This window comes from Tenrec ecaudatus, chromosome 3, assembly GCF_050624435.1.
Source record: "Tenrec ecaudatus isolate mTenEca1 chromosome 3, mTenEca1.hap1, whole genome shotgun sequence".
Classification (NCBI taxonomy): domain Eukaryota; kingdom Metazoa; phylum Chordata; class Mammalia; order Afrosoricida; family Tenrecidae; genus Tenrec; species Tenrec ecaudatus.
In genome coordinates this window covers 200,340,976-200,413,064 of record NC_134532.1, presented here as the reverse complement: position 1 = coordinate 200,413,064, position 72,089 = coordinate 200,340,976, and positions in this window count along the sequence as shown.

The window sequence follows — 72,089 nt, the reverse complement described above, 5'->3', positions numbered from 1 at the left end:
AAGGCAGAAGCAGGAAACTGCTTCCTTGACCTCAAGATTGGAAGGCGTTGCTGAAGGGAATCAGCTTCTGTCTCCTACCGTCTTATTGGTTCCAAGCTGAAATGGCTGACTCAGCACCTCCTCTTTCTTGTGACTGGGCAGCAGTGGAGGGAGATGCGGTTCTCCAGGATAACTGCCACGTGCGCACACAGGGTGCTCAGAGATGGCCGCCCTCGATGAGAAAGAAAAGGCAGCCAAGGAAGCTCAGGTTCCAACGCTAACATCTCCATAAAGGACGGCATGCCTCACTCTTTTTATTGTGTGTGTGTGTGTGTGTGTGTGTGTGTTTGTGTGTGTGTGCGCGCGCGTGTGTGCTTTCCCCCAATTCATTTTAAGCCACTCGGTGGCACAGAGGGATGAGTCGGCTGGGTGAGACGGGTCCCAGTTTGAAAGGGCCCTTCCTGTTTGAGTAGTCCAAGTGGGTGTGCTGAGCAAACTCAGAGTGCTGGTAAATGTCCCGGGAAGCTGGACGTGTGTCAGCGGGCTTGTTGATTGCACCGATCCCAAGGCTGCAGGAAACACTGTCTTGGTCCCAAGGGCTCTCCTGTGACTCATGCTGCTTTCTTGGGCTGATTTTCAGAAGTGTCAGATATGCAGGTTTTTTTGGTCTGTCTTAGTGTGGAAGCATCTCTGAAAGGTACGCCCCCTCATGGAAACAAGCAAGTTTCTACTGAGGCCGCTGGTGGCTGTGCTTGAACGGCATGGGCTGGGAATCGAACATGGATCTCCACCGAACCACTTTGCCCTTTGCTTGGATTTCACTGACATGCTAGTCAACTATGGGGTGATTATAAATAGAGAGGCCATAACGACAACACAGTGGAAAGATGAATTGCCTCAAGGAACTTACATAGAACAATGAACATCTTACAATATGGGACCACGGGCTGCATTTCTGAAGTTCCCTTAAGGACCAACCAGAAACAAACTTCTTGCTGCCACACTGGTTCCTGGATAGTAGCAACCCTATGGGGCAGACTAGAAATGCCCTATTGAATTTCCAAGACTGTTCACCTTGTCTGGCGCAGACGGTGCCATTTATCCCATGGACTGGGTAGTGGGTTTGAATGACCAGCCTTTTGGTAAGCACCAAGCCCTAAGCAGTGCTTCAGATGTCTCCTTCCAGAAGCCCCAATTACCTACAATGAGAGAAACTAAAACTCAGGAATTGCTTGTTAGCAACTCACAAGAAAGCTCAGAGCTTTGAAGCCATGACAGAGCCCCAGGGGGTCATCTCTCCTGTGGGGTCAAGGCCAGGATTTGGAGGGTCACAATGCCATGCATTCAGATTCTCCTGAGCCAAATGCAAATGCAGTTGTTTACCATATATACTCTTGTATAAGCTGAGTTTTTCAGCTCATTTTTGGGCAGTTTTTGTGGTAAAATTAGGTGCCTCGGCTGATATTCAGGGTGGCTTATCCTCTAGTATATACTGTATTTTTCTTCTGCAAACAGCGTAGATTTTCTATACATTTAACTTCTCATTAGAGAAAATTTACATTGGAAATTTTCAGCAATGCAATTTCAGGAATAAGTCAAGTGCTGTTTTTGCTTGAAGTCAAATGAAATTTCATCCAGGACGATCCAAAATAATGAAGGAACTTCAAGTTTCTGCACATTCAAGATCAATGGTTTGGATTCTTTCACTTTTAATTTTTATTGCAGTGTGCAATTTCTGTCTCTAGTTGATCATGGGTTTTGTTTGTTTGTTTGTTTGTTTGTTTTTTAACCAATAAATTTTGGACCTCATTTGCTTTATCAAGCCCGCATGTCTGCCTGTCTGGACATTTCTAAGACCTATTGCTTTAGGATGCTGTGGTTCATTTCTTCTTTCAAAACAAAGAACCAAAACAAAATGGTTTGGCATCTGATCATCTAGCCCAGTGGTTCTCAAGCTGTGGGTCGCGACCCCTTTGGGGGTTGAACACCCCTTTCACGGGGGTCATCTGATTCATACCAGTAGCAGAGTTACAGTTATAAATAGCAACAAAAATAATTTTATCATTGGGGTCACCACACATGAGGGTCACGGCAAGTTAGAAAGGTTGAGAACCGCTGATGTAGCCATCATGTCTAAGCACCCTTATTTGAGCCATTTAAACTGGGAAACTGAGGCAAAAATACATGTCAACATGATAATTCACTTTAACCCAGCTTCCTCTAAAATAGAAAGGAAGGAGAGATATGCTCAACACCCACTTGCCCACCTACTTTCTCATTTCATCCACAGCACCTACGTCTTGTGCCAGTTGTTGGGGAAGCCACTGCAGCCCCGCCACGGCGCATCTCTGTAGGATTGCCTTGCATTTGACGTTGCGATGGTTCTCTTATCGTCTACTCTCTCTGAGCAGACAGTAATCTGTTTAAGGACAGAGCTTGTTCTCTGTATGTCCAATCCAACCATCAGTGCGACAAGAGATGCCTGCCAGAACAATTGCTGGAGACATCTAGAATTTATATAAGGGAACACAGCCGGAGAGTGAACTGGGACTTAAGAGATAGGGATCATTTTTTGTTTGCAATATTTTCCCAAGATAGGTGTAGTTCTCTTCCATTCCTCTTCTGAGAGCCTTGCCCTTCACTCAGGCCGTATTGAATAAAGGGAAGCGCTCGCTCGACAGAAGGGATTTATGGCTGATCGCTTCCTTAATTATGAGCTAGTGTAATAAGTTCTTCTACCATCTTAATGATTGGGGAATTAAGACGCTCCTTAATAGAAATTGACAGGATCCATTGTCATTGCAAAGAAGGTTCGGTTATGGTCTGGAGTACCTTGCCAACCATCCCAGGATTTAGGGTTCCCCAAAGGCTCGTTAACATCTCAGAGCATAAGGTCTCCAAAGGAGGCACTAATGGCCCGCCTCGTTATGATCTGAGGAAAATGGCTGCATGACATCCGTATCCAGTGAGATGAGAATGGCTCTGTTAAAACTGTGATGATGTCAGCATCAGCAAAAAAGACAAAAAGATCTCACTCGCACTTTGTAATCGATGGTTTGCAGTGTACCATAGTATCTAAATTACATGAGAATTGTTACACAAATCTGGCTTAATAGAGGCAATACGTATTAAGTGCTAAAACAATGATTGAAATATTCTCCTCAAAGAGCTGTTATACCCTTATAGTACCACATACATGAAGGGTAAGATTAGTAATGCTTTCATAGTAGTGAAATAGTATGAGTAATGGATTGAGAAAATAAAACTTAAATGATTCTTAATTTACGTCCTCCATCTGACCCTGAGCCTGAGAGGAAGTTCTGTGTTTTAGAAGGTTCCAAACCCAAACCTCCAAACTCTCTGCCATGGAGACGATGCTGACTCAGAGTCACCCCTTCTGGGTTTCTGAGACTGTAACTGTGTACAGTAGTAGCAAGCCCATTCTGTCTCTTGGGGAGCTGCTGCTTGTTTTGAACTGTCAACCATGTGGATCATAGTCTGACCCATAACAACCACTGTCACCAGGACTCCTTCTGAATGCTCCAAAGCAACAGAGACAAAGGCATGGATACTAATGGGAGGGACGGTCAGCCCAAACCTCAGACTTCAAGGGCCCTCCCTCATGTGCCAGGAACATTTGGTGATTTGATAATTAGAAGAGATGTTCTCCTGCTTCCTTGGGAATCAGCTGTAGACAAAGTCGGTCTTAGACCAAGGGTTTCAATTTGGCGAGGCTTCTTGAATTCGCTGTTACTGCCTTTGCGTTGATCTTGATTCATGGGGACCCCTGGGCATGTAGCATAGACCCGATCCATGGGATTTTTGAAACCATGCCCTTTCAGAAGCAGATGGCTCAGCCTGTTTCTCAAGGTGCCACTGGGAGCATTGGGACGGTCAACTGTTTGGCAATCAGTCAAGTCCTTAGGCTTTGTGCCACTTAGCTCCTTAGGAAAGGAGCTGAACACTTGGAAATCTTGAGTTGTTCAGTTCTAGTCTGCTTCCTAACAGGGGCAGTGCAAAGCCGATAGCAGAATGTCCATACAATGTCCACAGTACCCCACCACTGTGAAGTCGGGTCAGACTCAGAGTGACCTTACCAGGCCAGAGTGGGAATGCTCCACGGGATTTCTGCAGCTGGAAGTCTTTCTGGAAGAGACTTGGGTGAATTCACAGTGCCATCCTTTCTAAACCCACTATGCCACCAGGCTACATGAGCCTCCACCAAATCTGCACATCCTCATGGGTTGTCAGACCATTGATTCGAACCACAAGCCACTCTATGCAATTACTCCCTTTGGTGCCAAATTATTGATTTGAACATAACCTTAGAGTTTATAGATAGTCTATGGGTCGGGGCAGGAAATTCCTCCCTGGTTTTATTTAACTCCGGAAAGTATTGGGGAAGTTATTTTTTTCAATCAATTCATATTTGACTGTAAACAAGGGAAAATGGAGAGGAGTACACACAAAAACCTATTGGTGCAAGGAATGCTTGCTTATGGTTCGAAGCATTTCCCTATGTATGAACATAAGAAAGCAAGTTAACTTTTTAAACAGACTTCTGTATTTGGATATACTTAATAACAAACCAGTATAAAAAGGGGAAATAATTGTGTGTGTGCATGTGTGCATGTGTGTGTGTGCACGCGTGTGTGGCTCCCACAGCCTTGAGGCTAAGCTATTTGTAGGAGTTCCAATTGCAATGACTTCATCTCCCCACTAGAGGGGTGAATTGCTCCTAATGAATCAGGCCTTACTGTCCAGGAGCGGGGCAAATGAAAGCTGTAAACTTTCAATGATAATGTGGAGTCCAAAAATATACTTGGAATGGCTTTCTTTTACCAGGGCTTACTGAACATAGCTAGCTTTAGGATCAAGAGTGCTAGAGAAAAATAGATTTTAAATATAAGGGCCTAATGGATATACAATCTATTTTGATGTGAACTTATTTAGACTACGGATAGAAAGAAATTGATTCCAGGATGACAACTGATGATGGAAACTGAGGGAGAACTGAATCTGAGGAAAAGGTTCATTGAAAACCTCAGATCATTCCTGGTTCTAAAGCTGTCAGGAAGCAAAATAATCATGATTTTAAGACACAGCATGACTAATTAGGAAAACAATGGCCGAGGAGCAAATTGTACAGGAATGTCTATGAAAGGGTATGGACAAACAGCTAGGAAAGCTTCTCGCTTGCAGTACTGGAGCAGCAGGTGGAAGGTGGAAAGGCTGGACATGCCCTAGGTCAAAGACTTGGTCCAAAATATGCATCTCTGAAAACTGACAACCGTCTAAATGTAAATGTCAAAATTAAGCTTGAAATGTTCTGGAAAAGCAGAAATGATTTAAATAAAGGTCTTTAGGGTACTCCCAGGCCTGGGTTCCACACGAACCTGCTGTGCTCCGAATGTGGACATCATCTTGATGGAAGAGGTGCAAACAAAGAGAGAAATGAGTTCAAATATCAGAGACAGCTTCTTGGTAGTATCCAAGCTTCACAAGGGTTTTCGAAGGCTTGTTCCCTACAGTGGCTTTGCATACCACTCTGGGTTGATACACGGTTCTTTCATTTTACGGAATGGGACAGTTTCTGCCACATGATGGAAATCTAGCTGGCATTTGAGATAATACCTAAATCAGTAACAACACACACACACACACACACGCACGCACACACGCACACACATGCACGCACATACACACGCACACGCGCACAGCTCTATCTATTGCTATAGCCACAGCGGCATGACTACAGTCAGTAGATGCTGCCCAGCTGGTTGTCTAATTCTGCTGCTGTTGTACTTAGGTGTTGGGCAATCCTTCAATTCTCAGCAAACCCAATAACAAAACAAAACAGGCCACGGTCCTGTGCATTCCTCATGAACTGTCAATCCAACCAAGGGCTCACACTTTCCACCAGCGGGTCTCCTTGCTTTACTGCAGCTGTAGCTCATACAGCAGGAGTTTTGCTGGTCCAATGCTTAAGAGCTCTCAGCTGGTAACAAAAAGTGGGCAGTGTGGACCCACTAGGTGCTCCAGTGGGCAAAAGGCCTGGCGATCTGTCCTAGCAAAGATTTCAGCCTATGGTTCACATTGACTCTGTCCTACAGGACTTCTATCAGGGATAATTGATTATGTTTGAACAGATGGCACACCACAATAACAAAATATAGATATGTATTTCCAAACATATATAGATATGTATGTCCAAATATATGTATACATATATAGCTATTGTGTGTGCCATGTAGTCAATGACACACACGTGTGTGTGCATGTGAAAGAAGACTGAAATTAATTATCCTGTTGTTTTGTGGGCATAGTGGTGATTGTGTCCTTTTGCCCCATAGTAATCAGCTCTGTTTTTCAAATCCCGCCAGTCTCCTAGCTGAATCTTTCCTCCTCCTTGTCCACGCATGCTGACACTTGCCAGTGTTGTAAACCATTGTGATTATGAATCGACGTGGAATTAGGTTCATCTCATGGCTGCCTTTGGTATGTTGTTATTATTGTTGGTGGTGTTTGGTCGGTGCCAACAAGTTGGTTCTGACACACAATGACCCCAAATACAACAGAAGGAAACACCACTCAGCCCTGGGCCATCCTCGTAACGGTTCCTATGCTTGAGCTCATTATTGTAGCCACCATGTCAATCCCTCTTGTCAAATGTCTTCTTCTTTTTCACTGCCTCACTTTTTAATCAAACTTGATAGCCTTCGCTAGGGACTGTTTTCTCCTGACAACATGTCCAAAGTGCACGAGATGACAGCTGGCCAGTTTTTCTTCCGAGGAGCATTCTGGCTGTACTTCTTCTAAAACAGATAGGTTCATTCTTTTGGCAATCCATGGCATTTTCAAGATTCTATTGCAGGTCCATAATTCAAATGCATCGCTTCTTCTTCACCTTCCTTATACAAAGGCCAGCTTTCACATGCACACGAGGCAAGTGGAAATACCATGGCGTGGGTCAGACACGTCTTAGTCCGCAAACTAGCATGCTTGGTTTTCAACACCCTAAAGAAGTCTGGTGCAAAATATTTACCCAAGGCAATGCCTTGTTTGATTTCTTGACTGCTGCTTTCCTGAACATTAATTGTGCATGCAAGCAAGAGGAAATCTTTGACAACTTCATTCTTTCTCTATTTATCATTTTGTTTTCTATTGATACATTTGTGAGGAATTTGATTGTTCTGTACCTTAGGTATAGTAGAACAAAATGTTGTCCAACCCTGAACAATCTCCATGTTTGAATCCATTGTAGCTGGTCTTGGGGTCAATACATCTACCCTAAGGTTTCCAATAGTTTCATGGACATTCTTCTTCATTCACCAAACATAATGTCCTTTCCTAGGGTATGGTCTTTTCTGATGATGTGTCCAAATTGAACTAGACAAAGTCTTACATCCTTGCTTTTAAGGACCATTGTTTTTCTACTAAGACTGCTTTGTCAGGTCTTTTAGCAGATGCTAGTACATGTACATGCTTCATCCAAATCAGTTTGAATGCACCAATTCTTTGTGTTCCTTTTCAGAATCCCATAATTGCTGATATTTTAATTTCCGCTAAGTGGATCACATCCATTCTGACGACTTTAGAAATAATTTGTGTTTCTGCTTCTGAAGACCCAAGTTCTTTAGATACTCTCCCAGATTCTCGGTTCCAAGTAAACTTCCTAGAAACTCGTGACCCTAGGCATTTCCCAAACTGCCTTCCAAATTTCACCTTCTGATTCCTGAGACGTTCCCTTTGTGACTAACACTTCCGTTGGCAGCATAACCATCAATGGACTCCATCACAGGTGCTAGACACCTGGAGTCATCAGCCAATTCTATCTTTTCCATTACCCTCCATGGTCGATCAGTCACAAAGTCCCATTGATTTGGCCCACTCAGTATCTCCCAGATCAGCCCTTTTCTATTTCTCTGCGCAGTTCAGAAGCACACCGTCTCTTACCTGGATTACTGCCACCAGCGTCTAATGGGTCTCCCAGCTTTTTATCTCACTTCCCTGCCACCCAGTGTCCACACTGCTGTCAAACGTGAATTTTTCTAAAACCGAAATCTGATCATATCACAACTAGGCTTGGATTCCCAAAATGCCTCTTCATTGCTCCTGCATAAATGAAAATCTCTGTAGGTCAGCTCATAAGGGCTTATCTGATCTGTTCCTTGACTATTTCTTCAGCTGTCTCCTCACCATTTCCTTATTTTCATTCTTAGGTTGTAACCTCGGTTAACCACTGCCCATTCCCTAATGTCCATTATGATAACATACTGTTCCAGCTTCCAGGGATGCAATTCGCCTCTTCCTGGAACTCCTCAACTTTTTTTCTTACTTTCTCCTTCTTAAATAAAACCTTATTACGAAAAGAGAAAATCAGTTTTCCATTCCAGAGTGCATACACATTTTGTTTCGTGTCATTGATTGCAATATAACATCGGTTGTCCTTTCCTAGCTCTTCTTGCCTTCTGATCTTTGTCCTTGGATAAATGTTGCCCCTTTGTTTGCAAATTACCGACTAGTCTGAGTTTGTATGCCCCAAGTATTGCTCACCCAGTGGACCTGTATATAGTTTAATTGAAAAATGAGCAACAGAGATGTGTTTGGTTTTAGACCAGAAGTGTGATTAATGTCTTGAGGGTGTTCCACCAGTCACTATATTACCAATAAGCTTGGTATTTTTAATGATTTTTATTATTGTTCCTCATTTTTCCCAATTTATCAAGGACCTAATATGATGCCATTTCAGAGTGGCCCTTAGTGGCTACCAGGCCCCATGAAGTTCTCCTGGCCTCAGGGTTATTTGACTTCTTGTCTAGATAATGTCTTTACACTTTTACATTTTAACTCAAATTTATCTGCTCCAGGGGATTCTCTTTAAGAAAAGCTACTTACAATCTGTATGATATATTTTCATAATATCTCATTTTTAACTTCCTATAACACTTAACACATGCTATTGTACTGGTCTATTTAAGTGTCTGTCTTTTACTGTGAGTTCACCCAGAAACAGGCTCTGACACAGTTTCTAATACATGTACTTTGTGGTGCAGGATAGTTCAGAAAGCATTGTTAGGGGAGTAGAGAAACTAGTGAGGGAAGGAAAGAAGACTCATATGATCAAACAAGTTGCTATTGTTGCTGCTGGGACAGAGTCAAGCAATGGGATGCTAGGAACTTAAAGAGAACGCATGCCTGATATTTGTCTAAAGCTATTCATACATGTTTGGTAAAACAGAGGGGCCGTGGAAAAGAGGAAGGTGCTCCATGCGATGGCCTGACACAGTGAGTACAATAATGGGCTCAGACATAGGAACAATTGTGAGGATGGCGCAGGACCAGGCAATGTGTCATTCTGTGGTGAATAGGGTTGCTATGGGTCAGAACCTACTCCACGACACCTAACAACACCAGGTGCTCTGATTGAGGGTTGTGGAAGGTGTACGTGACTGAGTGTGGAAGGCTGGCTATTGGATAAGACCTAATTGCAGACTACTTCCAGTCAGGAGAGGATATAAGCCCTTAACAAAAATTGAAAAAGAAACATGCAAGCTAACAAAGAATTTTTTAAAAAAGGAAGATGCTAAGAATTGCAAGTTGAGTTTGTGTTCACGGAAACGTAGGCCCCCTGGGAAAAGGATGGAGCACTGCTACCATAAACAGCCCCTATCTCTAGGGTGCAGCCCTGGTCATGTTCATGCATTGGACGACAATCGGCAAAGACAGCAGTTCAAAGCCATCAGCTGCTTCACAGGAGAAAGACAGCGTGTTCTACTCCCACCACTAGTTTCAGTCCTGGAAACTCACAGAGGCCCCTTTACCTTGTCCTACAGGGCTATTATGAGCCAGAACTGACTCCATAGCAGGGAGTGAGTGCCCTCCGTCCTAATCCACCTGGGAATTACAGTCCCTTTTAAAGTGTGCAACAGCAAGGATGTCACTTTGAGGACTAAAGTACACCTGAGCAAAGTGGTGGTATCTTTAATCACCTCATATGCATGCGAAATTGATACATTGAATAAGAATAGTGCTAGTGAAGAATAATGAAAGTCTCTTAGATTAAAAAAAATCAAAAGAAAAAGGAACAAAGAAATCTACTTTAGAAATACATCTGGCCCAGAACAAAAAATCATATCGATGTGAATGAGGGAGAGGGTGGAGTGGATACCCAAATTCCATCTGTAGACAACTGGACATCCACTTACAGAAGGGTCACAAGGAAGAGATAATCAGGGTGCAGTACAGCCCAGATGAAAATATACAACTTTCCTCTCATTCTTTAATGCTTCTCCCCGCCCCCCATTACTGTCGTGACCCCAGTTCTACTTTAAAAATTCGACTAGAGCAGAACATGTACACTCGTACAGATAAGAGCTAGAAACAAAGGGAATCTAGGACCCATAAACCCCTCAGGACCAATAATGAGAGTACAGATACCAGGAGGGTAAGGGGAAGGTGGTGGGGATAAAGGGGGAGCAGATCACAGCGATATACATATAACTCCTGCCCAAGGGGGAAGAATTACAGAAAAATGGTCAAAGGGAGACAGTGATCAGTATAAGAAATTAAAAAAAAATTATAAATTACAAAGGGTTCATGAGGGAGGGAATGGGGGAGGGAGGGAAAAATGAGGAGCTAATACCAAGGACTCAAGAAAGAAGATGTTTTGAATACCAAGGACTCAAGAAGAAAATGTTTTGAAAATGATGATGGCAACATATGTACAATTGTGTTTGACACAATGAATGGCTATATGGATTTTGATAAAAGTTGTAAGAGCCCCAATAAACTGATTAAAAGAAAATAAGAAGTACATCCAGAATTCTCCTTAGAACAAGGATGATGAGACTCCGTCTCCTATATTTCAGATCTGCGGTCAGGAGAGCCCAGTCCCTGGAGAAAGCCATCATGCTTGGTAAAGGGGAGGGACTGCACACAAGATGATGAACACCAAGAATTGGCAAACATTGTGAGCCTGGTGCAGGGCCTGGCGCTATCTCATTCTGTTGTAAATAGACTATTCAAGCCAAAGGCACCCTGCTGGCACCAAACTCAACCTATCATCACTGGTCTGTGAAACCTATCATCACTGTTCTGTCAGTTGTCATCCTGTGGTGGTTTGTGTGTGGCTGTGGAAGTGAAAGCCATGTCACTCGTATTTCAAATGCCAGCACGGTCACCTACAGTGAACAGATGTTGGCAGAGCTTCCAGACTAGGAGTGGACCATGAAGAATGGATAGGGTGTCTATTTGAGAGGAAGTGTTGTTGTTCTATGAGGTGCCATCTCCTCAACTATGACCGATAGCATCCCTGTGCACAACAGAACGAAATACTACATGGTCCTGCACTATTTTCACAATTGTTCCTATACCTGGGCCCATGGTTGAAGCCAGGGTATCGATCCATCTCTATGAGGGCCTTCTTTATCTCCTGCCCTTCCACTTTACCAATCATAATTTACTAAATATGAATCCTTCTCCAGAGACTGTCTCTCTTGACAATGTCTCCAGGGTTTGTAAAGGGAAGACTTGCCACCTTTGCCTCTACGGAGCACTCTGGACTTACTTCTTCCCATATAGATCTGTTAGTTCTTTTACCAGTCCCTGGTACTTTCAATATCCTTCCCCAGCACCACAGTTCAAATGCATCTTTTTCTTGGATCTTCTTTATTCAGTGTTCTTTCATATGCATAAGATACAACAGAGAATACTATGGCTTGGGTCCGGCACATCTTAGTCCTTAAGGTAACATGCATGCTCGCCAATGCTTTCAAGAGGTCTTGTGTGGCAGATCTACCTCATGCAATCCATCTTTGGATCACTTCACTGCTGCTTTTAGGCACATTAACTGTGCATCCAAGTGAGACAAAATCCTGGACAACTTCAACCCTTTCTCCAAGGTGGACTAAAGGTGTAAACATAACCCCTAGAGCTATAAGAGCTATCAGTGAGAAACTTGGGACAGCAAAGGACTCCTAGTGCAGGGCGTACACAGACTACTAAATATAATAAATGAAGTACATGTCAGGGAAGACAAAATAGAAGACTGGGATCTATTAAAATATAGACCTATGCACATTAAAAACTTCATCAAAAGAGCAAAAGGAAAGCCGTTGGATTGGGAAAATACACTCTATTAATGACACAATGAACAAGGGACCAAATATGACACTGTATAGAATTCTGCAGTACCTCAGTAAGAAAGTGGGGAAAAGACATGAACAGACAGTCAGGGTATTGAAAGTACTTGGAAACTTCTCATTCAACTTATGTTCAAGGAACTGTATTTATTTCTATGAGATCAAAATAATAATAACCAGATGCTTTCTCTCCTCTGAACATATTTGTGTGTTTGTACTTTCATGAGTGAGAATGTGTGTGCATTTGTGCATGCATATGTGCCTGCAAGCATGTGTGCGTGTGTGTGTGTGTGTGTGTATGTTGCTAGAGTAAGCAGATAAAATACTTCAAGAAAGCAGTGCCCCTCATGGAACCCACATTCTTGTTTATTTTCAGCAAAAGGATGGCTATAAATTTGTGGCATACAATTCTTTTTCAATGGTAACACATGCCACACTGCCATTGAGTTGATTTTAACTCCTAGAAGCCATCTGCACGGTTTCTGAGTCTGAAAATCTTTATTGGAACAGATCGCCTCATTTTCCTCACGCTGAGTAACTGCTGGGTTCAAACCAGCAACCGTTCCATTCTCAGTCTAATACTTAGCTGATAGGACTACTGGGATTCTTACAGCAAAAAGAGTACTCAATCAGAATTAAAAGTAGCATGCTTTCTGATTACTTTTCAGTATAGTTGCTGTCTGATGTTGAGTGGGTGCTAAGTTACCTGGCTTCAGGTGTTTTATCTGTCGAAGGAGGGTAGGGTGAGGTTCATAATTTTAGAATCTGTATTCCCTCAATGGCACACAAAAAATGCATTTCCAGATGTAAAACTGTCATGGCATAGCTTTAAAAAGTCTTCAGGCAGGCCATTTCCAATATGATTCTTTCATTTCTTTGTCTTCAGATGGAAAAATGGCCAGTTAATGTTTACTTTATGAAAGAATTCTTGCCTTTTGTATGTGTGTGTGACTGAAAGTAACTCATTGATATTCCAAACAGGGCATTTGTTAAAGCCTTCCTTTCACAATATGACCCCTTCCACATTAATAGTCAGGATATTAAGACTTAAATAAATAGAAATGACTGTTTGTCCCAAGGATTAGAAGAGAACAAGTTTGCTATTGTCAAATATTTTTGAAAAGGAATCTTCGAAGGCCAGGCATAGGCTTCATAATGGGTAGAACAAATTCAATTTTACAAGGTAAGTTCTTAATGAAAAGGAAGCATTGTATATTCATTATATGAGTAAAATTATATATTAATAATTTATTGTGTATATTCACATATGTATAGATATTTTTAAAGAGGTCAAGTACGACTCCTTATATTTCTCTTGCATATTTCAAAGACTATAAATCCAAATGATTCAAACACAGTAACCCTTTGGGATAGAGAAAAACTGCTCCTTAAGATTTTATGAACTGTCTATTTTTGTGGAAAGTCTCAACTTTCTCCAGAGGAGCAACTGATGTCTTTGAAGTGTTGACCTTGCTATTAGCAGTCCAGTACTTGACCCACTCAGCCATCAGAGCTCCTTATAGAATAGTGTTAAAGACCTAGTAAGAGTACAACATGTTCTTATTAATGATTGACTGATTTCCATCTCACACTAAAACTCCAATCTTTTCAAAATCTCTCCTTAGGAGTTTACATAGCACTTAATTTCTCAACATATTGAGTTGAAGATAATTCAAGAATGAGTACCATAAAATTAGTTTCATATATATTTCTGTTGTGGTTGTCAGGTACAATTGAATCATTTTTAACCCATGGCAACGCTAGGCAAAATAGAACAAAACATCACATAGTCCTTCACCATCCTTACAACTGTTCCAAAACCGGAGGCTATTGAGGCAGCCACTGTGCCAGTCCATCTCGTGGAAGGCCTCCCTCTTTTCCCTGCCCTAAAAATTTACCAAGCATCACGACTTTCTCCAGGGACTGATCTCTCCTGATAACAGGTCCCAAATATGAAAACCTAGGTCTTGCCATCCTTGCTTCTAAGAAGCACTCTCGCTATCGTTCTTCCAAGACAGATTTGTTTTTCCTTTTAACACTCCATGGTGTTTTCAACATACTTTTCCAGCACCATAATTCAAATACGTCACTTCTCCTTCAGTCTTCCCTATTCCTTGTCCAACTTCCACATTCATTGGAGGCAATGGACAATACCAGAGCTTGAGCCAGGCACAAATTAGGTCTTAAGGTAACATTCTTGCTTTTAAAAGCTCTAAAGAATTCTTGTTACATCAGCTTTACCTAATGCAACACTTCTTTTGAACTCTTGGGTGATGCTTCCATGAACATAGATTCAAGAGACAAAATCATTGACACCTTCAACTTTTTCTTCTTTCATCATGATCTTACCTATTGGTTCAGCTGTGAATATTTTGGTCTTCTCTATGGAGAATCATAATCCATACTGCAGAGTATAAACCTAGATTTTCATCAGCAAGTGTGTTAGTCTGGGTAAACTAGGGAAATAAATCCATAGAAACTCATATGTATAAGAGAGAGTTTTATAGAAAGGGTAAGTGTAATTTAAGAAAGCATCCCAACCCAGTGCTGTCCAAGCCCATAAGTGCAGCATCAATCTATATGTTTGACCCCACTCCACAAACTCTTCCTCCTTCTCACAAGACACATGCAATGATGCCGACTACAGGAGGAATACTGAATCAGTGAGTGTGTAAGCATCTCAGCACTGGCAGGGGTCTCCACATGGCTACTCCAGCACCCAGGACTGCATCAGGACAGGTCCATATGGCTTCTCCCCAGGAATGTCTAACAGGAAGTGAGCCTGGCCAGGTGAAGCAGGGGGAACTGGCTAAGGCAGCTGCATCCTGGTCCGACCATCACAAAGCAAGAGACCAGAGAACTAGCAAGGCGAAGCTTATTGAGCCATTTATCTCTCCACCCTTCAAGCAATCCCACATGTGTTTATTGGCCAGGTTGGCACAATAAACCTTAACTCTCTCAGCAAGTACTTCAAGTCTTTCCCATTTTCAGCAACAAGACTGGCCATCTGCATATTGCAGTTTATTAATAGCCTCCTACAGTCCTGATGGCACATTTTTCCTCATATAATCCATCTTCTATGATTATTTACTTGGTGTAGAGATTGAACAAGTTTGGGGGGAGGACATAATCCTGACACACATATAAAACCTTTCCATTTGTATAATACTTTAATCTCATTGATACGTTAGTGATATTAGTTCTCATACAAAAATGCAATCCTGTGCATGATTCACCTTCTCAAGCAGTGCTCTCTGAAAGGTGCATTGCATTGCTTGCTCAGGACGATTGGCTACATTGCAATTGCATTAACAGTGACTTCGTGTGTTCAAAGCTGAAGTTCAAAGTGAAGTGCAACACCGGCGCTGATGACACTGGGATGTCTGTGGTACCTTTCCCCATATAAGGGAAAGGAATAGGAGAGAATAACGTTGGCCTTTGGAGGCAATAGTCCCTGCCTTGAGCAATAAAATTCTGTTCTACTCACGGGAGAAATGGACTACAGGCTTGTGTCTGCCGCTGTCTTTTCACGCGCTACTGTGCATTTGAATCGGGGTGCTAGGGAAGAATGTTGAAAGTACCACCGACTGCCAAAACAACAAACAAATCTGCCTCGGAAGAAGAACAGCCAGAATGCTCCTTCGAGGCAAGGATGGCGAGACTTTGTCTTGGGTATTTTGGATATGTTATCAGGAGCAGCCAGTCACAGGACAAAGACACCATGCTTATTAAGTAGAAGGGCAGTAACACACAGAGGAAGGCCCTTGGCAAGATGGATTGACATAGTGAGCTCAAACATCAGAAACAGTGTAAGCATAGTGCAGGAGTGGGCAGCTTTTGTTTCTGTTGTCCATAGGATCTCAATGAATCAAAAGTGACTCAGCAGCAGCTAACAGCAAAAACAACAACTCTCTCTTTTTTAAAGGCCCTGTCCACCATGTCAACATTATATTAGGTAAAACGTTTACAGATTTTAGATATAAGCGTTCTGCATCACTGCAACTGCGGGAAATATTCCCCTTCATCCCTCCCTGTTGTATGCTGCTAGAACTTTCTCCACTTCTTCCTGACATTCAGCAAATTAATAATTCCTTACTAGGGTCTTTCTTTCTCCAGGACAGCAGCAACTATACTGATTCATTTCCTGATAGATCTCTGGTATCCAACATGGTGCTAAATTATGTGTGTGGAAAAAGTGACTCATCTGCTCACTTCTCCCAAGAAGCCTACCAGGTAACTTATTCAATTATTTTTCGAATGTTTCAAAGGGAAGAAACTAACTACCGTAATTTGTCAATAGGCCATTTCAATTTTGGATATTTTGTAGTATTTGAAAAGAGATCAAATGAAAAAGAAGGCAGGATGGAAATATGTTTTGTAATATTTTTACATGTGGAAGTTAGAATATCTTAAATATCTATTTTGGAGATTTTATATATCAATAAGTCAAATAGACATTGCTAGAAGGAAACGACTTGGAATGAAGTTGACATTTTCTTCATGGCCGAGAAGCCCACTCCTAGATGTGCTGTTACTGTTCGTCGCTGTGGAATCTGCAGAGACTCATGGCGACCCCTGCAAAGTTGATAGAAAGGATGCCTGCTCGTGTATCATCCCCATGATTGATTGAGGATAAACTCTTCCTAATCCTTAGGGTTGTTACGGACTGTTTTTCTGAAAAAGATTGCAAGACCTTTTTTCCTAGTTCATCTAAGTCTGGATACTCTGCTGAAGCCAGCGTGTAAGCCTCCACTGACAGACGGGCAGTGCTTCTGCGTGAGTTGCAAATTGAACGTCAGCCATCCACATCAAAGGCTAGGCATCTACCCCTGAATACCCACAGTCCTCTTACTCCTTGTGGTTAGTTTTATACTTGTCAATTTGAGAGGATTATGAGTGAAGAGGTGGAGTCTAGTCTGTCAATTAGATCAGTCAATCAGGCATCTGTGTGGACATGGCTTTCTCCTGAGAATTCTGGGAAATCTGGTACTTCCTCCTTGGAGGCGGGAGACACTCCTTTCTCTTTGCTCGCATTCTGGGTGACATAGCAGCTGACAAGACAGCTGGAACCACCCTGATGCAGCCCTGGGTACTGGAGAAGCCATGCAGAGACCCCCGCCAGCGCTGAGATGTTTCCAATGTCACTGAATCCAAAGACTTTCTACCCACTGACCTGTGATCTTCTACATTCAGCATCATTGAATGTGTTTCATGAGTGTGAAGAGGACTTTATAGATTGATAGCAGACATATGGGCTAATATCAGTCTTATGGACTTGATCTGGACTGTGCTGGGATGTTTTCCCAATGTTCAATTTCTCTGTACATAAATCTCTTTCTTATACACATATGTGTATCCATGGATTTGTTTCTCTAGTCTACCCAAATGAACACACTCCTATATATAAACCACACTGTCGGCCATACAATCCTTTCTAAATCATAGCAACCTTTACAGGATTTCTGAGACTGTACATATTTACAGTAGCAGACATCTTCATCTCTCTCCTGTGGAGCAGTGGTGCATTTGTACCACTGACTTTATGGTGAGAATCCCAACACTCAACCCACAGTACCAAGAGGGCTCCTGTCTTCTGGCAACAGTACCATAGAAACACATCTGTGTTTGTACCAGAAGACAGAATATCCAGAGAATCCCTGTTCATAATAGCCAAGGCCAGGAAAGACCCAGATGTGCATTAAGAGGCAATGAAAAAGCAAACATACTGAGATGTATTTATACATCAAAATATTAAGTAGCAGCAAAATCAAATAAGCCCAGTTGCATGCAGAAACATGAATAAATCTCAGTAAGGGGAGAATGAGTAAATATGAAAGACTGTAAGAAGACAACATGCTAGATGACGCTCTTCATGATAATTAAAGGTAAGGCACTAAAGCAACCAGAGCATATTTCGTGCACACCTCTCTAGATAGCGACATAATTAAACAACAACAAGAAGAAATAAACACAAGAATTGAGGTCATGTTGACATCAGAGAGTGAGGCAAGGCAGCCGGATGGGACGGGGACAGACATACACATGTTTTTGTTGCTGTGGTGTTCCAATTCTGAGTTGGGTGGTTGGTTCCCATCTTTTCATTATAAGAACATGGCAATTGACTGAATTAATGTGTGTATGAATGGATGAATAAGTACAGCAAAACAACCACAATAATAAAAAACAAGCAAGCAAGCAAATAAATAAAAGTCGACCTGGGCATGGACTCATTATTAGAGTCCACAATGAGCCATTGTTTGTGCTCAAAATAATTTTGTGCATCTAGAGTCCATTAAAACTAAGTTACAGTAAATTAGGACTGGAGTGGCTTTTCCTTATAAAATTTAATTGCCCAGATTGTATTTTCCAACTGACCAAGGCTAAAATCAAATATCATCCTGCTAGTACTCCATAATCATCTTTAAAATATTCAGATAGATTTATGAAACACGGTCTCTTTTGCTTGATTGGCCCATTTGTTCATTCATTTATTTATAATTAATTGCCTTCAGAAATATTTACTGAGCATTTACTATGCATGGCAAGTATGCTCAATATTCAACTATCAAGAAATCTGTTTTAAAAAAAATCTCTTAATGGATGAAAATCTCTAACGCATGAGTTAATGCTCAATTCCAGAATATGTGTATTAAACCAAAAGCTATTACTGCAGTATATTGCTTCAAAAGTAGATGTATACGTCTGTTGAGAAATAAATACTAGTGTTCACGGAGTAGAAAATTAAAATACCAGGAAGGCCAAACCTGACCTTAGCTATCTGGGGGATTTTCTCTGGGGAAGGACCAGGTGAATTGAGATCTGAAGAATACATAAATGATCCAGGACAGGTAAAAATAAATAGAAACAGCTTATTAGAATACCTAGACATGAGAGGAAGTTAGTGGTTTCCTAAGGATAATCAAATAGGGGGGATATAGCTCAAGATGTGTAAAGTGAAAAGTGAGGAGATGAGATGGAGATGGGAAATGGAGACGGAGGATGTATCCTTTTAATTGTGTTAAAAAGTGACCATCGCTTCCAGTTTTATTGGGTCACTAAGAACTAGTCAAATGCCTTATCCAGATGCAGGAACAAGGGAAAAATATTTTTTATAAGACCAGCATTTCATATTGAGGCATATACTCTCATCCCTGTTAAAGATTTATTAAATTCAAACATTGTCTCGGTCCCGTTCTTTCTCCTGAGAGCAATTCATTTTGTTAAAAGCCATCAAATCAGTTCTGACTCATAATGACTCTACATTCAACAGAAGGGACCAGTACCTAGTTCTGCTCTTGAGCCATCTACATACATGCCGAATTTGGACTCATTACTTTATATAGTTACGTCTATCTTTCATTTGTGACATCGTTGCTGCTTCTATGTTTCTGTCTTCAGATTGTTGTTCTAGTTTGTCAGTTCTGTCTTCCACAATGACTAATGCAACATTTAACACCTTTATTGGGTTTTCATTTCCATAATTTTATTTGTTCAGAATTTCTTTGTGTTTGTAACTTTAGCTATTTTTATACTCTTATAATTTCTGTTGCATCTCACTTATTTTCCACTTGTTTAACATTACTGTATACTTTTTTCATTTTTTTAATAAATCATTTATTGGGGCTCATACAACCCATCACAATCCATACATACATCAGTTAAGTAAAGCACCCTTATACATTCGTTGTCCGCATCATTCTCAGAATTCGCCTTCTACTTGGGATCCTGGAATCAGCTCATTTTCCTTTTGTCCCCTTCCCCTCCCTTCCCGCTCCCCCCTCCATCATGAACCTTTAATAATTTATAAATTATTATTTTATCTTATCTTACACTGCCAGGTGTCTCCCCTCATCCACCTTCCCGTTGCCCATCCCCCAGAGAGGAGGTTACATGTAGATCCCTGAGATGGGCTCTCCTTTTCTACACCCCTTCCCTCCCAGTGTTGCTACTCTCACCGCTGGTCCTGAGGGGTTCATCCGTCCTAGATTCCCTGTGTTTCCAGATCCCTACTGCACCGCTGTGCATCCTCTGGTCCAACCAGGTCCGCAAGGCATAATTGGGATCATGATAATTGGGGAGGAGGAAGCTTCAAGAACTAGAGGAAGTTTTTGAGTTTCATTGTTGCTACACTGAAACCTGAGTGATTCATCTCCTTCCCACTACTCCTCTGAAGGGGATGTCTAGCTGTCTACAGATGGGCATTGGGTCCCCATCATGATGCACTCCCCTCATTCATGGTGATGTGATTCACACCCCACCCACCCCGCGCCGCCTTTGTTGTTTGAAACCTGGTCCCCTCGGTCCTTCATGATCACACATGTTGGTGTGATGCTTCCATGTGGGCTTTGTTGCTTCTGGGCTAGATGGCTACTTGTTTACTTTCAAGCCTTTAAGTCCCCTTATGCTATATCTCTCAATCCAAACCACAAAAGGAGACAAAGAGGTACACTACATAATGCTCAAATGTTCAGTAAACTAGGAAGCACTTAGCAGATTGAATATTTATGCTCCTAATAATGATGCAGCAAATTTCGTCAAACAAACTATTAAAGAGATGACAGAAGAAATCATGGAATCAGCAATCATAGTGGGTGACTTTAACACTCCACTATTGGAGAAAGACAGATCACTGGGAAAGAAGCTCAGCAAAGAGGCCAGAGAGCTAAACAATGTAATTAGGCAACAGGGCCTGATAGACAGCTATAGAGCTTTCCATCCAAAAGCAAAGGGTTTCACATTCTTTTCAAATCCACATGGATCTTTTTCAGTAATAGACCACATGCTGGGACATAAATCCAGTGAGTAAATTCAAACACATAGATATTATCCAGACATCTTTCTCAGATCACCATGCCATAAATCTGGAGATTAATAAAAAGGTGTCCAGAAAAGCAAGGGCCACCAATTGGAGAATGAACAACGATCTCCTGTGAATGGTACAGGCCCAGATCAGAGAGGGTATTTGGAAGTTTCTAGAAACTAACGAGAATGAGCATACAATGTATCAAAACTTATGTGATACTGCAAAGGCAGTTATCGGGTAGCTTGATATCATTACATGCATACATGAAAAAAGAAGAAAGGCGTATGACAGATACGGTAACACACAACCTCCAACAACTAGAACAGAGTCAGCAGAACAACCACTCCAATAGCAAGAGAAAAGAAATAATAAAAATTAGGGCAGAGTTAAACTAGTGGGAAGATAAGAGAACAATGCAAAAGATAAACACAGGTAAAAACTAGTTCTACGAAAGAATTAACAAAATTGACAGTCCTCTGGCAAAGCTTACCAAAGATAGAAACGAATAAACATCAAGAGCCAGGATGCGGGATGAATCAGGGGCAATAACAACAGACCCCAATGAGATAAAAAGTAAAATTACAAAGTACTATGAAGGTTTGTATTCTAATGAATTCAGAAACCTGGAAGACATGGATAAATATTTGGAAAAACAGTCTCTCCCTAGACTATCTCAGACGGAGATCAAGAACCTCAACAAACCCACAGCGAAGGAAGAAATAGAGAGTGTCATAAAAAAGCTACCAAGGAAAAAGGCCCCAGGCCCAAATGATTACACAGCAGAATTCTACCAAGCATTCAGGGAAGAGTCGACACCGATCCTCCACAAAGTATTCCATAACATAGAAGAGGACGGCAAGCTCCCAAACTCATTTTATGAAGCCAGCATTACTTTGATACCCAAACAGGGAAAAGACCTCACAGGTATAGAGAATTATAGACTGATATCTCTAATGAACATAGATGCAAAAATCCTTAACAATAGAATGCAAAGTATATAAAACATATCATCCACCACGACCAGGTAGGATTCATCCCAGGGATGCAGGGATGGTTTAACATCCTAAAATCCATTAATATCATACATCACATCGAGAAGAAAAAGGATAAAAACCATATGATAATATCCATAGATGCAGAAAAAGCATTTGACAACATCCAGCACCCATTCCTAATCAAGACACTCATGAAGATAGCATTGGAAGGTAAATTCCTCAAGCTGGTGCAAGCTATCTATGAAAGACCAACAGCCAATATCATAGTAAATGGAGAAAACCTTTTTTTTTCATTTTATATGAGAATGTCAGCATCATAGGTCCTTTTCAAGTCTAATTTTATGACTTGTTGCTTCCCCTAATGTCTATCCTGGTGGTTCGTTTCCCTATGTGGTATTAATTTTGGGTTATCAATTAATCTCCAAATCACTGCATTTTATCTTTAGAAATTTTGCACATCTTGTGTGAGAAGCCATTCCTTCAGAGAGGAACTATATGCGATTTTACTTGGATTTCCAGAGTTCGACTAAATAGGAATCACTTTGAATTCAGCTTACTTTTCCATTGGGTAGCTTGTTTTATCATGGAGGTGGAACAAATTACAATCCCAAACCTCCCTCTTCAGGGAAACCCTGATTTTAACAAATTCCCAAAGCCCAATTTTCATAAATTCCCAGGAGAGACATTTGGTTTCCCAAAACATCCATGTTTCCATTGTCTGCCTTTACTTTCAGAAAGACTTTTTTCTCTCTTCTTTTCTGGTCTATAATTTCAATAAAAACATGTCTCCTTGACTGCTCTGGCCTCTAGTTGTAAATCCTCATCTTGAATTGTCCCAAAGCTATTTAAATCTGAGATCAAGGGCTACTTAAGATTCAGGAAAGGTAGCTAGGATTTCAACACTCCCTTGCTTTTTAGGTTGGTTTTTTTTTTATGACTTTGTTCCAAAGAAAGTAATCTTTTGTGCTCATAAGGCCAACTAAACATTTTCAAAGATGATTATTATATTATAATCCAATACTCCTAGAGACTTTGTCGAAGAATGAGATTTCTGGTATCCAATTTACCGTGCTTTGAGATTTAGAATTTCTTTGTAATTAATTGGATATGGAGAAAACCCATTGATGTCACTGCCATCAAGTTGATTCTGCCTCAAAGCCCCACATCAGCATGGAGTAGATCTGCCCCTTTGGGTTTTGGAAATGAAATTTGTATGGGAAGAAGATACCTCATCTTTCTCTCCATAGTGGCTGGAGCATTCAGATTGCAGCTCTTGTAATTACTTTACCCAACAGCTGCATCAGGGGTCACAGATACACAAATTATTTTCATAGATACACTGTCACAAGGAGCCCAGGTGGCTTCGTGAGTCATTCTTTATGCTGCTAACTCAAGGTCCACAGTTAAACTCACCAGTGCCTCTGAAGCAGAGAAATCGGGCGTTCTGTTCCCATAAAGATCTGCAGCCTTGCAATCCCATAGGACAATTTTACTTTGCTTTACATAGCGGTTCTCAACCTGTGGGTCGCGACCCCTGTGGGGGCGTCAAACGACCCTTTCACAGGGGTCACTCAATTCATAACACTAGCAAAATGAAAGTTATGAAGTAGTAACAAAATTAATTTTCTGGTTGTGGGGAGTACCACAACATGAGGAACTGTATCAAAGGGTTGTGGCATTAGGAAAGTGGAGAAACACTGCTTTACTGAGTGGCTATGAGGTGAAAATAACAAAATGCGATACTCTTTTATTTATTGTGGCTTACTGCACATTGTATGCCCCCACCCCACCCATTTGGCAAAATTATTGGTGAATATTTCCAGTTTTGTGTTGGTCAGTTGGCTGTGCTTAAGCAGTATGCCTCATCTTGCCTCCTTCCCTCTGACTCCCTCAGGAGCTTTACTTTCTGCCTCACCCTCAAGTCCCCTTCTCTTGGTGTAAGCTTAGTCTCATTTTGGTTTCTCCCATGCTTCTTTGGTAGCACTGGGAGTGGAGACAACCCCCCTCAGTCAGTGTGGTCAGTGTCAATGAGGCACAGTGGACCTGATAGTAAAACCGACGAGACTGTCGGAGGTGATGGCAATGTCACATTCCAAGAGCTAAATCAAGGTTGGATCTTGTGGCAGAAAAACAATAGATTCAAGCCAGCAGGTGAGAATAAGGTCAACACCAATAGCTTTATTGGAACTTGAATGTCTGCCAGAGAAATCACATTTGAAGAAGAGACAGGAATAGAAAGCCTGTATCTTTAGAACCCCTGTTGAATGGAAACCCAGTTGTATATATGGCCATCACAGCTATTTTCTTAAACTACAATTTGAGTTACCTATAATATGGAAATTTTAGTAGAATAAATAAGTAGAATAACACAAGGAAGTATTATAAGCTATAGATGGCCTACAAAGCAGTCTATGAGTCTTTGAAAATAGAGCAAATTGATGTATTTCATCCTCTTCTAAGCTTAATAGGAATATTTATATTACTTGCATATGAAGAACATTGGTTTAGGTTATATCATACTATGTCACTTTGCTATAGCTATTCAGATAGTTTGCAGCTTGTTGTCAGGTACCATCAAATACTGACTCATAATGACTCCAGGCTCTACAAAATGAAACACTGTCCAGGCCTGTGCCATCCTCACAATTGTTGTGATGTTTGGTCCTACTGATGCAGCCATTGATACAATAGCTGGACACTGGACAGGTCTACCATAATACACTATGGAAGCAAGAAAGAGGTAATAAAGTGGTATTTTGATTGGTGATTTGGAGAAGGAAAACATCTCACTTCCATAGGTCAGTTCTGTCTCATAAGGACACCTATGGGAGAGGCTAGAACTGCACCAGACTGAAACTCTTAAAAAAGGAAAACACAAAGTCACTACTATAAGGTGATGCTGACTCTTAGAGACCCCATAAGATACGGTAGGACTGCCCCCAGGAGTTTCTAGGACTGGAACTCTTTACAGGAGTAGAAAGCTTGTCTTTCATCCGTGGAGCATCTGGTGGTTTTGAACTGCTGGTCTTGTGAATTATAGCCCAATGTACACCACAAGTAGCAAGCCACAGGTTCGAACACACTGTTAATATTGTGGTTAGCAGCCAAGTGCAACCAATGCTTCTCAAGCAGCCATGTAAAAGGAGCGAAGGAACTGTATGGCGATTCTCCTGCTACCAGGATGAAGGCGGTCAGAATTTGGATTACACAGTTGGGATAGACAATGTTGCAGAAAACTATTGAAAACAGTCTGTGAGAGCACATTTTAGAGTTGGTCCATAAGGACGTCAGCTTCAAAGTTATATTCTCAATCCAAATAATGGCAATGTGCAATTAACTTGTAAAACTAGTCGAAAACTTTATTTTCATTGTAAAACTTTTAGAATAAAGTGGTGGATCCCGCATTAGAAAATATAAAAGCTTTAAAACCTATGGTGAAAATACCTTTCTGGTTAAGCACAATGTATTATTGTGTCAAAATGTGACAGTTATACTTTTGAAATGTGGGAAACATAGATTGGTGTTGCTTTGTCACTGACTTAATATCATAAATTGGATACATGAAAAAAACCTGATGAAAAGTTAACTCTGACTTAAAAGTCTATGGTCTCTCCATTATGCTCTATCTGTATATAAAGAATATGGGAGTATGTAAATACATTTTCTAATTAAGGAGACATGCTGCTCAAATGAAATAATGTAAGTGAGCGCACCTATAAAATTATAATGCTATATTAAAATAAGATATTCACATGTAATTCCTTCATAGCTAGGGAACATTATTGAATATATAGGAATCAGACCAAATACTTCCTGCATGTTATTGGCCCAGCATTTTTAGAGGGAGGGTACTGTAGAGAGAGAAACAGAAAGAGAGAGAGACTGATGTCTGACATAGTTGTGTTACTTTGTTTACACATAGACAATTTTTTGTTCAAGACCTACTGCCAGCCATTGATCTATCCACGTCATCATCTGTCATGACATACTTAATGAGATTCAGCTACCTCCGAGACACTGTTCTGGGCAGTAGGGACAATCGGTCGCTGTTGGCCCTCAAAAGCATACCTTCTGGTTCTGGCATGTGGCAGGGACATAAAGAATAAATGCAGAATAAAATGCACTCACAGCTGTTACGAAGTGTTAGGATTCATATGAAATGTGGATCGTTTTCTGAGTGGGATGAGGCTGGCGCGTTCTATGTAGGACGTGCTAATTTTGAGATTCCTTGGAGAGAGTGTCAAGTGAAGTTATAATGACGCCCCAGAAACAAGGGAAAAGAAAAGCCAACTATTGGAAACAAGAACAAAGGATGGTCAAAATCGGGCAAAATCACCTTTACAATTCCTGATATTTAATGCATCATTTTCTCTGTTAATTTAGAACAACAACCACCAGCAAAATAACTACTTCATTAAGGTGCTTACTGCCCTGAGTGGCAACAGGGTAGAACCAGCTTTCTGGGCTTTGAGTGTTGAACTAGTAATAGAAAATAAACACAAGCTGTGAGTGTCCCCTCATGGAGTGGTGTACTGCCTACTGCACATGGCATCCCTTTTTCCACTACTTTGACATAAAACATTTATACTTCCCCCTGATTTCCTCTCCTTTTTTTCTCGCTCTGAATTCCTAGTCTTCATTTTGAAGAGCCTTGGTGATGTAGTGGTGAGGGGTTAGGATGCTATCTACAAGGTCAGCAGTTCGAAACTACCAGTAGCTCTGCAGGAGCGTTGTCCTCTCTTGTACAGCTACAGTCTCAGCAACCCCACAGGGGGTCACTGGGAGTCAGCACACTGACTCAATGGCAGTTAGGGATTTTTTTTGAGTATACTTAAAGGTGACATTAGTCTGGTAATTCAAAAATTCTTCAACTGCAACACGTGTGAGGATCATCTTCCCTGACAATAATAATACAAATAAAAATATTCAAAAAACACACTTCCATCAAGTTGATGCCAACTCAAATCTTTCTGGGAGCATATAGCCTCATTTTCTCTTGGGGAACTGCTGACAGGTTTAAACTGCTCCATTTGGGGTAACAGTCCACTGACTGAGTCACCTCAGAGCTTGTGAATAAGACACATTCACGGCCTTTCCAGGACGCTGGAACCAGAGACATATGTGTTCTTTAAACAGTTTCCCAAGACATTTTGATTTATCGACTCATTTGTCAACTATTCATTAATGCGGTATGTATTTCTTATAAAAAAACAAACAAACTTCAGTGTCATAGAGTCAGTTCTGACTCATAGGTCCTTATAGTTTGGCACTTTACGTGCCTGGCACCCCCGTGAGGCAAAGAGATAGAATGAGAAATAAAATAGAGAAAAATCGCTCTCTGCTTTCAAGTGTTTACTCTCACAGAGGGGACGTGGAGGTGACATATTATGTAATACACATTTTAATTAGAAAATAATATAGTGTTGAAGGTTTGAAGTGATGGAGTACAAATAAAAGTTTGGACACAGTCCTCTGGCATGCACACCTGCCCGGGATAAACATTTTGTCATCAGTGAATTGGTCTTAGGAAGTAATTTTATTTTCTAGAGGAGCAAGTACAAAATCCACTGCTCTGATATGCTATGAACTGAAGGGTACAAAAACTTGAGCTTTCCTTTATCTCTCTATAACTAAGCTAAACTTATTTCTCAATATCTCATTTCCCCTGATAACCCCAATGTAACTCTTGCCGTTGTTTGATCAATTCAGACATTTTCATGTTAAAATAAAGTCAAATTCAAAATATTATATTACCCATTTATCTTCCCTACTTTCTGAGTGTGATCTACACTCTGTAGCAAGATTAACTACTGGTGGGACAAATGGGCTTGCTTTTAATGAGTCTCCCTTCAATCCTGATTCCTCATTCTTCTTCATATAGTCCAACACCTTCATTATTTGCTTACCATGCCAATTAATTAAGTATGGTGAGAATATGCAATCTTGACATATATTTTTCCTGATGTTAAACCTTGTGTTGATGTACAGGTTCCATATAGGCAAAATGAAGTGATCTGGAATCCCTAGCATGATGATAATGATGATCAAGATGATTATCTTGATGATATCTGATAAGTCCTGGGGGGTTAGCAGGTTAAGCATTGTACCACTAACCACAAGATCAGCATTTCCAAACCATCAACCTTTCTGCAGGAAAAAGATGTAGACGGGACTGGACAGTGTTGTCTTCTGATATTCATAGGGTTGCTATGAGACAAAACCAGTTCAGAGGCACTGGAATTACTAGAAAAGTAAATATTTGGGTGATAATTTAGTACTTTATTCCTTTATTATATAGTCCATCTTAGTAGAGGGTGTAACCATAAAAAAAGTAAGTGCTTTATGTGTCCTTGATTGCCATACCCCAGTGTGTTGGACCGTGTTCATTGGTAGGTGTCATTGTGTTGGTTCTGACTTACAGCGGACCTGTGCACACTTGAACAAAACACTGCCCAATTCTTTGTAGCCCCACAATGTTCCTGGCTTGATCCCATTGTGTCAGTCACTGTGTCAACCTGCCTCTTTGAGGGCTTCCCCTTTTTGCCACCCCTCTACTTTACCAAGAATGATGTCCTTCTCCAGGGACTGGTCTTGCCTGGAAATATGTCCAAGGCACTTGGGTCTTAATTCTTCCAAGACATATTAGTTTGTCCTTTTATAGGATCATGGTATCTTCATTATTTTTTTCTAATACCACAATTCAAATGAATTTTGATTCCTATTTGATCTTACTTATTCCTTATTCACTTTTACCTGCTTATGAGGCAATTGAAAATACCTTGGCTTGGGCCAAGTGCATCTTATCCCTCAAAGCAACAACCTTGGTTTACACCCCTCTAAAGAGGTCTTTACTCAGTGGATCATGCCTTTGCTCCCCTGACTCTTGCTTCCACGATCAGTAATTGTGGATCCAAGCAAAACAAATCTTTTACAACATTCATCTCTTTCCACCTATCATGGTGTTACCTATTGGTCCAGTTGTGAAGATTTGGTTGTCTTGATGTTCATTTGAAATCCATACTAAAGCCTGACCTCATGATTTTCCTCAGCAAGTGCTGCGATCCCTCCTCACTTTCAGCAACCAAGGTTGTGTTATCTGCACACCACAGGATGTTGATAAGCTTTCCTTCAGTCCTGATGCCACATTCTTCTTCATATGATCCATCTTCTCTATTTGCATCTCAGTCGGCGTACAGATTGAATCATTACAGTGTGAGGATACCACCCTGGTCCACACCTTTCCTGATTTTAAACCTGCAGTATTCCCTTGTTCTGTTCCTACCTCGGTCTCTTGATCCATGTACAAGGTCTCTAGGAAAACAATGAAGTGTCTAGAAATTCCCATTTTTCACAAGGTTTTCCATAATTTGTTATAAATGACTTTTGACGTAATCCATAAAACAGAAGTAAACATCTTTCAAACATCTTTCTGGTATTCTCTGCTTGCGGCCAAGATTCATTTGATATCAGCAATGATATCCCTTGTTTCATGACCTCTTCTGAATCCAGCCTGGTTTCAGACAGGCCCCTGTTAATGTACTGCCACAGCTGTTGTGGATGATCTTCAGCAACATTTTACTTGTATGTTATATCAATGATATTAATTTATAATTTGAGTATTCTGTTGGATCACCTTCTGTCTTGAGTGGGTACAAATATGCACCTTTTCTAGTCAATTGACCAAGCAGTTTTCTTCCAGGTTTCCTGCCATCCATAACTGAATGCTTCCAGTGCTTCATCAATTTCTGGAAAAATTAAATGTATATACTATATTTCAATATGCCATATATACTTGAGTAAAAACTGACCTGAATATCAGCCAAGGCTTACCACAAAACTGCATTAAAATGTACTGAAAAACTCAGTTTATACTCGAGTATATATGTACATTTAGATGACAGTTTAAGTACAAAATACAGGAATATCTCTTGAAGAATAACTTTCAAAGATTATGTTAATAAATTATCTTATTAAGAAGTATTCATACTTGACTATTCCCTGAAGTATTTCGTAAAGCAGGTCTGGCACTTTGTTGTGAAAATTACTCTCGAGGGAACAGTGGTATTGGTGCGACGGAGTGATGGCATCATTGGCCCTGAGGTGCGATCTAATGCTCTTCTAAGTGGCTTAAGCAGTGAATTTTATTTTGGATGGAGGTCTGTATCCTCTCGGCTCTCACTACAAAATGTAAGAGGCTCTCCTGGCACTGAGGGTCAGGCAAGCATGAGGCTGACAACCCAAGGGCTGTAGTTCAAACCCATCAATTTGCCCTTGAACACTTAGAGCCTGAATGCGCCCAAGAACTGAGGAACTTAATACTTGGCCTCACGTAATATGGATTTGAATCCACTTATGTAATTACATCAGTAATTTTTATAAAACCGTAATGGAATGCAGACTTAACTTCCTTGGAGGAATGTATATTTTTATTACTGTAAAATAATCTGTATATATATATATAATTTCAGGAACAGTCTGGAGTGGGGTTCTTTTCAAGATTATTGAAAAACATCTAGCATTCACTTAACAAATATTTACTGAAAGCTTAAAAGAAGCTGGGCATTGTTCTGGGTCCTGGAGATACCAGCCAATTGAAATTCCTCCATTCTCATAAAATTTACAGTCTAGGTGAAGAAAGTTGATATACGTGTACAAATAAAGAAAGAAAATAATCCTGAGGGAGTGGTAGAGATTGAGGTTGAAGGAAGAGCTCATATAGCAGCCTAATGAAATATGAAGGTCAGTCTGTGCTCCTCATTTATCTATGAAAAACAAGGAGTCTACCATACTAGAGATACAGAAAGAACATTCCAAGTGGATTGGACATCAAGGTTGGAAATGAGTCCCAGATTCCCAAAGCCCAGAGAAGAAGCACAGATGCCAGCCTATGGTACAGTATAGCCTATGGTACAAAACGGGATTAGAGAGACAGTAAGGATCAGATTATATGATCCTAAAAATAATAACAAACCTCCTTCATAGGTGAATGTTTATTGCCTAATTTCTTGAAAGTTTTATTCAGATGTTACAAAAATGAGGACATGAAAATAAATCAATTCTTTTTTAGTTCTTTAAGGATTACTCATCCTACTTGAAGCATTTCCTCTTGTTGATGGCTGCTGCCAGTTGGTCCTTGGTTCATGGCAACTGCAGACACATCGACCTCAACATGGCACAGCCTGTGCTAACACCACAGAGTGTTGCCGATGGAGCCTTTGTGATTTAGAGAACTTTCACTGGCTGATTTTCAGAAGTGTGTTGTCAGGTTTTTCTTCCTTGTTTCTCTTAATTCAGAAATGTTTCAAAAGCCTGTGAATGTCACCGCAACATGCAAGTCTTCCGTGGTTGATAGATCGTGGTTGTGCACATGAAATATTGGCTAGAAAGTAAATTAGAAGTTTTGTATGTGAGGTAGGAATTCTTGAACAGATGCACAATTCTCACACCGGAGCAAGTTGTAGACATGGATAGATAATAGATGATGGATGAATGGGTAAGTGGCTGGATGGATAGCTAGCCTGAAAAGATAAAACAAATTGGTATGTGGATTAAAACGGATAGAAATTTAAAAGAGATGTTTTCGTAGCTAAGGAGACAATGGAGTAGCCCTTTTGAGAAGAAACCATTTGAACTAGACCCTGAAGCCTGATAGAAATTAAATAGGCAAGAGTGGGAGGAGGAAGCAGTATAGCCATGCGTTGATATACAGGGTGATGATGAAATCACAGGAAATTTCTTCTTTGAACTCTGAGACAATTCGGAAAGATGAGTATATTGGCGAGAACAAATGTGAGTAATAAAATAAAAGAGGGGGAGCTTTTTTAAAACCCAAATAAGTTATCTTTCTGACTTGAACTGTAACAGTGAGAGAACACTAAGAAGTTTCTTTGAGGAAATTGTCTGGATCTGCTAGGAAAGTCTTCTTTCTCAATAATATGTCAGTCACCATGAACAGCTTCTAAAATGATCAATCAGGATTTTCAACTTGCCCGTGACCTTTCTGAGAAGCATGCTCACAAAATAACATTTCACAGATTAGGGACTATTCTGCAGCAGCGGCAGAAAAATCATGGGATGCCCATCGTGGCTTATGCCATTCTAGACTCCCAATTCAGCTTCGAAACCCATCAAAATTATTTATTATTGCCACAGATATTAACACCTGCTCCCATGGTAACTCACTATAAAAATGGAAGGATGAACATCTTATATATATGTATATATACACACATACTGTAATACACACACATATATTATAATATATATATATATATATATATATATATATATAAAACAGATGTTCATCCTACCCTTATTCATGAGAGAGAGACAATTATGTATCTTCAAACTAACACATGTGGATTTATATAAACACTACAATGTAGTCACAACTTCAAGAAAATGATACTTTTAAATTTAGTATGCAGCCCTGAAATTGGACTTAAGGAATCAATCATATCCCACTGCCAGTTTGCTGCCCAATTCTGATACTGCAAGGTCAATCACTATTGTATGTCCTAATATTGCTGCGACAATTTAATTTGGCTTGGCTTGTCCCTTGAGACAGGTGAAGTCTGCCTCCCGTGTTGTCCCCTTCAGATCTCTTCCCACACCTTAGGCAGAGAGGTTTTCTTAAAACCTGGTGTGATGCCAATCGAATGATGCTACTTTGTAGTTAAAACCATTCAGAGATTTTCTGTATTCTTTGTTGGATGAAAGTGACACCCCATTTGTAAACAAAAGCATCTCACCTGCCTTCCGAATTCAGCTTCAAGATCTCAACCTTAGGGAGGTTGTCCCTGACCTTCCAAACCAGTTCAAGTTGTTCTTCCTGTGAGTAAGCTTTCACTATGCACATTTCAGAGATTTAGAATTTACCACAGTGATGAATTCCCAGGTAGAATAATTATGTTATAGTTTTGGCCTCCTTTATTATACTGCACACTACAGGTATGAGGACAAAACCAAAATATGCTTTTACAGCCAATTCTCTCCTCCACAATTAACACAGGCTTGGCTCATCAAAGGAATTCAATATAAGATTGTTGGACGTATGTTTCCCGCTGTGTAAGCACGCCAAACTCCGCACTCACTGCCATCAAGTCAATTTTGACCTTTTATGCGAGAACGCATAGATCAATGACCTTTGTAGAAAAACGTAGTCACCATGTAGTACATTCACAAGATCACAATGTCACTAGGGAATCTCTAGCCCGACAGATGTGTATCTATTCCATTTGTATCACGTGTCAGTGTAACTACAACTTTGGGTCTAGCTATAATCTTTTACTCTACTTCCCCCATTTCTCAGAGGAGGAAATTGAGGGCCAGAAATCAATGACCTGCCCAAGGTCATTCAGGTCATCATAGGGAGAGAGAAGGACTTTGTGGAATCCCAGTTCCCACTCCGATGCTGCATGGCTTCTAGTTGATCTCTTGTCTATCAACTCTCCCCGCTACCCCTGTGTAAGGAAGGCAAATCACAGTGAATCCTTGCAGGTGTTAGGAGGTTTCCACAGAAAGACATATCCCGACCTCTTTCTTTATTCAGGGGCCATTAAGAAAACTGTTGAATAGTATGGATATACTGAATTTGAATTTTAGTGGTATTTGTGTGTGTGAATTTGAATTTTAGTGGTATTTGTGTGTGTGTGTGTGAGTTTGAATTTTAGTGGTATTTGTGTGTGTGTGTGAGTTTGAATTTATTGGTATTTGTGTGTGTGTGTGTGTGTGTGTGTGTGTGTGTGTGTGTGTTTGTCTTCATCTTTCGGGGCACTTCCATCTCACATTTTCTCAGACTAGTCACTCTCTACCTAGACCTCACGGTCACATAAACAGTAGGAAGATGAGTTGAAAAGGAAGAGGGGTCTATCCTGAAATGAACAACCCAGGCTAAGGGCAGTACCACCAAGCCGATCTGTTCTCACACAAAACACAACACCCACATGAGAAAAAGCAGGCCAGTTCGCTCCCATCTTCAAGGAACCCTAGTTACTCTGTGAGCTAGGCATTAAACTGTGAGCAGCAAGGTTAGTGATTTAAACTCACCAACTGCGCTGTGGAAAAAGAAGCAGCAGGCTGCTCCATAAAGATGCTCAGGCTCAGAGGCCTCATAGGGTTTCTATGACTGACTACTCAAATGTTCCCAAGTTTGAATAAAATCTCCAGCCTGTGCTTATACCTAAACTTATGCAATATATTCCTAATATGTGCTGATTATCAAAATATCCTGAGGAATTAAGGAGCTATCTTCTCTGTCATGTTTTCCCCTTTCTGGTACATTTACATATTTTCTTTGCCTCTTAATTGCAGCACCGAAGCTCAGTGTGAACTAAGCACCACTCACTGCCTCCCCCATTCCTCATAATGTCTCCTTACAGCTGGGTCAGGCCATCTCAGGGCGTTACTCTGCTGGGTAGCTTGGGGTTACCCTGAGGTAGTCAGGTAGAGTAGCAGGTCGGCCATTTAATCTTGCCCCATTCTCAATTTCACTCCCTTTCTTGTGAACACAAAGGAGCTTTAAGTGATCTGTCCATGGCATTGAAATGCCAACCTTAGTTGTACTTTGAAAACTCAAAGCCTTTTACAAGATGAATCGCAAACTGTGGATGACAGCTCCTGTGGAGCCATTATTGAATTGCAACCCTGATGACTGCATTACTTTGGATTTAGATAAAAGACTCCATTCGAGACAAATGGTAGGAGGACATCAAACAAGACTGTGTCCATACAGTGACAGAAGCAATCCAATTGAAGAAGCTGTTGATTTCCCCAAGGCTGCATACTATTTCTCTTTGAGTAATTTATATTAAGGAACCAAAGATTGTATATTCATCTTCTATTTATATTTTTCTCTAAAACTATGAAAGTCCAGTTGTCAAATTGAAGCTTTATGCCTGCTCTTGCCCAGAAAGAGAAATATCGATATGGGAGCATGTTAATTATTTTTGTATTGTGTTTTATTTAACCACAATAGCAGTGTGTGTAAAGGTTATAGACGGAGAGTTACAATCTATAATGATCAGATAAAAAAGATTAGTCAGCAAATCGATAGTTCCCTGTACCAACAGGAAGCTCCGTATCTTCAAGGCAACAATGAGTACAAAGGGTACAGATAAGCATCAGGCACCTTTATTTAGATGAAAACTAATTCTAGAGAACTTCCAGCACCTCATTAATTATGTACCAAGGTTCAGGAGGCTGATCTGGGTGAAGTGTCATTTGTGCTTCAGCAACATGTCAGGAAATAATGGCCCTGCCGCTATTAAGGACAATGTAGAATGCGAACTGGGCGCTCTGAGGGGCTAGCAGATGTTGCATAGAAGCCTAGATTCTCAAACTGGAAAGGGTTTCATGCATAGAACTTGCATGCAATATATATATATATATATATATATATATATATATATATATCTCCTAAATGTGAGGTACAAGATTATAAGCAGACTTCAGCTTCCATGGATTGCAGTGTGGATTTCAGTGTTAATTGACTTAAGACAGAGTGACTTCCTCCATACAGGTTTTAATGACCACTCCCCAGGTTGTCTGTTTCTAATAAGAAGAATGCAACTTGAGATGTCACTTCCACATTAACTATCCTTTGTCTCATTCGGCCCGCTGTGCCTCTTTTCCTTCTCCCCTTTATGCAAAAGCTAGTATTTTGAAAAGAAGTTGGAGCTGGTGAATCCTTAACTTAGGAGAGAACTTCTGGAGTAAACATTGGACGAATGTCCTCAGTGAAGTCTTCTGCAATATCATGCATTTGTCCATTGACATAAGTTTGTCTTTGAATGGGGACGTCCTGTGATTCTAGGTGCTTTCCAAAATCAGCACTCCTCTCTTCTGGAGAATTATTCAATTGTTCAGAAACACTTCAAGAATAAAGCAGAATTGTATTCCATTTGTTTAGTGTAGAATTCTACAAAAGAGCATGTTTCAATAAGCTCTTAGAATAGGTTCAGCGGTGTCTAAGCAGCGGCTCCTATTTGACACCAATAATTAACACCTACCAAAAAGAGAAAAAAATCCTAAAGCAAACTGACATAGTTGTGTTCAGAAAAGACTACTGAAGCCCACCTCTGGTACTACTTTGCTTTCAGTCATTATTTGAACTCACACTTTGCTCACATTGGAATGGGTGGGTAATGATTTAGTTGTTCCAGGTCACATTACAGCCTTAGGCAGTCCTGCCGTTAGCTCTCACACCAAACACAGGAGACTGTGCTCCTTGTTTATCCCTTTTGGGATGCTACTTGTGAACTTGGCAACAGCCTGCTTTCACTGAGCTCACCTTGGCTTTGGCTGCTTATGCTGCGATTGAACCCTGGAAGGGAGGTTCTGATTAGTTTTCAAATGAACCAGTCAGCAGCCATCTGGCTGACTGGGAGAGACCTTGTATCCTGGTAATCCTGTCATACCTGCAGGGTAGACTAGCAGTTGCGATTGTAGTTTAGTGGAAGACTGACTTCAAACGCCTACTTAGTTGAAGATGACAATTCCTCAGTTAGGTTTTCCTTTCCTTTTGTCCCTTCTGTTTCCCCATCTTCCTGCCTGCCTTTCCTTTTTGAATTCCCTCCTCTACTCAGGACGCTGGCATTTTATGTTTTACAATGCAATTTCACACATTGCGACAGCCTTGGTTCAGGCGGTCATCACCACTAGGACAGACACACAATGTGCCAGGTTCTCCTCCCTGAATATCTCTCCCCATGCCTACAATTGCTATCTCCTAATGTCTCTACCCACCCCGACAATTGCTATCATTTACTGTGCGAACTGGATATCCTTCTGTGCAATTCCACATGATCTATGTAGTAAGTTGTGGTTTCCATTAGTTGCCTTGGAATTGGCCCTTTACTCATGGCAGCCCAGACACAATGGAAAGGAATGCTGCCCCGTCCCGTGCCATTCCCATGACTGGCTTTGGGATAGACCATTGTGATCCATGGGGACTTCAATGGCTAGTTTTTAGAAACAGATGGCAAGACCTTCCTTTTAGGTCCATCTTAGTTAAATGTTGGGTTTTTGAAACCTGTTCATTTTCATAGCAATATACAAGCCATAATTGATAGATGGAGACTATGTCAGAGATAACCTTGGTTGGGAATGGAAGTATGTCACCTGAAAGGCAGGTTGTAATCCCACCATGAAACCTCCAAGGCCCTCATGACACGAAATTGAAGACATTGTAATTGCTCAATTACTTAAACATCTCCTTTTCTAGAATTCTTAACTCCTTAATACCATGGACACTAGGTGCTCTATGTTGAAGTCCCCAGACTTATTATCAGAATTATGTGTCTACCCATACAAAATACATAACTTATACAGAAACTCCATAATAAATTTGTCACAATCTTAATAAAACACATATTGTATATGTGTTTATCTATGGAAGCACTGAGAACACCTGTCATTGGATCCAGTAACTATAGTAACTTTGAAGTAGTGATGAATACAAGCATTTTGCCAGATATTTTCAACTACTCAGGTGGCACCTCTGATTTGTACTTTAGACAAAGACACAGGACTACTGTGGTATGTTGCCTACATTTCTAATAAAAGAAAACTCTAAATCAACTTCAGTTAGACATGTGTGAAAATAAAGATGTAATTATAATCCAATCTAGTTTATGGAGAATCTGAATTCTAGAATGCTAATTTTAGTTTGGGACCCAAAGATCTTAACATTTTCAACTTAATATGTCTATGCTTGTATAGTTTTCCATCATAAGTTTTCCATGAAAAGTATAAATATGTGTTGGTCAAATGAATGAAAGAGAAAATAATGTAACATGTCCTCTAACTTAAATGGCATAAGATCCCCAAAGAATGTTTTGGTTTTCTGATCAGAGACTAGAAAACTGAAACTCAGAAAGTATAGGCAAACTTCCAAAGCTCACTGTGCTTTGAAAAATATTTATTCCAATGTAATCCAATATAATGGAATTTTAAAAAATCATTGATTTGATTGATTAGTGTTTTAGGTTGTGTCCTATTTTCCAATAAGGTAGGGTCAATTCCTAAAGCTTGCTCTCTGTAAATATTAAAATAGGCCTCTGCAGATGTCGTAGGTGAGATGAGCTCCACCTACATATGAGCAAAAAATTGAAATGATTCGTAGCATGATGCAAAGAAGAATATTTAGAAACAATGTTACAAACACAAGGGAAAGGGACTTTGTGAAGACAGAGGTCCACGATTGGACTCATGTTGCTACAAGTACAAGAAGCCCTGGGGCTGGCAGAAGCTGTAAGAAGGAAAGACTATGGAGAAAGATCTAACAAGATCTTGATTTTGAACTTGAGCCTTCTAGAACTCTAAATATCTTTTGTTATAATCCATTCAGTTTGAAGTAGTTTTCATTAGTCCTAGGAAATAAATCCAATCTAGGGCAGCATTTGTATCTGTTGACATCTGCCAGCGAGACAGCTCATATGACATATGACAGAAGGAAGTGTTTCCTGCTCATTGAACATCATCCTCAGTCTTTTGTGTGTTTATGCCGAGCAATCAAATAATCTGGAGAAAGTGAGCAAGTGTGCAAAGGCTAGGGTGTTCGTTTCTAAAAGGTAAGTGCTGTATTTATATCTCAGGCAACTTTGACTTGCAATATGTTATTTTTCTATCAACATTAACCAGCGGGCTATAAGGCATTGATCTGACCTTTATGCAAAGGACTAGAGCATCAGGAAGAAAACCCTGCCTGTGACACAGTTTGGCCCCCCAAGAGGAATTGCATACATTGACTTAGAAAGAGTCCCAGAATAGGAACAAGGATGGAAATGCCACTTCTTCCACAGCCTACTAAGGAAACAGAGGTTGTGTAGCTCTGGCTTCTTTCTTTCATTAGCTCTCGGTAAGCTGAAGAATAAAAGAAAATGACTGAAAGCAGGACAGCCCTTTTCACAGCCTGGATGTGAGCAACGGAGTATTTGGTGCGCTCTGTTCTGCCCTGCATTGAAATGGTCCGACCATTGTGTGTCACAATGACTTTCTTCTCAGGGCTTTTCTGAGGTTCTATTTTTCTCTTGTCTCTTTGTCTGCTTTTATTTTTTCCAATAGTGTCTAATCTACAAAACAACAACAATAAAAATCACTCAGGACCAGTGTCCATCCAGGGATCTTCTTCTTAGAAGAGAGAAAAAGAGGGAGAGGATGCCCAAGCAGTGAGTGAATGAAAGAGAAGGAGACAGTTGTCAGCCCTGGGATCTATAAGCTGAGCTAATTCAATGGTACAAAGCCACTTTAAATACTCTAAACCCTTGTTTCCCCTGGCAGTGAAAAATCAAACTACACAGACAACAGCTTACCTTGTCAGCGTCTTGGAATTTACTGTATAAAGAGAGTTCAGTTCCTGTCATCTGAACTACCTCTGATTAAAGTGTTTCTTGATCTTTTGTTTTATAAATTTGTCTATAAGGAATCAAAATATGAACCTAAGAAATTATAGAATTGTTGCTGGGGCTCCAGTAATAACATGTACTTTATATTACTTATATGAGTCAGTATAACTAAACCAAACCCCAAATCAAGCTCACTGCCATCACGCCAGTTCTAACTGACAGAGGCTCTGTGGGGTGAATACAATCTCTCCACAGGGTTGCTAAGGCTGTAGCTTGTCATGGAAACAATCTTCTAGGCAGAAGCTAGGCTCCCAATCTCCCTCCCAGGGGTATGGACCACAAAAAAGTGGGTAAAGGGTGACATCAGTCAGTGTAAGACATGAAAAAAAACAATAATAATTTATAAATTACCAAGGGAGGGAGGGTGCAGGAGGGAGGTGGGGGAAAATGAAAAGCTAGTACCAAGGGCTTCAGTGGAAAGAAAATGTTTTGAAAATGACGATGGCAACAATTGTACATATGAGCTTGACGCAATTGATGGATCTATGGGTTGTGATGAGTTGCCCGAGTCTCCAATAAAATGATTATTTTAAAAAAATGGGGGAAGCTAAGCAGTTTTAACTGCACATCTTCCTTTAGCAGCCCAATATAAACCCTCTGTGTCTCCAGGCTTCATCTGACCAGTACGCACAGGCTGGGAAGTGGAATACAGGTAACTAGGATATTATAAGATAATCTCTCTTGGTATCTACCCTTGCTAATAAAACTATTTTAAAATACTTAATTTTTCTTCTTCGTAATCAAAACAATATTATGACCATAATAAGTACATTTACCATAATAAGTACATTATTATGTACTTATTACCATAATAAGTACCATTGTAATGAGGTTTTTTCCCTAGGCTTTTGTGACAGTTAGGGTTTGGGTGCCAACGTGGCTCCAGAGGAACATGTGGGCAGAATTTAACCAGTCCATCAGGTCACAGCTTGATTGGAGGGCAACTGAGATAAATGGCTCTTTGAGGCCGGCTTCTTACCCGTTCTCCCTGGTGATCAGACCAGCTCACTGCTGCCTGAGTTAGCTGCTCTGTACTACCTGTGGCCTAAGCCAACCCTTGGATCCTGGTGGATTGTGTTACTGTACTGTGCATCACTGAAACTTGAGGCTCCCACGTGACCTGGGGTGCTATGCTACTGTGTGTCCCTGGCCTCTCTATGCCCCAGCACCTCATCTTCTTGCTGTTTCCACACCACCTTGCCATGTCTACTGCCCGAGGCCGGTCTCTGCTCATCTTGCCTGTGGGAAGACTGCACCTCAGCCTCCCTGCCAGTCACTTCACTGTCTGCTTTCTTGACCTTGGACTTGCAGCCAACATACATAGGAAGGACCTTCAGTATATTACCTGTTCCTGAAAGTGAGTTGAGCAGAGTCCTCTGCACTTCTGTATTGCTGTATGGACTAATTAGCTGTTGCATTCCTTCTTGCCGTGTGTGTGTGTGTGTGTGTGTGTGTGTGTGTGTGTGTGTGTGTGTGTGATAATAAGTGTCCTGGTTTTGTTTCTCTAGAGACCCTGCCTAACAGAGTCTCTAACTATTATGATGACAAACTATCTGTCAAGTTTTTCCTACCATGGTAGTTTGTGTGTTGCTGGGACACTGACGTTGTGTCACAAGTGTTTCAAATACAAGCAGGGTCACTCAAACTGACCAGGTTAAAGCAGAGCTTCTAGATTAAGACCAGACTACCGGAAGGAACTGAATTTAAAAAATATTGAATGATGCATAAAGAATCAAGAGAAGTTGGAGAAAATATAAAGTCACTTGACCCAAACAAACTAGTCAACATTCAACGATTTAAAGAGGTAGCATGTGAGCAAAAACCAATGGCACTGTTAGTAGATGTACAATCTGCACTGAAAGCATTGGCCAAAAACCTTCAGAAATTGAAGAAATAACAATGGAAAAGTGTCACCAAGCTGCTGAAGCAATGGAGCATGCACTGGAGTATGCCAAAAATTTGGAAAACCGCTAGTTGGTAAATTGAGGGGAAGAGATCCATATTTGCACCCATTTCAAAGAAAGGTGACCCAAATGAATGGACAAATTATAGAACAATATAGAAAAATTATAGAGCAGGATCTCACATGGAAATAAAATTTACTGAAGATAATCCAGCAATTGTTGTGGCAGTACCCTGACAAGGCACTGTCAGACATTCAGAATAGGATGTGGAACAAAATATATCACTGCTGATATCAGATGAATCTCAGCTGAAAGCAGAGGGTATCAGAAAGATGTTAGCTTGAATTTCATTGACTAGGTAAAGACATCCATACAAACTATGGATGTTTTGAAAATAGGAATCCCAGAATACTTCAGTGTGTGCATGTGGAACCTGTACACGGATCAAGAGAGAGTTCTATGAATAGAACAAGGGAATACTGCGTGGTCTACAATCAGGAAAGGTGTGTTCCAGGGTTGTATCCACTCACTATAGTTATTCAATCTGTATGCTGAGAAAATCATCCGAGAATCTGGATTATATGAACAAGAGTGAACTATCAGGATTGAAGAAATACTAACTGACAACCTGCGCTATGTAAATGACATGACCTTGCTTGCTGAAAGTCAAAAGGACTTGCTGATGAAAATCAAGATGGCAGCCTTCAGTATGGATTGCAACTGAATATAAAGGAAAAGAAAGCATCTAGTACTAACATCATGATGAGCAGGATAATCAGGAGAAATGTCAAAGATTTCATCTTGCTTGAATCTACAATCAATGCTCAAGGAAGCAGTGGTCAAGAGAGCAAATGATGCATTGCAGCGGGTGAATCTACTGCATAAGACCTCATTGAAGTGTTGAAAATCCAGGATATGACTTTTGAGGAAGAAGACAAACTTGACCCAGATCATGGTATTATCATTTGCCTCACATGCATGTGAAAGCTGGACTTTGAGCAAGGATGACTGAAGAAGAATCAATGCAGTTGGGCTATGTTGTTGTCAAAGAATATTAAAAGTACCATGACTGCCAAAAGAAAAAAAAATAAATCAGTTATGGAAGAAATATAGTCAAAATGTTCCTCAGAGGCAAGGATGGCTAGACTTTGTCTCATTTCCTTCGGGCTAGTCATCAGGAGAGACAAGCCCCCGTAGAAAGACAGTATGCTTGACAAAGTGGGTAGGCAGCTAAAGAGGAAGGCCTTGGTTGAGATAGGCTGACCCAGTGGATGCCATGATGTGCTCCAACTGAAGAAGACCTGGGAGGATGGCACAGAACTGGGCGCTGTGTCGTTGTGCTGTACAGAGGCTTTCTCTGAGCTGGAACTGACTCAGGTGCACCCAGCAGCAACCACAATAGTCCTGTGAGCAACCACCGCTCTGTAGATCCAGCATTAATTCCACGAAACTGGGGTAGAGTGTGCAATTTCCCCCCTTTTCCTGGAGAAGAAAATGCTCTGGATTTAGCATGAATTCATATTGTTCCAGTGTTAATCCTGTGAATGGGACAAGTAAACTGTGCGTTCAACTCATTGCTTAATTTCCTTTTATGAACTTCACTCCTTTGAAACGTCGTTGGGGTGGAATTTTACAAGCCAATATTCTACAGCAGTCCAAATGAGACCAAGGGGCTTACTGTGGAGGAGACCATCAACTGTCAATATGCAAGTTGAAGAAAATTAAAATAAATCCCTATTGGACAAACTACCACCATGAGTATAACCCATCTTGATTCTGAGACCGTTTCAAGAATAGATTTGACTCACTGGACAGGAATGACAGAAGACATCAGAAGCTATGAGACACTATTAGGGATATCTTATCTGAAAGCAAAATGCCTTGAAAATTACAGGAATGAAGGAACGATCAAAGTGAATGTCAGAAGAGACTCTGAAACTTGCTCTTGAGAGTGAGACAGATAAAGTGCATGGAGAAAAAAGCACCATAAAAGAGCTGAACAGAAAATGTCAAAGGGAATTGTGAGAAGACAAAGCAAAGTATTATAATGAAATGTGCAAAGATAGAGTTATAAAACCAAAAGAGGAAAAATATACTTTTTGAATCTCCACCTGATAGAAGTGAGAAAAAAAGTCTCCAGTTTTAAAACTGAAAGACTTGTCTTCCATCCGCTGGACGCCTTTCCCAGAGAGACCACTCCCTGGAGCAGGAAGTATGTTTGGCAAAGCAGAGTGGCAGGAAAAGAGAGGAAGGCCCTCAAGGAGGTGGATTGAGACAGCAGCTGAAACAGTAGGTCTCAGCATAGAAAGAACGATGGCGATGATGAAGGACAGGGCCGCGTTTCCTTCTGTTGTGCATCAGGTCCCTGTGGGTTGTAACTAACTCCATGGCACCTCGCAGCAACCAGGACAGGGGGACAGTATTCAATGGTGCAGGAAGCATCAAAAAAGATGGAAAACATACACAGTCACTGTAACCAAAAGGCCTAGTCACCAAGCAGACATTTCAAGAAGCAGCATGCAATCAATTTGTTGAAGAAATAAGCTCAAGCTGTACTGAAGACCTTATGAAAAAGCAGGACTTCAGGAATTGATAGAATACCAATAGAATGTTTCCATAAGCTGATGAAGCCCTGGGATCACTCACGTACATACCTATGCCATGAGATTTGGAAGACCCGGACAACCGACTTGAAAAGATCCATATTTGGGCTCATTTCAAAGAAATGTTACCATGCAGAATGCCTCAAATATAGAAAAATAGCATTATGATCCCATGTAAGTAAAAGTTTTCTAGTGACTATCAATAACAGCTGCAGCAGTACATTCCCAGGACTCTGCCAGAAATTCAAGCCAGATTCAGGAGAGTCATTGGAATAAAGGATGTCATTGCAGATGTCATATGAACCTTGTCTGAAAAAAAGAGAATATGAGAAATAGGTTTACTTTTGTTTTGTTGTCTATGCAAAGCATTTTACTGTGTGTGCCATAACAATCTATGCATATCATTGAGAAAAATTGAAACTACAGAACATTTCATTAGGCTCGTGTGGAATCTGCACGCATGTGGCAGTCTTTCAAGAGAATACTGTGGAGACGAAAACCAAGCGAGGCGTGTATCAGTGTTGTATCCTTTGGTCACGTGTATTCAATCTGTCTGTAGAGCAAATGGCCTTTCTGAGATTATTTGGACTATAGGAAGCTGGATTATCTGAACAAGAAGGCATTTTAGGACTTCTAACTTGTAATATGCAGAAGACCCAAATTAACTTGCTGAAAATGATGAGGACTTGAAACATTTGTTGATGAAAATCAGGGATTGCAGTCTTCAGAATAGATTACAACTCAATGTAAGGACAACAAAAATTATTTACGACTGGACCGGTAAATAACATCACAGTAAGCAAAGACAAGATTAGAGTTGCCAAGGTATCATCTAGTTTGGAGCCACAGTCAACGTCCACGCAAGCAGCAGTAAAAAGTAAAACTGGACGTATCGCGTTGTGAAAATCTACGGTGCAAGACCTCTTGAAAGTGATGTTTCTTTGAGGCATAAGAATTTGAGCCTTATCCATGCCATAGTATTTGCTAGTCTTTCTTTTTATTTTTAAATAATTTTATTAGGGGCTCATACAGCTCTTATCACAATCCATACATACATACATTGTATCAAGCACGTATTTGAACATTTGTTGACATCATCATTTTCAAAACATTTTCTTTCAACTTGAGCCCTCAATATCAGCTTCTCATATTCCTCCTCCCTCCCCTTCCTCCACCCCCTCCCTCCTTCATGAACTCTTGATAATTTATAAATTATTTTTTTTCATGTCTTACACTGGCCGTTGTCTCTCCTCCCCCACTTTTCTGTTGTCCATCCCCCTGTGAGGGGGTTATAGGTAGATCATTGTAAGTGGTTCCCTCTTCCATTCCTAGTATGGTTTCTCTCAATATTGGTCCTGAGGGACTTTTCTGTCCTGGTTTCCCTGTGATTCCAGCTCTTATATGTACCTGTATTGGACAGGGTTCTCTAGAGAGACAAACCAGATTGCTAGTAATTATTTATAAATATATTTATAAAGATAGATATATAATTCAAGAAATGAACCGTTAAATTATATACAGATCGATAATACAAGAAATTAACAGTTAAATTATAAAGCAGTGAGACACTAGCAGTCCTTTAAGGCTTGAAAGCTGCCAGTTGCCAGTCCCCTTCTGTAGAGAGAACTGGGCTATATATATCCAGGCAGCAAACAGCAAGGCAGGTCCCCAACTGTCATCAACTGTCGGTCCCCAGCTCCAGAGATGAACATTCCAATCGTGTGGGCTTGAAGGGACCTCACCTTACAGCGACACAGTCCACAGGCTAGGCATCCCACAGGTAGTGTAGCCCTTTAAACTGAGGCACAGAACAAGCAAGCCATTTATCCCTCTGCCCTTCAGTTAATCCTACTTGTGTTTATCGGCCAGGCTGGCACAATAAACTACAGCAGTACCCATGTACATCCTCTGGTCTAGCCAGATTTGTAAGGTAGAATTAGGGTGATGATAGTGATGGGGAGGAAGCATTAAAGAACCAGAGGAAAGTTATACATTCAATTGGTGCTAAAATGCACCCTGAATCGCTCATCATCCTCCCCACGACCCTTTTATAAGGGGATGTCCAGTTGCCTACAGAAGGGTTTTGGGTCTACACTTTGAACTCTCCCTCATTTACATTGATATGCTTTTGTGTTCTAAGTCTTTGATGCCTGATAACTGATCCTATCAACAACTCATGATCACAAGGGCTAGTGTGCTTCTGCCATGTAGGCTTTGTTGTTTCTCAACTTGGTGGATGCTTGTTTAGCTTCAAGCTTTAAGACCCCAGTTGCTATATCTTTGGATAGCCAAGCACCATAAGCTTTCTTCACCATATGTGCTTATGCATCAGCTTTGTCCTCAATGATCATGTTGGGAAGGTAAGCATCATGAAATACCAGGTTAATAGAACAAAGTGTTCTTGCATTGAGGTAGCACTTGAGTAGGGGCCCAATGTCCATCTGCTTCTTTAATACTAAACCTATAAATATATGTGCACAAATCTATTTCCCCATCATCATATATAAATATCTTTACATGTGTACCTGCCTGTATTTGGACCTCTATAAATGCCCCTTTTCTCCTAGTTCTTTCATCTATGTCCTTTTACTTTCCTCTTGTCCCACTATCCTGCTCAGTCTTCATTTGGATTTCAGTAATTCCTCTCAGTTACAATGTCCTTGATCAAGCCTTAGCTGTCCTTCTACACCTTCGTCACCATCGAATTTCGGTCTCTTGTTATTTCCTTATCCCTGGGTTTAACACCCATGGATGTTTTATGTTCTAGGCTGATGGGGTGCCATGCCCTGGCCCCAAAGTCTATTTTTGGTGTTCCCTGGAGTCTTGATCTGCTCCCCTTGGCCTTAGTGTTTTGCCTCAGTGTGTTGGGATCAGTTTGGGGACAATTCCCTCACTGTGTCTCCAGTGTTTTCCCTCGTAGAGCTATGGGTTAGAGAGGGATGTCATGTCTCATTGTGGGGCCGCCCTATGGTCCTCTCTGTGCATTGGCTGCTGCTCTGAGCAGGAATATCATCCTCAGGACTTGGTGTACCTGGATGTGCTCCACTCTTTCTCCCTCCATATCCCTCTCCCTGACCTGAAGCTTCAGTGCTGTTCTTTGAAGTGAGTTCTTTGGTGGGTAGCGGGGCTGTCCACATAGTTGGAATAGGGACTAGCCCTTCAGCCCTCTGTACTGGTTCCCTGCTTCATGCCGGCATGTTGCATTCACATCTTGGAGCATCAGGTTGAAGTCTTATTCCTCTTTCCCTGTGGAGATATAAACAACACCCTCCCCTTTGGTGGGTTACTGCCTTGTTACCCTGCTACCCGTGTCTTTTTCCTCCCAACGTTTTAATTGACTACCTTATACATCCCTGGATTTTGTCTGGCCCCTGTCTTACTACCTGGACCTCATCCCAGGGATTGATGTGTAAAGTAGCTTGTTCCCTACGCACCTTGCATCTTTAAGCTCACCTCAGTAGACTCATGGCTCATATGCATGGGAAAGCTGAATGTTGAATGAGGAAAAGCGAAGAAGAATCAACACCATTTAGATTATGATGTGGACTAGTATCACAAGTGCCACGAACTGCCAGCAGAACAATTCCACCCCCAAAAAATCTGTTTTGAAGGAAGGGCAGCAATCATGCTCCTTAGAAGTGAGGTTGGCAAAACTTTTCCTTGAGTGCTTTAGACATGTTATCAGGAGAGACACATCCCTGGTAGAGCTCAACATGCTTGGTAAAGTGGAAGGACAGTGAAAATGAGAAAAAAACTTTCTGGTGAGTGGACACAGTGGCTGCACCCATGGGCTCAAACACACGAGCCATTGTGTGGGGGCACAGGGTTGATCGGTTCTCAGTGGGAGTGTGCCATTGGCACCTCCAAACAGCAACTTGATGGGCTGTTTGGAAAGTCGAAAGAGGCAATGCCTTCAGCTTTGCTTCCCTCAGTGTTAGACACGTGATGAGAATTAAAAGTACGGACTCTGTGGTATTGTCCTCGTCTGACTATGCACTGGTTTCTTTGTGATTTCTCTTCCTGTGGAGGACAAGATCTAAACCAAAAGCAAACATGGCCATCGAGGCAATTCCAACTCAGAGTGAGCTTATGCATCCAGATAGAGCTGCCCCTGTGGGTTTTTGAGATTGGAAATCTTGATTGAGGTGTAAGGCTCATCTTTCTCCTTCAGAGCCACTAGTGGTTTTGAACTGTTAGACTTGCTGTTTGCAACCCAGTGTGTTACTACCATTCCACCAGGCCTCCTGGAGGCCAGAATAGTGACTATTTAATCTTCAGAAATGCATACATTTGTGGCTAGTTTATAGTTAACCCAGTATATTTGAGTGCATCCTTTCCTTTATGTCTTACTGTCAGTGTATTTGTTGTTGACGTCACCTTTGGTCAAATTAGCACCCAACTCAGGATGCCCCCTGTGCCACGAAGCAAAATGCTGCCTAATGCTGCACCATTCCCTTGGTGGGATTCCGTATGGTAGGAACCCTTATTACCTCTATTGTTACCTATGGAGCTATGGGGTTTGGCTAGCTTAAGTGACTTGTTGAAGGCAAAGGCTAATAAACAATAGAGCAGCAACACAAATCTTCTGGATAATTCTACTTCGTTGGTTCTCATTAACTGGAGTTTTACCTTCATTGCAATTATGTGTCTGATAAGCAGAGATATTTTTCTTTCCTTGCTTCTTAGAGTCTTTGGTAAGCTAAGCTTCATTAAAGGCTATAGCACTTTTGCAAAGGAACTATCTGGAAAGCTTATTAAAAGCATGAATTCAGCACCCTGCTCCCCCCTGGGGAATCTGATTCCCCAGTTCTGGAAGGGGCAGAGAATCTGCATCTCTGACCAGCTCCCCGGGCTGCTACTGGTGTGCGTTGTGGGGCCACAATTTAAGCAGCACTATTTCAGCAGATGCCCCACTCTACGGACATCCTGAGACACCCGTGTGATAGTCCGGTCACCCCCAAACCAAAGAAACTTCACCAACATGCCCTTGTTCAGAAGAATGGACGGGACATCCCCTTTTCCAAATGAGTTGTCATGACATGCACCTTTTCTTGGCAATCACTCTGTATAGTGCCTAATCAGACTCACTGAGAATAGTACAGGCGGGGCCACGAGTCATCCCGGCACCACTGCAAAATCCGGGAGCATTTCTGGCACACCGCTCTTTTCATTGTCTTCTGATAGCAATTTCAACCTCCCGCTGCCCAGTCCATGACTATCTCTCGTTAAACCTCTCTGAGTAGCCCTGCTGCAGCCATGAATCATATTCCAGGGGCTTCACACGGGCTGGGTTTATTGAGCTGCATTATAAGGGACTACATCTCAGATGGCCCCAGTGCAGCCAAAGCAATCTGTCACTTTTAATTCTTCCTGTCACCTCATTAAGTATATGGCAAAGTTGACAATGAACCCCTTTACAAACACAAACACACACACACGCACACATTATCCCCCAAAACAACATTTACTCCAGTATTCAGATGCAGTTATAAATAGGTTATAAATATCCAGTCATTGAAAGATTCATTGAGCAAACATATGTGCCAGGGTACAGTATATAACTGACAAAGACAAGGAACCGTCTCCGTGGGCACATAAAGCAATTAAAAATAACTGTGCTTCAAAGCAGGCTACTATAATACAAAGGTCAGGCCCATAAATAAGGAGCGGATGGCAGTAATGTCTCTATCCAAATATACCCCTAAACACACAACTACAACAGTTCAGAACTCAAAGGTTAATGTTTAAAAGGAAAGACAGAAAAAAGAAACCTCTGAAATTATGCCATATTTCTCTCGTGTGTCTTCCTTCCTGTGGAAGGTTAATCTATATGAAAGGTTAATATATGTGAACACAGAGGAAAGATTTTATCACGCCAAATGTATGTCATCACTCACTATTGTATTCGATGCAGAATGTTTAGCCCGTGAGTAGATACGATACGATGGAGGAGCTGCCCTAATAGTCTGTGAAAGGATAAAGACCCGTTGCTCTTCTGCCTTCTACTTCCTGCTTAATGGCTTTCCCTTTACCTACATTGAGGGCGGAATCCCACCTGAGGCTGGAGAGTGATTGTTTGCAAGGCTGGGACAATGTTCACAGTAACACCCTGTGTGTGATAATAAGGGTTATGCATGGTTAAAGAAATGTGCTGACAGATGAAAAAGGAAGCACAGTGGACTATTGTGCAGGATATATATGTATATGTATATGTATATATATATATATCATATATACTTGAGTATAAGCTGACCTGACTATCCACTGAGGCACCTAATTTTACCACAAAAACTGCATTAAAAATGTGATGAAAAACTCGGCTTATACTCAAATATGTTATATATATATATATATATATATATTACAATACCTGGCTTTGATTCAAAATGCAGTTCTCCCTCTGGCTGTCTTCCAGGAGCAGGGATATTTTAGAATGGAAAGAGGTATCTCAACCCCCATTTGGGCTGATTCTCAAAAATCTCAAGTTGTATGCACATCTAAGTATCCTAGATTGCTGTTATGCCATTCAGGGTGCCATGAGTAGCGAAGAACTTATTCCCACCACACATGAATCTCTGTGTAGTACTTCTCTTTGAGCTGAGCTAGTAAGCACACTCGGACAAAGGGAATGGCATCCATGGTGCGGCGGCACTCCCCATCCATCGAATGGAAAGCCAAATGCTAGCTAACTTAGCAGGTTTTATTGGATCCTGGTGGCTTAGTGGTTATGCATTTGGCAGTAATCCACATGGTTGTCAGTTCAAAACTACCAGCAGCTCCATAAGAGACAGACTCAGCTCTTTATGTCTGTAAACCGTCACCGTCTAGGTAACGCACAGGGGTTGCTATGAGTCAGTATTGATTTGATGACACTGCGTGAGAAAAGGAAATTAAAATATGAGTTTAGATTTTATTAGGTGATTGAGGTCCTCTGTGCCCGTTCCAGTGCTGTGACCTGTGACATTTGAGAGTGTCTTGGTGAAAGCAAAGAGCAGTGTGAGGCAGAGTCCTCATTCTTACTCATGCCCACTTAACGAGACCCTCTGCACCACTTCCCTGCAATTCCAAGGCTTGCTGTCGCTGCTGCTGTTCGTTGCCATTAAGTTGACTCGAATTCACCTTGACCCCGTGAGTAACAGGTGGAACCTCTCAAGGAGCGGCTGTCTCCTTGGTGGTTGATTATCTGAGTCCAGGTTGGCAGCAGTCATGACGGTTCAGCTCATTGTGGGTTTCTTAGGGTTTGGGCGCTCAAGATTGAGAAACCCGGTTTTTGAAACACTCTTGGAGCAAACATTTGTGAGATGTTATACTACTGGGAAAGTATATGACGTGCAACCCCCACCCCCAAAAGGGAATAAAATAAAGGGGGGGGGGTCACTTTTTGTTCTTTCTTTATATTTTAACTTAATGTGTCGTCTACTTAAACAACAGCTAAATACTAAACTGAAATCTTCCAAGTAACCTCCGCTCTTCCCTGTTGGCTGTGGAAAGGGATCGTACAACTTAGAAGATATCAGTTTTTGCACTTCGTCAAATAGAAAACAAGTTCATTCAAAAAGTAGAGGATGAACAAAATGATTTCTTTAATATTCACTTCATGTTCCTTTTTATCAAGGCACGTTTTTTCCCAAAAGTATAAAATCTGAAAAACTGAATATTTCAAAGACAGGCCACTTACCTTCCAATGATCCCAAAGCATGACTTTTAGAGGCAAGAGTAGTTTTTGTTAAAAAAAATCATAAAGATACTCCACAAATAATTACCTCTTTGTGACTTTTCTGTTTTAATAACCAGCTATGCAACTACACCCTGTTGCTATGGTGTTACCTCCCAACTTTATAACCAGTCTCAATGTCACCCACTAGCTTGCCACATGGCTCATCACCTTAGTTCTTACGCCCAACGTGGCTTCACCCAATGTTACTTCTCTGTTCAGGTAGAAGAACCACAAAATAACTTAGCCACTTGGCCCTTGGCCTTTTCAACTCAACCGCCCTTAGGTTGTGGTCTTCTTATGGTACCTATTCACGTGCACACTTGATCTGTGACAGCATATGTCAGCGCTAGGCATTTAAATTCAAATACTTTATTCTTCTAGCACCCTTTCTTCATGCCAGATTTCTCATTTCTCTCCATCCTCAATTACAAAGTATGTTATTATATAAAATGCTAGTGATTTGGTATATTAATAGGCATGGCACATAGACAGTGTACAGTTTGCATGGTCAAAACTTAAGGTAGGAGGTTAATCAAGTGTAGAATATTCTTTACTGAAGGATTTCAGGACGCTGAGCTTTATAGGAGATGGATTGACACACTGACTCCAGCAGAGGAACAGTAGTGAAGGTGGCAGGCGACCAAGCAGTGCTTTGTTATGTTTTGCATCAGGTCACTATGGGTGGGAACCAGTGGTGGGATTCAGCCGGTTCACACTGGTGTCAAAGTAGCGATTCCTAATCTTTTGTTGGGCCAGTTGTTAAAATGGCTCTCGCAACCAGTATTCTCTTTAATGTGGACAGTCGGGCAGCCACTCGGTGCCAAAATCCCACATTCACATGCCTTACTCTTTTCTATCTTTCATCTGTACAGTGGTATATTCTAAGCACCCGTAGGAATACTCATTTTGACCATAAGCATAAAAAATTACACGGAACTGTTTGTATTATTTATTTAGTCAGTTCATAAAACCCATTATACTCTTGATGAAATACTACCTTGTTATTCCCTCATGCTGTTGCTTCAGTAAACAAACATGTAACATGCATAGAGAAAGTACCTAGAAACCAGAGGGTGATACATTGTTATTTGTTTAAACTTTGTGTTTTGCCCCAAATTTCCACATAATATGGGTGGATTATGCAATTCCTGAAAGTGTTCAAAGACCTAAAAGTATTGTCAGAAAAGTTGCCATAAATTCAACAGAAGAGGAAAGGGGTTTTTCAAAGATGAACATAATATGTTCCGAGAAGATAAGTAGCCTAACTCTTTTTCATATATCAAACACAATGATCATTGTCTACCTGGCCTATCTCTAAAAGAACAGGATCCTATTGCTAGCATAAAAAGATGGGTAAGGATAAATCACACAGCCAATCATGCTCAGATAAAAATGAGGTATAAGTGAGGAAACTCATCAAGAAACAATATCAAATATCTTAAATAATAGTTGTACTCGTTTTTATCAGTTATTAGTATTTTAAATTAATATTTGAAAACTTATAACACAATCTAGTTTTGTGCACCTCTTTTACTGTTATTATTTATACGTTAACGTTGTGAAACATTAAACTACCTTTTGATATATGATTTGTTTACACTTAAAACAGTCACTAGGGAAGCAAACCAATTGTTAATTATGTGAATCTCATCACTGGTGGGAGCCAACTCAATGGTCCCTAACAACCACAATAAGTGGGGTGAAATGAAATTTAATATGACTCTTGTTTCTGTAACTCCCACCACATGATTGGATGAGACTATGAAAATAGGGCTTGCATAATATTAATAGAGGGGCTTGGTCAGTTTTAGTTATCATTCCCCCGACTCATGAGAATGAGTCACTCAGAAACAGGAGCAGAGAGAATTCTCAAGGCCACCAAGGAAGAACAGTTAGCAGTGAAACACATTGAGAAGCCCTACCTGAAAGTGGAAACAGCAGACGCCTTGCCATGCTGATACCAGAGGCCAAGGCAAGAAGCTCATGAAGCAGAGCAGAGGAGACAGCGAGATTGTGAGTCAAGGCATCAAGAGGGTTTCCTGGTCCTTGGAAGCAGATGCCAAGACGTAGCCGAGTGGCTGAGGACCCAGAAACACACCTGACTGCTAGCTGAAGACAGGTGTGACTGTGGACCAATGAGGATATCCTTAATGTTTGTTTGTTTGTTTCTAAACATAATCTGTGGTAGCCTGTTACATTCCCTAAGAAAGACCAGCCTTGTGAACAGTGTCTGTGAGTTCTGTGTGGCCGTTGAATGGATGGTCAAACCCAGAGAAAAGTAGAGGGTCGTAGAGGAACACTCATGTCGAATTAGGGTAAAGAAAGATGGAGGGCGTCAGACCTCTGCCTTACAGCAATAGGCTATGGCTTTGTGTGGAGTTGGATTTGCATTATCCCTGGTGTAGCCACAGGGCCACGTGTAACCTCTGTGTATTTCATTCACCAAGATCTCATGACAATCTGACCACTTATACAAACAATTAAAAAGCAAAATGCACCAACCAGTTACTGAGCTCTAGTGATCTCCAGAGCTGTTTGGGCAATAATGGATTATATATTTTTTTCAGTTTATAATCCCTGGTGCACTAGTGGTGGCTCACAGCCATCAAGTTGGTACTGGCTCCTAGTGACCCTTTAGGACTGGGTAGGACTGCCCCTGTGAACTTCTGAGACTGTCACTCTTCATGCCGGACTCAAAAGTCTCGTTTTTCTCCTACAAAGCAGTTGGTGGTTTCGAATGGCTGACCTTGCAATAAGTAGCCCATAGCCTAACCACTACATCACCAGGGATATAGATAAGGTATCCTATTCCCTTAAAGATGCAAAGTCTCAAAAACCCACAGGGACAGTTCCACCCTGTTCAATAGAGTCACTGTGGGTCAGAATTGAATTCATGGCAGTTTTCCCTAGTTTCATAGAAATTACACGTCATCTTTTCCCTAGTTTCATAGAAATTACACATTGGGCTACTAACCACAAGGTCAGCAGTTTGAAACCATGCCACAGGATAAAGTGAGGCTTTCCATACACTTAAAGAGTTACAGTCTCAGAAACTCATAGGAGGACCTTTAGTGTCCCTTTGAATAAGAACCAATTTGATAGTAGTGAGATTGGCTTGAGTATTATTCCCATATATTAATTTCATTAGCCCTCTGTGGTAGTTACATAACCTGGTGTCAATTGGGGACTTGAGAGGATTAAGAAAGAAGGAGTGGAGTCTAGTCTGTCAATCAGGTCATAGCCAATGAGGCCTTTGTGTAGACATGGCCTTCTCCTGAGGATTCTGGGAATTCCTGTATTCTTCATTGGAGTGGGGAGACACACTCTCTCTCTCTGTGGACTCCCTGTGATATGTCCCTGTGGAGAAGACACATGTAGAGAGGCTGATGGAGCCAGAACTCTGGAGCTGGAAAAGCCACATGGAGACCCCTGCCAATGATGACATGGTTACAACGCCACTGGATCCACTGGCCTGTGATCTTTCAGCCTTTGGCATAATTACATGTGTTTCTTGTGTCTGAAGAGGACTTTTAAGATTGGTATCAGACATATGGGCTAATATCAGACTTATGGACTGGGTTGGGATATTTTCTTAATATACAGTCGCTCCTGTATATAGAGCTGTTTCTTGTGCCCATATGAGTGTCTATGAATTTGTTTCTCTAGACTAGCCAGACTAACATGCCCTCTCCTTATGAAATTATGAATGGTTAAGTCTTTTCCTGTTAACTGAATTGTTGGCAATATGAACCTACGCAGAGGCCCTTACAGAAAACAACCTGGAAATCTGCTTCCACAGAGATTCCAGCATAGACAACCCATAGGGCATACCCACACTGTCACATCAGTTGATCTTGCCTCAATAATACCCAACAACACGGACACACTAACAAAGCAGAGGCATCATTGAATTATATAATGAAAATAGTATTTTTTCAATTTTTTCATATCATTGGTATTTCATCAAAGAAAATAGCTTGCTCTTGAGATCTTAGTGGGTTATGTGTTGGGCTACTAATTGACACTCTGCAGAAGAAAGATGAGACTGTTGGCTCCTATAAAGATTTATAGCCTCAAAAAATCTATATAGAATCTCCAGGAGTCAGAATGTACTCAGTAACTGTGGGAATAACACCTCAAGGCTCCTCATCCAAAGTAGAGATAAGTGTCTAGACTTTCAACAAGGTGTGCATTCAATGGATGATTTATTAATTTTACATAAAACTTATATGGATGATAAATGTTCTTGATTTCTCATTTATATTAATGACACAGTTTTCATTCCATACAATTTTAAGTGTTACAACACGGAATTGATTTACAAGGGAAACATGATGCAGGTAGGGAAAACATTTTGAAAATCACAGAAGATTCCTGTGATTGCGGTTGGTAGGTGCTATCCTGTGCGCTCCACTCAGAGTGACCGTATGCAAACAGAATGAGACACTGCCTAATCCTGTCACAACCTAAAATGTTTCATCATGATTCAGCCCATTGTTGCAGCCCCTGGCCCATCCATCTGGTCCAGAGTTTTCCTTTTTTTCCTGCTGCTCCACTGCTTTACCAAGCGTGGTTACTTCTCCAGGGACAGGTCTCTGCTGATAGTATGTCTCACGTCTCCCCCCACCCCCTGCCATTGAATAGAGGCAGCCTAAGTATAGAGTAACTAAAGAGTAGAAAGAAAGAAAAAGGAAGTTTTGCACTCATTGCTTTAAGGAATTCACTGGCTGTACCTCTTTCAAGACTAATTTGTTTGTTCCTTGGGCAGTCCATGAAATTTGAATTTTGTTCACCAGTGTCATAATAGGAAGGCATCATTTGTTCCTTCAGCCTTTTCTTTCCCCAATATCTAACGCTCACATGCATATGAGGCAATTAAAATGACCACAGTTTGGGCCAGATGCATCGTAGTCCTCAGAATTACACCCGTGCTTTTCAAAAGTCTAAAGAGGTCCTTGTGCAGCCATTTTACCGAATACAGTACTTCTTATAATTTCTTTGTTATTTTTCTTAGTTGGGCTGTAATACACATATCATTCCATATATCAATCACGTCAAGTAGAATTATACAGTTGCCACCACAAGCCGTTTCCTGTCTTTTTCTGTATGGACTCCTTGACGTCATCTCCCTTTTTACCATCCCCCCACCCCCCACTGTAGTCCTGTTTCCAAGTCCATCATTCTACTCGCTATCCCCATAGGTTCTTTAATCCTAGATTTCATATACCTAAAAGTGGAAAAAGCATATAATTCAGCTTCAAGAGGGTGACCTCCTTCGACATAACACCTCTGAAAACTCATCTAATAGGAACAAACTAAAACCAAACAAAATTATAACACACACAAAATATAATTGAAACCAAAGCAGGTCCAGCCTGCATCAAAGGGGGATATGCTGCCAGAGTTTTATCTGTTCAAATCAGCTTTATGCCTTTGATCTTCTGTACTCCCCTCTCCCAAGTACTCCGTGTACTGACCACATAACTCCCATTCTTCAAGTTTAGGTAAGGGGAGTCTCCTTATTTCCTATTACTTCCACAAATCAATCTTGGGGCTTGACTTCCCCCTTCAAGAGCATTGATAGGGCCTCTTCAACCAGGACACAATCGTAAACTTCAATCATTATTCCATTTATCATGATGTTAACTATTGTTCCAGTTGTAAGGTAGTTTTTCTTTGTTTGTTTGATTGATTGTGAGGGAGTTAGTTTATTGTGCCAACCTGGCCGATAAACACATGTGGGATTAATAGAAGGGCGGAGAGATAAATGGTTCCAAGAGCATCACCTTTCTTGTCTCTTGCTCTTTGATCATCAGACCAGTGTGCGGCTGCCTTGCTTGTTCTGTGCCTCAATTTGCAAGCTTCACTACCTGTGGGACAACTAACCCGTGGACTGTGTCACTGTAATTTGAGGTTCCTTCAAGGCCTGTTTTGCCACACCATTGGAATTTACATCTCTTGCTGGGGCCTATCAGACTCTGTCATCTGGCTGACTGTTGGTGACCTGCCTTGCTGTTTGCTTCCAGTGCCTGGATAGTCTGAATGTCTTTACAGAGGACTACCTGGTGGCCCTCAAGACTTGAAGGACTGCCAGTGTCTCACAACCATCTCACGGGAGTGAGGGAGTGAGTTGCACTGAGCCATCTGTACTGCTGTATAATTTAATTAACTGTTTCTTTCTTATGTTATATATCTATCTATCTGTATCAATATATATATAATTATTAGCATTCTGGGTTTGTTACTCTAGAGAACTCTCTCTGACACAATTTGTTTGTCTTTGGACATAGAGTTGCCATCCATATTGAAGGCTACATTCCTTAATCTTCATCAGCAAGTGCGTCAAATCCTTTTCACTTCCAGCAAGCAAAGTTATGTCATCTGCATAATTCAAGTTGTTAATAATCCTTCCATAAATCCTGTTGCCACATTCTTCTTCACTTAATCCAGCTACTCTGAGCATTAGCTCAGCATGCAGATCGATACATATGGTGTGAAGATACAAGCCTCAAACACACTTTTCTTGTTGTAAACCATGAAGAATTCTCTTGCTTGGTTTGCATGACTGTATTTTGATCCTAGTTCATATTCCATATGAGCGCAATGAAGTTTCCAGAATTCCGATTCCTCTAAAAGATATCCATAATTTGTCATGATCCACACAGTTGAATACCTTTGCATAGTCCACGAAACACAAGAGAACCTCTTTCTGGTGTTCTCTGCTTTGAGCCAAAATCTCAAATCTGGCATTCTTGTTCCATGACCTCAGCTGAATCTGACCTGAATTTCTGGCAGCTCTGTGCCAATGTACAGCTGTAGCCATTTTTGGATAGTCTTCAGTGAAATTTTACTTGCATGTGATATCAATAACAATGTTCTATAATATGAGCATTCTGTTGAATTACCTTTCTTTGAAATGGATACAATTGACTGGATCTCTTCCAGTCAATGGGCCATGTAGGTGTCTTCCAAATTTCGGGGTATAAAAGAGAAAATCCTTTGAGTGATTCATCAGCTTGTTGAAACATTTCAGTCAGTATTCTATCATTTCTTGGGGTCTTATTTTTTGGCTAATGCTTTCAGTGAACCTTGAACACCTTCTATCAGTACCCTTGGTTCTTGCTTATATGCTTCCTTTTAAAGTTGTTGGATGTCAACTAGTTATTAATTTTTGTTTTTGTTTTAAATGTTTTATTAGGGGCTCATACAACTCTTATCACAGTCCATACATATACATACATCAATTGTATAAAGCACATCTGTACATTCTTTGCCCTAATCATTTTCTTTTCTTTCTTCTTTTTTTTTTTCTTTTCTTTTTTTACATTTTATTAGGGACTCATACAACTCTTATCACAATCCATACATATACATACATCAATTGTATAAAGCACTTCCATACATTCCCTGCCCCAATCATTCTCAAAGCATTTGCTCTCCACTTAAGCCCTTTGCATCAGGCTCTCTTTTTTCCCCTCCCTCCCCGCTGCCCCCTCCCTCATGTGCCCTTGGTAATTTATACATCGTTATTTTGTCATATCTTGCTCTATCCGGAGTCTCCCTTCCCCCCTTTCTCTGCCGTCCCTCTCCCAGGGAGGAGGTCACATGTGGATCCCTGTAATCAGTTCCCCCTTTCCAACCCACTCACCCTCCTCTCTCCCAGAATCGCCCCTCACACCCTTGGTCCTGAAGGTATCATCCACCCTGTTTTCCCTGTGCCTCTAGCCCTCATATGTACCAGTGTACAACCTCTGCCCTATCTAGCCCTGCAAGGTAGAATTCGGATCATGGTAGTTGGGGGAGGAAGCATCCAGGATCTGGGGGAAAGCTGTGCCCTTCATCGGTACTACCACGCACCCTGACTGACCCATCTCCTCTCCTAAACCCCTCTATGAGGGGATCTCCAGTGGCCGACACTTGGGCCTTGGGTCTTCACTCTGCACTTCCCCCTTCATTCAATATGGTATATATATATATATATATATATACACACACACACACACACACACACACACACACACACATATTCTTTTTTTTTTGCATGATGCCTTATACCTGGTCCCTTGGGCACCTCATCATCGCACTGGCTGGTGTGCTTCTTCCATGTGGGCTTTTTTGCTTCTGAGCTAGATGGCCGCTTGTTTATCTTCAAGCCTTTAAGACCCCAGACACTATCTCTTTTGATAGCCGGGCACCATCAGCTTTCTTCACCACATTTGCTTATGCACCCATTTGTCTTCAGCGATCCTATCATGGAGGTGTGCAGCCAATTATATGATGATTTTTTGTTCTTTGTTGCCTGATAACTGATCCCTTTGGGATCACTCGCTCACACAGGCTGGTGTGTTCTTCCATGTGAGCTTTGTTGCTTCTGAGCTAGATGGCCGCTTGTTTATCTTTAAGCCTTTAAGACCCCAGTCACTATCTCTTTTGATAGCCAGGCATCATCAGCTTTCTTCACCACATTTACTTGTTCACCCACTTTGGCGCCAGCCGTTGTGTCGGGAGAGTGAGCATCATAGAGTACCAATTTAATAAACGAAAGTATTCATGCATTGAGGGAGTGCTTGAGTAGAGGCCCAAGGTCCTTCTGCCACCTTAATATTAAACCTATAAATGTAGACACTTAGATATATTTCCCATCCTCATATATATGTTTGCATGTACATGTCTTTGTCTAGACTTCCATAAATGGCCCTTGACTCCCAGCTCCTTCCTCCATCTCCCTTGACTTTCCTCCTGCCCCACTACCATGCTCCGTCCCCACCTGGGCTACAGCTATACCTCTTCTCTACGCAACCTTACCCTTGATCGTTCCCCACCAGGCCTGCCACTCCCCCCTCACTACCATTTTGGGTCCCATGTTGTTCCCTTGTCCCTGTGTTTATTAACACCACTTCCTTACCCTCCTCCCCCTCCCCCACCCGGAACTGTCTGTCCCCCCGGAACTGTCTGTCCTATTGTTTTCCTTCCAGATAGTTGATCCAGCCTGTCCTATTCAGACAGACCTGTGGAGACACTAACATGCACGACAACAAGACAGAGAAAAACCAAGCAACAATATACAACCAGATAATAAAACAACAAAAACAAACCACTGACAAAGAACAAAACAAAACACTTCACAAAAGAAAGGCTTGTAGTTCGTTCAAGGATCGTTTGCTGGCCCTTAGGAGCATTTTCCAGTCCAGTCTGTTGGGGCACCACGCCCTGGCCCCAAAGTCCACTTTCAGCATTCCCTGGGGACCTTGCCACTCCATTCCCTTGCTGTTCCACTGCACTCCCTCAGTGCTTTGCCTCAGTGTGGTGGGATCAGGTCAGGTGCAATTCTCACACTGTGTCTCCGGTGCTGTCCCCTGTATCGCCCTTAGTCACTGAGGGGCATCATGTCTCATAGTAGGGCCAGCCATGTTGTTCTCTCTGTGGACTGGCTGCTCAGTCAACTAGTTATTTTTGTCACAATGATCTTGTATTCTTCCCATCTTCTTTGGATTTTTTCCTGCATCATTTCATATTTCCCCATTTAGTTTATTGCAAGTTGAGCCTTGCATTTGTTTGTAATTCTTTCCATTTAAAGTATAATGCGCATCTTCTTCCTTTTAGGTTATCTACCTTCAAGTCTTTGCAGGTTTCATTATGTTTTCCTCATCTTCTTAATCTTCGGATTATCTATTTTTCATTATTTATTCCATTGCTTTAGCTGCTCTATAACAATGAGCAATTTCCCAACTCTCTTCTGACATCCACTTTGATCATTTTCAACTTTCTTGTCTTTTCAACGATCATTTATTTTCTTCTTCATGTCTTATGTCTGTCCCGAAGCTCATCAGGTCTTCTAATATTAGTGTTCAATGCATCAGATCTGTTCTTTGTACGTTTACAATGTTCAGATGGGATATACTCAACATCCTATTGTGGGTCTGGTGTTCTTTAATTTTCTTCAGCTTCAAACTGTATTTACATTTGAGCAATTGATCGTCTATTTGATAGTCAACCCCTGACCTAATTTTAGCTCCTGATAGTGAGCGTCTCCATTGTTTATTACCACATATATAGTCAATTTGATCTATGTATATTTCATTTGGTTAAGTCCATGTATATAGTCACCTTGTGTAAAGTGTACAGTATATTGTTTGAAAGGGTATTTGTGAAGTAGTTATTGATGTTCCTAATCTCCAGCTTCATTTCTATTACCAAGGCCATATTTCTCAAGTGCTATAACTTCCTCTTTGTTTAAAACCTTGTATTGCAATTGTCGACAATTATCAATGTTTCTGGATTGCATGTGTGATCAATTTCAGACTGAAGATGTTGGTAGAACGCTTCAACTTCTGCATCACTAGCTTTAGTGTTTGGTACTTAAATTGAATAATAATTGTGTTGACCAGATTTTCTTGTATGCTATAGATATTATGCTATCACAGATAACGCTATTTCAAGATAATCTTCAAATGCCATTTTTGACAATGAATGTTGTGTCATCTCTCTTGATTCTGTGTTTCCCCGCATAGTAAACCATATGATTGTCTGAATCAAATAGCCAACACCAGTCACATTTCACCTCAATATAGCTATCTTTACTCATTCTATTTCATTTTCGATGGCTTCTAATTTTCCTTGATTCCTACTTCATCCATTTCGTGTTCTGACGCCTAATACATGTTTGTAGCTGTTTCTTCTCAGATTGAGAATAAGCACACGAAGGTCTTGTAGGCTTTGCTTCATCCACTTCATTACGATCAACTTGACTTTGACATGGAACCTCTTCCTCGGTCATTTTTTGAGTGCCTTCAGCATTCTCTCTGAAAGTGTTTTACTGTTACTTATGAGGCTTTCTGTATCTGACAGAGTTTCCATGAGGTTTTCAGAGACCAACACCTCTGAAGAGGACAACCTGCTCCTTCTTAATTGTCTGCTTTTAGGATGGTAGCTCTACGGAAAACTGCACTCTCTGGGTGACCCTGCCAGTATTTGAAATGCCAGTGACTTAGCATCCGGCATCGCAGCAACACATAATCCAACACAGTCTGTAAATTGGCAGAGAAGTTGTGGATGAAAATGACAGTATGATGATATGTAGGGAAATGTTACCCCAACCTAACTTTTTCTTCCTCCACACCCATTGCTAACTACCACAGGTCCTTATAAGTTTCCACCTGAGATTCTATCAAAATCAACCGGACTACCATGTATTAAATTCTAACTCATGGAAACCATTTGTAACATGGTAGAGCTACCCCTCGAGTTTCCGAGGATGTAATTGTTTTTAGAAGTATAAAGTCTCATTTTCTTTCCTTGGATCGGTTAAAAGTTTTGAATTGCTGGCCTTCTAGTTAGCAGCCCAATGTGTAACCACTATGCTACCGGGCCTCACGGTTATACAATCCCCAAATTCACCACCATCAAGTTGATTCTGATTCATACTGACCTCATAGGACACGGCAGAACTTCCCTTTGTGGGATTCCTAGACTGTGACTCTTATGGTAGTCTTTCTCCAAAGAGGAGCTGGTGGCCCAGAATTATTGACCTCACGGTTAATGGCCCAAAGTGATACTAGAGTGAAATACTCTTGTGACCTCAAATATGAATCCTTTGTTCTTGTCTTGTTTTCCTTTAAATTATCTACCATGTTTCTGGCAGGTTCGCTGCTGAAAAGCCTTAGTTACATTGTTTCTGTGTTTAATATCCTTCACATAAGGCTCCTGGATTTCTTTTTTCACTAACATATAGTTTGAGGCAGGTTGCTTCATGCACATGCCTTGTGCTTCCCTCCCATTGTGCCTCTTTGTCATCGAATGTTTAGTTCTGAGTTCAGTCTTACGTGTCTTTAAGTGGCAGAGAGTAACAAAGAGTTTGACAGACGCAGACACACACATGCACCACACCAGTGGGAACACAGCTTCAGACCACAGAACTTCCAGTGGTCAAAGGTAGAATAATCCCAGCAACGAAATGAAAAAAAAAAAAAGCATTAGAGTATAACAGAAAATATCGTTATTGGATTCCATGTCGATATGAAAATATTTAATAAATAAACAGAGTTGTTAAGTGCCCTCAAGTGGTAATTGCCTCACATTCACCCCCAGTGCTGACTAGAACTGCCCCAGTCAGTTTTGTCGGTTGTCAACTTTCCCAGAGGATTCTACATGGAATTGATTTCAAACCATAACATCCCTATGGGACAGGGAAGAAGTGCCCCTTTTGATCCCAAGTCTGTAATCTTCATAGAGTAGGAAGTCTCATCTTTCTCCCTTCAGGAGCGGATCACTAAATCTCCTCCCCGCAAAGCCTGAGCGTGGGGTTGAGAACCCACTGTTAGTTCAGCAGACCAGTGCTTTGACCATTGCACTCCTAGGGGATTCTTAAATAAACAAACACAGGGGTAAAAACAAAACAACCAAAAAACAGAAGAATTCCAAGGTATGTGTAATTTTGACCATTTTAATTATCCAGAGTAATGATGGTTTCCAATATGCCAGCAGTCACGAAGATGATGAAGAACTGCACAAGGTTTTTTTCTTTTGCCCAAAGGTCACCATGGTTGTGAGCTAATTATATTTCTATCTCTCTCTCTCTCTCTCTCTCTCTCTTTTCTACATAATTTTGAAACTAAATGGCTTATATTCAGTTCGACTTTCTTGAGGTTAAACAGAGTAAAATTAAAATGGAGAAAAGATTTCTAAATTCTAAATCAGCATAACAAACAAGAAATGAATAGATAATGAAGGATAAAACCCCTCATGACAGAAAATTAAGTTAAAGTGATAGAAGATGATATTTATTTATCTTCTTATATTAGAAACGTTAATTCACTTGTAATGAGGTTGACTCAGACATGTGCATGTTCAAGATTTTCCAGGGAATTTCAAATCATAGTACAGATATGTAGGGTAGTTAGAAGAGGGAATACAGACAAAAAGAGATAACACACTACTAAGAAGAATAAAAATGGAACATGAACTATGGAGTGAACTTGAGAAAATACTATTTAAAATTCACTACATTTTAAAAAGATCAATGAAATGGTCAATTTTTCCAGAGAAGTGTGTAATTTTCAAATTTGACACTTCAAGAAGTTTAAATACATCAAAGACATTGAAAATATTATCAAGTAATAATTGATAGTGAGTTATTTCCAATCTATTTTAAACTATTTGTGAATATAGGAATTGGCAACCCCCAAATTTAAGTTATTAAAAGCAAACACAACTCTTATACTAGAAGATGACAAAAATAGACTGCTAAAAAAAAGTCTCACCATGTTTAGAACAAGAGTTGTAAAATATTCTCAGTTCAGATATAGCTGTTTATTAAATGATAACGCAGCATGACCAATTAGTTTTTTACTCCAGGAAAAGCACTAACAATTCAATATTAGAAAACCAAGTAATAATTCATCATAATAATCGATCACAGAAGAAGAGAGAAAAATTTATCTTGATAGATACTGAAAAAGCACTTTAAAATAATTCAACATCAATTATTGATAAAATGTTACTCATCTCGGCCTAGCAGATAAAGAATGAATCCCCAAGATGATGAAGGCTATTTGTTTCCAATTGACAACCAGAATTATACCTAATGGTAAAATATTAAAATAATTTTCTGACAAGAATACAACTAGGATCACTCTAATTACTTCTTTTCAGTGAAGTTCATTGATTTATATTTATAAACAATACAATTCATTTATTTAAGTGTAAAGTTTAATGACTCTTGACAAATTTATTTTCATTACCATCACAGAAATAAAAATAGACCATTTTATTTGAAAAGTTTCCCCGTGTTCCTTTACTTCTTTGCCTTTCCTCAAAGATACTGAAACCTATTCTAACATCTGTCCTCTTAGAGTGACCTTTCTCAGAATTTCATACAGATGAGACGCGTACTATCAAGTCTTTTGACTTGATTTCTTCAACTAATAGTGTTTTAAGTTCATGTATGTTATCACATACATCATGAGTTTATTATCGTTAATGTTTTCTATACTACTCTGGTGCTAGAATACAGTAGGATTAGTAGATGCTCTGTTCAGTGTATCTGTGAATGTATAAAAACTAAAAGATTAGTTTCTAAAGTGGAATACAATGTACAGTTTAATTGTAATATTTAAGGAGTTTTAGTTTTGTACATATTCGCCCTGTCTTAGTGTTATCCGTCTTTTTAACATTCACTGAATTGTTGTTAGATTCCATCCAGTGTACTGTAACATATAACCATCTATGTATAACAGCACAACCTGATCCTGCAGCATCCTTACAATTGTTAGTGTGTTTGACGCTGTTGTTGCAACCAGTGTGTCAACTCACCTAATGGTGGGCCTTCCCCTTTTCATGCATCTTTTATCTGATTTCCAGGGACCGATGGATCCTCATAACAAGTTCCAAAGTACATGAGGTGACGTGCTGGCGCCCTCACTTCTAAGAAACATCTGCATGTATTTCTTTCCAATTAGATTTGCATGTTCTCCTTACAGTCTATGGCCTTTCTATAGTTTTCACCAACACCAAAACTCTAACACACTAAATCTTCTTGTGAATTCGTTAGTTATGGTCTACTTCCACATGCATAGGACTTTCTGGACAATCAAATGGGTTTGGTCAAATTCCTTTAACAACAAAGTGACTTCGTTGTTCTCTAACACTTACATGTTTTCTTTTTCAGATCTCTATAGTCCTATGGTGTATCCAAGAAAAAGTAAATCCTTGACAACTTCAATATTTTCCTAATTGATTGTGGTGTTATCTATTGATCTGGTTATGAAGATTTTTGTTTTTATTTACATTGAGGTATAATCCACTTGGAAGATTACAGACTTTGCTTTTGGAGGTTGCAGACTTTGATTTTCTTCAGCAAGTTCCAAGTCCTAATCCAGTTCAGCATGAAAGCTTATATCCTCTGAAGGTCAGAGGCTGTCCATTCTCCCATCCTGATGCTCCATATTTTTTTAAATAGTCCAGCTTTGGGGATGATTATTTTTCAGCACAGATTGAATAGCATAGCAAAAAGATAAAACCCTTACACACACATTTCCCGATTTTTAACCAGGCAGTATCCCATTTGTTCTGTTTGAACAACTGTCTCTTGCTCTGTGTGCAGCTTTCAAATGGGCACAATTAAGTGTTCTGGAATTCCCATTCTTCATAATGCTATCCCTGGATAGCTATAATCCACACAGATAATAAAACACAAGTAAATATATTTCTGGTATCCTTTGCTTTCAGCCAAGGTTCATTTGACTTCAGTAATGATATCCCCCAGTACACATTTTCTTTGAGATCCAATTTATGACAGTTACTAGCTAAAATCATTTTTTAATTACCTTCAGGAAAAATAATACTAATGGTATGTTTAATTGTTAATACACTTACAGGGTCACCTTTCCTTGAATTGGCACAAATATGGATTTCTTACCATTGTTGTTATTAAGTGAATTCCAGTCAGTTCCAACCCATAGCAGCCATATGCACCATAGAATAAAACACTGGGCTGGTGCCATTCTTAAACCTGTTCCTATGCTTGAGCCATTGTTGCAGCCACTGGATCAATCCATTTTCTTGGGGACCTTCCTCTATTTTGCTGCCCTATCACTTTACCAAGCATGAGGTCCTTCTCCAAAGATTGGTCTCTCCTGACACCAAAGAACATCAGATGAAGTCAATATTTTTGCCCCTAAGGAGAACGTTGACCTTACTTCTTTCGACAGAGGTCATTTTGTCCTTTAGCCGTGCATGGTACTTTCAATATTCTTCTCCAGCATCCCAATTCGAATGCCAGGATGCTTCTTCTGTCTTCTTGATTCAATATTCAACTTACACATACAGAAGAGGCAATGGAAAAATACCATGGCTTTTGTCAGGTGCATCTAAGTCCTCAACATAACAACCTTGCTTATGGTTTAGCTATGAAATATATATATATATACATATATACATATATATATATGTGCATAGACTATAAATAGAATATGTGTATCCACAATTTGTGTGTTTTTGTGTGTGTGTATATATATACACATATGTAACTTGGCTTAAAAGCTAAGTATAAATACATATAAATTTATTTTAAAGCTAAGTAGACCCAAGTTTCTACAAGTGGGAGGGCCTGCTGTCAGAAGCCCGCCCTGCTTCCCCACCGAGCAGAGGCACAGGCAGCTTCGATGAGCCCTGCTCTCCAAGGCAAAGGCAATGTTTCCCGGTTCCTCAGGCAGCCCAGTTCCTGCAGAAGGCCATCAAGCTTACTAAAATAGAGGGGCAGTGAAAAGAGGAAGGCCCTCAGAAGATGGGTTAATACAATGATGAGGCTAGTTCAGTACTGGACAGCGGTTCATTATGCTGTGCATAGGGTTGAGTAGACATTGAATCAATGGCTGAAAAAAAAAACCAAAACACCAACACACACACACACACCCACCCCCAGCCAAACATCGTAGGCTTCTGGCCTGCAGGGCTCTCAGATAACACAGGCAGTTGGTGCAGACATCCTCAGTATCTAAACTACGCTCTTTATGTCTTTTTTTTCCTTCATGCTTAGTTCTTTTCTGGCACCCCTTCCCTCCCCAGATGTCCAGATGGCAAACCCCTCCACATACACCTGCACGGCACACACATAAACACTACCAAAGCAGCAGAAATCCCACCCACAGGTGGTTTGATTTTTCTTTATTCTGTTGTGTATTTTCTGGATTGTGTACTGCTCTATTATAATAAAATTATGACTCTTTTCTAGTTCTCTCCCACATCATTTCAAAAGAGACCCAAATTTCTGTGAATATCCATTCCCACAGGGGGAAAAAAGGCAGGCATATAGATTTAGACACACCCATCCAATTAAGTGTTGTTGTTTTTGTCCCTATTTCCCTCCCAGGTACACAGACTCACCCACATTTGTACTGTGATCACAACAGAACCCAAGTAGCTGCCCCCAACCACACCCCAGTATTTTGTATTGACCTATCTAGCTATGCCTGCCTTCTAGTCCTTGCATACCCCACTTTTTCTTTCTTTTCTCTTTTTCTCTCTTTTCTTCCTCTACTCTCTTTCTCCTTCCTTCTACCTTTAATCTTTCCTTCTCTAATTATACTCCTTCTTATAAACACACACATATGTTACATGTTTGTACATAACTCTTTTTCTTTTTGTCTGAACATTTACTTACCTTATTCTCTTTCTCCACCTATTATCTCTTTGTACTCATCTTAAAAGCTTTCCATTAACATGTTTGGGCCTATCAGATGGTCACCTATTACTGCTATCATTGCTCTTATTTTATTCTCTCTCTTCTACCATCCCTCACTTTCCAATTCACCCATCTCTCGCCCCCTTTTAAATTTAAACATTGGTAAATGTTAAATGTGCTCTGTCTACTATTAGAATACTCCTACATCACTAGACAGTACTATCTGCTTTTGTATAACCATGAAATTCATACACCACTAATCATTGCACTGCAATGCTGAGGAAATAGCAGGCAACCACAGCACACCCCCAAAATCAAGAAAAAAAAACAAACACAAACAACCAATCCAGTGAAATTCTCAAACAGAAGCCCTGGAAATACCAGAAACAGAATTCAGAAGAATAATATTTAGGGTCCTTGAAGATATTGCAGATAACACTCTTAAGAACAACAAAAGTAAGTGACAACTAAAATCCACAAACCAAAAGGAATCCCAGACAATAAAGAATCAGAAAAGAATGTAAAACTCTAAAGAATAGAATGAAAATTGTTTTTAAAGAAAAGAGAGGAAAATCGAATCAGTGATCTCAAAAACAATCACTTTAACTCTAATCTACTAGAGAAACGATCAATGAAAACCAGTGAAGGGATCTACAGACAGCCTTACGATGATTTGGAATACTATCAAGAGAAACAACCGTTGTCCCAACAGGATGCCAGATCAAGAAATAATAATTTCTACAGAGAAATGGCACAAAAAATCATGGAAGAAATTTCCCCCCAGCTCTGCCCCACATAACAAAGGAGGAGAAAACAACTATTAAGCAGTTAAGAGAACCTCCAGTAGGACAGATCCCCCAAAGAACACTATCCTGGCATATTGTAGGCAGACTCTCCAATTCCAGGAAAACAGAGAATCCTGAGGGTATCTAGAGAAAAATAAAATCAACCACAGAGGAAAACTGATAAGCAGAAGCCTTGACTTCTCAGTAGAAGCAATGCAGGTAGGAAGACAATGGAGTGACAAACACAAATCTTGACAGAAAGAGCTGCTAGCCACGAATCCTATGCCCATCAAAATGATCCCTCAGCTAGAAGAAATAAAGGTATTTCCATACAAGGAAAAAGTAAAGGAATGCTAAAATCAAAAGCAGCATTACAAAATATATTAATTGGTTCACTTTGGGCAGAGCCCCAAAAAGTAGCAGATAAAGGTAAAAGCATCACATAACATAACACCACCCAATCACCTATACCCTCAAACTAGCATTCAAAAACACACAGGTATAGAGGCAGTGCGAAGACTCCAATAACACCACCCACAAATAAAGGAAATAGATACCAGACACAAAAACAGAAAAATGACAGCAACAAATCCAGGTGTATCAATAATGACTCTGAATGCCAATCAAATAAACCCACCTATCAAAAGATCGTCTCAGACTGAATCAAAAATCATACACATCTGTGTGCTGCCTCCAGGAGACACACCTCAAAGTCAAAGGCAAAAAATAAACTACAATTTAAAGGATGACAAAATACCTACTAAAGCAATAGCAACCATAAAAAGGCAAGAGTGGCATTACTCATCTTGATTAAATAGATTTCAAGGTGAATAACCTAATTTGAAATAATAATGGACACTGCACAACGATCAACAGAATAATGCAACTGAAAACATACAGTGTCAATAAACATATAGGCATCCATCTAAAAACAGCCACAGCCAATAACAACCAGATTCTCACAGCTTTGAAAACAGAATGAAACTGTTCAACTGGACTAACGAAGGATATTTCATCACACAATCTCAAAGAAGAGAGAGCATCAGGAAACAAACTCAATCGAGAAACATAAGGACTAAGCAGCATTGTTGATCAGCTCAGCCTTCCAACATACACAGAACAGTTCAGCTGCTTGAATCCCCCAGCAGCTCAAAGGAAGAAAGATGAGGCTTTCTATTTCTATAATGAAGTAGAGTCTTGAAAGCCCACAGGTACTCCATCTTACTGAGTACTCGATTGCACAGTGGTTAGAGTGGGGCTGCTAACAGCAAGCTCAGCAGCACTCCCGCCATGAGTCACAGCTTGGAAAACCCCCGAGGCAGTGCTATGAGTCAGCATCAACTTGATGGGAGGGAGTTTGAATTCTTCTTTTAATTAAAAAAAGTAATATTTACAGCAAAAGAATGTCGTCTGTTATAATACTGGAAAATGAACCCTGTAGGTTGGAAGAAACTAAAATATGTAGTAGCCACAAAAATGAATATAGCAACAAATGTGAAGAAGACACAGGATCAGGAACATTTTATTCTATGGCTCATGCCTGAGGTCACCATAATTGGAGCCAAGTTACAGCAACAAGCAGAAATGACATGGAAAAGGGGCCAATTCAACAGCAACAAACAAGAATAGGAAGAAAATAAACTCACCGGAAGGAACAGCTGCTTCATGCTCTGCACTGAGTCTCATTCTGAAGGCAGCAAAGATGAAAGATATTGGTGAAATCAAGATATACACAGATTAAAACAAACTAGGTGAAATGGGAAATAAAAATCAACTCTAAATCATATTTGTACCCATTCTGAAAAAGAAAGTGACTTTACACAAATTCTAGAGCAAGTAAAATTGCTGAGGACCATCCAACAGTAATTAAAGCAGTACACTGTCAGGCAGCAGCCCGAGGTTCAGGTTGGATTCTAAAGAGGATGTAGAACAAGGGATATCATTGCTGAAGTCGCATAGATCACAGAGAATAAAAGCAGAGAATAAAAGAAATGCATTTCCTTTTGTTTTATTGACTAAGAGTATTTGACTTTGTGTGGATCATTAAAAACTATGGATAGCCTTGGAGAGGAGTATCGTAGAGCACTTCACTGGAAAATAATCAGAGAATCTGGATTATATGAAGAAGAAGGTGGCATGAGGACTGGAAGAAGCCTCTGGGCTTGGTGAAGAACATTGAAAGTGCCATGGACTGCAAACAGAATAAACAATCTGCCTTGAAAAAAGTACCACCCGAATGTTCCTTGGAGGCAAGGATGGTTCGATTTCTTCTCGTGCTTTGGGCATGTGATCAGGATAGAACATTTCCTAGAGAAGGCCATTAAGCTGTGTGAGGTAGAGGGGCAGAAAAGGAAGGCCCTAGACCAGATAAAAGCACCCAGTGGCCTCGACAATAGGGTTAAGCATCAGAACGATTTTGAGGATGGTTCAGGACTCAGTCACGAGAAGTCACGAGAACAGTCACATGAAAGAGGGGGACAGTAGAACCATCTATTGCTTTGACTCAGTGGGAGCATCTGCCCTCATTGAGCTCATTGCTATGGGTCTCTTCCTGTGCCCCCTGTGCTCCCTCTTCT